At 30.9% G+C, this 68,868-nt stretch overlaps 4 protein-coding genes across 4 annotated transcripts; 1 reads left to right on the forward strand and 3 right to left on the reverse strand.

Annotated features, from left to right (window-relative positions):
• Positions 1 to 16,762: 16,762 nt before the first annotated feature.
• Positions 16,763 to 22,173, reverse strand: LOC128158863 (metalloproteinase inhibitor 2-like). The gene is made up of 5 exons (XM_052821838.1): positions 22,060 to 22,173; positions 20,558 to 20,649; positions 18,954 to 19,056; positions 18,344 to 18,471; positions 16,763 to 16,978 (listed from the first exon to the last, which is right to left on the reverse strand). The coding sequence occupies exons 1-5, from the start codon at positions 22,166 to 22,168 to the stop codon at positions 16,766 to 16,768; spliced, it is 645 nt and encodes a 214-aa protein (XP_052677798.1). The 5' UTR covers positions 22,169 to 22,173; the 3' UTR covers positions 16,763 to 16,765.
• Positions 22,174 to 40,070: 17,897 nt separating this feature from the next.
• Positions 40,071 to 43,263, reverse strand: LOC128161043 (metalloproteinase inhibitor 3-like). Its single transcript, XM_052824298.1, has 5 exons — positions 43,133 to 43,263; positions 42,726 to 42,817; positions 40,639 to 40,744; positions 40,399 to 40,523; positions 40,071 to 40,250 (listed from the first exon to the last, which is right to left on the reverse strand). The coding sequence occupies exons 1-5, from the start codon at positions 43,242 to 43,244 to the stop codon at positions 40,071 to 40,073; spliced, it is 615 nt and encodes a 204-aa protein (XP_052680258.1). The 5' UTR covers positions 43,245 to 43,263.
• A 6,295-nt stretch (positions 43,264 to 49,558) lies between these two features.
• On the reverse strand, positions 49,559 to 56,043 carry LOC128158878 (metalloproteinase inhibitor 3-like). The gene is made up of 5 exons (XM_052821851.1): positions 55,932 to 56,043; positions 55,586 to 55,677; positions 50,577 to 50,682; positions 50,244 to 50,368; positions 49,559 to 49,857 (listed from the first exon to the last, which is right to left on the reverse strand). Exons 1-5 carry the CDS (start codon positions 56,041 to 56,043, stop codon positions 49,690 to 49,692), a joined length of 603 nt encoding a protein of 200 aa, XP_052677811.1. The 3' UTR covers positions 49,559 to 49,689.
• Positions 56,044 to 62,170: 6,127 nt separating this feature from the next.
• LOC128158870 (uncharacterized) lies at positions 62,171 to 63,618 on the forward strand. Its single transcript, XM_052821846.1, has 3 exons — positions 62,171 to 62,390; positions 62,594 to 62,773; positions 63,398 to 63,618. Exons 1-3 carry the CDS (start codon positions 62,171 to 62,173, stop codon positions 63,616 to 63,618), a joined length of 621 nt encoding a protein of 206 aa, XP_052677806.1.
• The last annotated feature ends 5,250 nt before the right edge of the window (positions 63,619 to 68,868 follow it).

The raw sequence follows: 68,868 nt of genomic DNA on the forward strand, positions 1-68,868 counted from the left end.
CAAATTATGACAGATTTGTCAAAAGAAACTTAAATATTCAGAAAATAAAAGCAAACGTATGTGTCTATGATGTAAATTTTGAGATATGGCATGAAATAAGCTAATTTTAGGGGGAAATGGAGTTGATTTTTCCTTTACTTTTATGAAATATCACTTAAACATGCCAATATATGTCGTTAGAAATATTGAAATATGTTTTTGAAACAAGAAGGAGATATCCCAATGCAAAAAATATCTGAAAATTTGGTCTGCACGGAAAATAAGAAAGCTAAAATTACGGTAATCTAAAACGACCTAGTTATGAAAAATGTTTATTTTCTTCTTAAAAACCTTCCGCCACAAAATATAGTCCCTTACTACCCTCTCTAAATATGGAATTTTTCCTTTACTTTTTTATTCAATATAGTTTATTTGGCATTGTAAGAAAGGAATTTACAAGTAGAATTCATATATGACACAGAATTTCCAGACTAGAGGTGACCCAAAATCAGAGGATCGAACCTCTTGATATTATTTAACATGATTTATATGGGGATTTCTCGATATTCTTGTCGAAAAAGTCCAAAAATTCAAGTTATAAAAATGTGCGTAATTCAAATTAGAAACTACATGTACTTGTCATGCACACATAACATATCACTGATTTTAAAATAAATAAACATCGACAAAATCAACTCCCGTCAGTTCTTCAGAACTTTGATTGTATGTGTAAAGAACTGTAAGAGTTGTCGGACTTTGTTGACAAACCATCGTTGTTTGAAATACAGTAGAAGGGAGTCTATCGTCTGAGATGAAACACTATCTTCTAAAATTTAAAATTATCGAAAGAGAAACTTCCATCATACGCAACTTCGTGATGAGTCAAATTCTTTCACTGGGATTTCGTGAATTTCCTGTCAGATTCCATTCATAAAAATCCAAACCGTTATTATAGCAAGTAGTTTGAGAACGTTCATAAGCGCATTTATTACTTTAAGTTAATTAACCTCTTAATTTTTACAATCCAAACTCTGGTTTTCTCAGATTAGGTCTCGTTCCATCCTTCTATATATCCTCCATAATTTAAATGTTGAGTGATATTACATAAGGTAGCAAGGGACAGTTTCGAATAAAGTACCCGTCAAATTTTTGTAAAATTGAGAGTTGCTGTACTTTAAGGCTTATGAGTGTTGCTAAAATTCATGAAATGATTTTTAATGATTATCATTAGTTAGAGGGGTGTCTGTTGTTGAAATTGATATGCAATATGTAGGCCCCTTATGTTAGATACATGAGAATCAGAAGTAAAATGCGAAACCTGCGGCTATGACTGTTGTGCTGACTTTACACTGTGAAATTGCAAGTTACAGACGGGAGGTAAAATAACACGAAAAGTAGGTGGATGGGACATTGTAAACTATACACCGGTAAGTTTCTGACGTATGATAGTGCAACATGCACGCGGTACGGAAGGTCAACCCTCTGCAGGGAATTAGCTGGGGGAGGTCTAAAAAGCTGAGAAATCATGAAAAATAAGCAAAATATGAAAGGGTCAAAATCTCATAAAAACCAGTATGTAGAGAATTTTACAGGTTTTCTTCAGAAATGGGTGATTGGCCTTATAAAGAGTGAATTAAAGGTGTTTGTGCTGAATGGGAACTGAGGAAATTCTAGTTACAGAGTTCCGAAGACATGCATCCCTTGGCTACAATGAATTGTATCAAAAAAACTGTCCCCTGCCACCTAAAGCGTGCTATTGTTGTAAATACACAACCGTTGTGTAGGTTACCTCCCCTTACTCACATACATGTCACTTGTGGCGCTATTTTTGAATTATTATTTTTCAATTTTTAGCATTAATAAAAATATTCAGACGTGTTAGGTGATGCTTTGTATTATATATACATGTAGATGTTATTCTATCGTTATTTTACAAACTAGTCTGTCATAATTTAATGTAGAGATATTTGGCATTAGCGATTCTAAATATGAGGGCAATTCACCTCCTTGACGATGGGCTGAGACAGAGAAATATCAGCCCCAAGGGCGATACAGCCCTAGCTTTTGGTTGCTTCTCACCTGGTCCAAAACACGTGTATCAGGGCTGATACACTACTAGGTATATGATATATGTTTATTCCTGTGAATTTTAATGTTATCAAAAAAATAAAGAGGTTTTATTTGTGCTTCGTTGATGCATGTATGTGTATGTTTTTTATCATCAAATTGTGATAAAAATAGCATGACAGATTACATCTGGTTAATTGATTCCAACAGATTTAGTTATTAAGTGGCTATAAAAATGAATATATATTTTATAAATTACCAAATTTTCCTCTTTGAAAAGATCATTATTCATCAAGTTATAAAGAGATGTAGATGGAAATGCTGTGAAAACAGCACGTTGTTGCATACTCTGTTTTCCTTCTGTTTGATTTTAAATACTTAAATAAACTCATGACTGGGAGTACTTTGTGGTTGCAACGAAACCAAGCCAAAAAAATAAAACTGCAAAGGGACTTAAAATTAAAAGTTACTAAAGTTAACGTTACTAAACTTCATGAAAAAATCAATTTTTATTTTTAAATATAATTCAGATTTTAAAAAAAAAATACTTTTCATAGCTTAGTCATACACTGAGCGTATAAAAGAAAGTGAGTTTCATTATTACTTTGTCGCTTTAGATTAGAAAAGAGGCGAGATAAATAAAAAAAAACCGTGGAATGAAAAACGTGATATAATTGACCTGTAATTTTAAGGCATCTAATAAAAATGGATTAAAATAGATCTACTATCTTTTAAGTGGTGTAAATACTGTAATCAAAGCTTTGATAACGCAGAATGATGGACTTTTTAAACATTAGAAACCTTTTTTTATTTAAATGATACTCTGAGTGTAGGCTTACCGCGGATTGTGTCTAATAAAAACTAGTTTGGCACATAGGTATATATGTAGATAGCTAACCATTAACTCCTGATACCAACGTGTTGCTTTGGCTGCGGCAAATCTTATATTGATATTGAAAACAAAGTGGTGGTTTTTCAAAGACATTTTATTTTCTTAATTCGTATTTTTGAAACACATTACACAACGTATAGTGTCCCGATCTTAACTAAATTCTATGTAGATTGAACTGACAAAATGAATGACCAAAATCTATTGTCATTGTTTAATTTCAATGAAGAAATCACAGATCAATTTCCAGAAGCCAATCCTGAAACCCCAAAGCAAGCTCCGTTTTGCCACATGCACCCCCTTCCGTTAAAAATGCAAACATTTTGCCTCCTGAAACAATCGCTGTTGGTTCTGATCAAACACTCGTTCCGTCTTGACCCTGAGCATTGAGAGTTATTTGTAAAGGTACAGTCTCTGACCTGTTCAAAACAAATAAACGATAAATACAGTTGCATTGCTAGATATATATAATATTATAAAGCTTGGAATAGGAATAGAACACTGTGTTTTTTTCTTCGATAAATACGCTATAGGGAAATACAACTATTAAACAAAATATCATTAAAGAGGTTTGTTCCTCTTTTTGTGGGTCACCTCTAGTCTTAAAATTTTGCAATATATATAAATTCTAGTCGAATATTTAAATTTTGCAGTGCCAAATAAACCATACTGAGTAAAATAGTTTTAAAAAAAAGAACATATAACTGCGTTCAGTAAGGGACTATATTTTACGGTAGAAGGTTTTCAAGAACTTTTAAAACTTAATAGTTTAAAAGAACTGTTACTTAAGCTTTTTAATTTTCAGTGAAAGCCAATCTTCCCGATACTTTGTGCAGTATGATATCTTCATGTTGTTTAAAAAAGCACGTTGAAACATGTTTTTATATATTTCTATTGACATATTTTGGCATTATTATATAGATTATATTTTGTAAAAGTCAAAACAAATTTATCAGTATTTCTTAAGCTAATATTAGCTGATTTCATGCCATATCCCAAATGTTTGAAACGTGTACCCTTCTGTTTTCCGTTTGCATGAAACATTAGCTTTATGCCCATTTGTATGCCAAAATTTGGAGTGATGGCATTACTTATATTTATTTTTTATTTGCATTATGATTTGATTGCTTCAAAGTTTTGTAACAATCTTAGCAACTGCTTTTTTGTTAAATATGTACTTGCGTTTGAAGTCACCAGTAAAGCGTGTTTTTTTTTATGTGTTCAACTTTATACTGTATTAAAATCATAATTGAATGATAGTTTAAAATATAAACGTATGTTTGATCTCTTTTTATTATCAATTTTCAGGCCAAATGTTACCAATAATTTCATGGAAATTATTATTTATGTTTGGGACCCCATATTTAAAATGAAATGCCTTGTGACATTGGTCACCAAAAAATTGGTTAATAATTTAGGTCTCCACCCTTATATCTAAATGGATTTTAGATGATTGACATGTGAACTAAGTTTTGCGCCTTATTCTCAAATTAAAACATACAATATGATTAATCATTTGGGATTTTTTTTATATTTAACTTATCACTGTATTAAGTCACTTGCCTAACCCAATTGGCAATAATTTGACTACACCTAAATTTACCATAGTTTAAAAACCTAATGTAAAATTTGTGTTTGATTTGGCTCTTGAGAAGATTTTTGGAACATCCCAATCTGTTTTCATTGTTTACAAATAATAAATCCCATCTGAAAAGGATAAATCTCATCTTACCCAGAGATGTTTTTGTATCACGTTTATTTAAATTTGGCAAAGTTTTTTTTTAAATAAAAGGGGTTAATGTAAAACAGGTCCTCCCTTTAAACAAACTTTAAAGCCATCTACTCAAAGACGTCCTGTAAGAAATCTTGTTGAAATTTGCCTACTGTTTTTGCAGAGGAGGAAAACGTGAAAAGCTCACAACAACAAGATTTTGATCAGAATTGTTCATTCCCACATTTGGTAAAGATGGTTAAAATTGAGAGAATAAGTTTTTATTACGAAATGATTCTTTAGTTTGTCAAATAAGACTTACATTACAGAAACAATTGTTTCTATAATAACCATATCTCAGTGCATTTCTCTGAAATTGGGTAAGTGAGGATGTTTGAGGGTTCCAACTACATAAACTTGCTCTCCATCTGTTATTTTGGATATCACCTGAAAAATATATATATATTTAGAATTCAGTACTTTTTTTATTTCAAATGATGATTATATATTAATTAGAATAATCATAGTATATGTTTTACATCTAACAAGTTTACGAAAAATCAGAATCTACTTTAAAATTAACGCATGTTTATTTCAAAACTAATATTCCCATTTCAAAAAGGAGATATAAATCAAAGTTTAGATGCAATCTGTCTTTAAAAAAAATCATGTAAAACAAAATACAGAATGTGTAAAAAATGTTTAAAAAATGGTTAAAAAGTAACATAATTACCAGCAATGATGTATTGACGACCAATCTGAAATGACACGCCACAGGTAGCACCGTGGCGAGCAGTGTATATCCGTTGTGATATCCCACCTATTCAAGTTCCTCCCTATAATATATAGAATAAAAGTATTAGAAATCAAAAGCGGCATACTAGTACACGAACTTAATAGGATACACAGAAACTTCAGAATTTCCTTAAATTTTTTTAACAGTAAACATTCAAAAATGAATATAAATCTACTCGTGATAATATAAGGTGTCATTTAAAGAATCAGGATGGTCGACAGATATGCCATCCGATTTCCCTTTAAACCTTTGAAAATAACATGTTGTGCTTTAAACATATTAAGTAAAGGAACAACCCAAGCTTTACTGAGTATAGCTTTAAAATTAAACATTTTATATATCTTCGCCTTAAGGTGATTAAATAGCCTAAAAAAATTTCTTGACCATTCAGCTATCCTAAATAAAATATATAAGTGGCAAAAAGATCTGAACTGTTATTTTTATTTCAAATTGAGGTAGCACCAACCTTAACTTTTAACAAATGACTACATTACAAAATAATTTGTTTTTGGAAAAGAATTTTTCAGGAATGATAAACACAATCGTCTCTCAATACTATTGTATGATTAAAATTACGCCTTCACGAAAAATTCATTGATATAAGACTATATTTTCACCAGCAATATTTGCTAGTGTGTCTCAGCATGCATCAACGTGGTATGCATTATATGAGTGCAAAGAGCTTTCAATTGGTATAATTTTCAAGTAGGTGGAAAATAACAAATCATAAAGTATCAGTTTTCTTTTCAGTACATATACCAAGGCAGAATTAATTTAAAGTATGATTATTGAAACACACAAATACACACACTTTGTGAATGCAATGTAAGTCCGTTATACATTAAGATTCTAATGTACAGAAATGTAAATGGCTCCTTTTATAAAATAGTGTCTCTGTGATATTGTCAGTGCAAAGTAATGGATTGATACGTTACGATTAACTATTCTGATTTGCAACGTTAACTAATCGTTTTATGCCATATATTCCTACGTTGAGATACATTAATTATTCGATAGGGATATCAGTAAATTCATACCTTGTAATGCCTATTTATCGTTACTAAATAGTATACATCCTCATAAGGTGAGGTGCCTGTTTCAATCCTCCTCCAAATCCTTGCACTAACAACTAAAATAGAGATCAAGTTGTCTTTTTGATTTATTCAAACCACTCTTTAGATATATATATATATATATATATATATATATATATATATATATATATATATATATATATATATATATATATATATATAAAGCACTGAATAGAATCAACAACACTAGGCATCTTTAAAGTGTCGGATCTAATATATAGATACTAAGCCAGTAAACTGAATATAAAAAGCACTAAAAATGGCTAACGACACGAACAATAGAAATTGTCAGTTTCTATGGTTATGATATATTTAAATCTCAGGTTATTTTCTTTAAAATATAATTTACAGACCCTGAACCTTGCTATTACACCTTCAAAACAAACCGTATAAGAAAAGTAACACACAGTTAAACTGACAAAACTAACTCTACCGTACAAAATCCTGCATTGATAATTACATGTATGCAAAGACGCTTCAAAAAAGAAGAAATGTACCTCACCATGCAATAAGCGTGCATCTTCCATACACGGATTGAATGACCACTGTTGCTTGATGAAACCAGACGGAGATTAAATTGTCGGTAATTAACCAGATAAAATTAATATCAGTTGATTTATCTAAAGAAACCGGATTAAATATTGTGTACTTTAACTATGCGCTATTTGTTTTTAATTGGGTCATATACAAACATGTTTAACCTCATGTCATAGATCTTCAATCATCCTTCAGGTATCCAAAAACGAATATGATGGGTTTCTTAAACTTAAAAGAAATGTCAACAATACATGGAATCGCTATTTTGCATGTACATTTAACTGTGTACTTGTGCTTGAATTTAAAAATACATTGTTAATGTTCAGAGAGAGAGAGAGAGAGAGAGAGAGAGAGAGAGAGCCGCATCACTCCACTTTACGGGGATGGTGATGTTGTTTGAAACAATAACAGGGCAAGTTAAGTAACGATATGAGGGAAATTAGCCGTCTCAATAAAATTGCAGGAGTAAAATGCTATTTTTTTACTTAACATTTTTTAGTAATTTTTATAAACGGAATTTGATTGCCGCAATACGCAGGTTTGTTTGTTTATTCACAACATCAGATAAGATTGCTTTTTAAAATGAATTAGAAATATCTAATAATGTGAATAGGAACAAAAAGATGCTTGTCAAATTTATACTAGTGGAACAAAACAATAAAAACAAAATTTCCTGAATAAAGTAAGAGCGATCTTTATACATTGTTGTCTTTACCCCCCCCCCCCCCCTTCCCAAAATAGGAAACGATAATATATTTTGATAACTTTCAAGATCCCCATTCTTAAACCATATTTATTCTTGCTCTTTGTGTCATTGCGCATCAAATGTTATATAGTTTATGCCCCCTTGGAGAAACCCTGACTTTCTAGAACTAAAAATAATAAAGTATTTTATCTTATTCATATGTAGTGTTTGATCCATGTGGGTAATTCCTAGCCTAATGATGATCCTGCTTTGTTTAGGAGACTTTACTATTGCCCCAAATACATACAATATTTTGTTTGTCTCAAAATTTAAAAAGCAATTTCCAAAATCTTAATGTGCATCTAGAGAAAAATACCAATGAAGTTTGCTATCGTACACATGTAAGAAGACTCTCAATCTTTAGAACCAGGTTTGATTGAGGGATGGTGGATGGGGGTGGATGTGGAGGAAAAACATTTTATTTTAATCATTTATTGTTATCAATTTTAACTTGAATATTAGTTATTGATCCCCAGGTTAAAAATAAGACTTTTGATCATATCTCAATAAATCATTTGTCAATTATGCAAGATGTAATTTGATTTTTTTTAAAACTGGGTAATGAATGGAAGTTCTAATTTTAATCAGATTGAAGATTAACATCATAATGAAATACATTGAAAACATTCAGGCCACGCCAACTTAAGTAGTACATGTAAAGCATGCAAAGCGTCTACAAAATGTGTGACTATTTTTATTTTATAACCGAATCGTCAAAACACAAACTGCACCGTTCAGAAATTGAACCGTAACGTTCAATCAAAGTACAAGTACTGTCGAGAGTTAATTTCATTGATAATTATCAATTTTAAAAACAACGATATGTTATTTTGCCTGAAAGTAGTTTCTAATCTGTATTTGAATTACGCACATTTTTATAATATGATTTCTCGAACTTTTCACACAAGAATTTCGAGAAAACCCCGTATGAATCATGTTGTGTATTATTAATTCCATCAAACTGTGTATCAGTAATCGAAATGTTTTAAAAAAATTGTACACGTCTGGATCCAAGCAATATTGAACTCTAGTCTCGTTCAACCAGACGCTCGGCTGTCTCCGTAAATCTTCGACTACCAAGACAGACTCTCTGCTTGTCGGAAATTTACGGAGACAGGCGAGCGTCTGGTTGAACGAGATATATTGAACTCTGGCGTAGGAATACATGCAACTACAAAAAGCAATTTAATTGTTCATACTCTATAAAATCTGACTATTTTCAAGGTACTTATCAACACGTTTCTTTTGAAAAACAATGGTACAGCATAGAATACACCGAATTTATCTATTATTTTCAAGATCTACGTCTTGTTAGCGGTGATGATTTGTGCTTAGGTCCAAACATTGTTTCACTTTCGGTTTGCCAGAGTAACTGCATAGGAGAGTTGATCAAAATCAACTCCCAAAAATTATACCGAATCACGTTGCGCAACTGGTGTACATATGGTGTACAAATGTACTTTGTAGAAGCACATTTCAGGGGCTGTATATTGATAAAACGTAAAAGCATTTGGCAGAGCACAAGTACGGTAATAGAATGTAAATATCATTTTTTTTCTTTGTGTTATAGAGATATTAAAAATTCGAAAATAGATAGAATTGCAATGAATTGGGGAATTTAACTGTTAGATGTACACAGAAATTCTAATTAACATTAATTACATGTATTTCACTCTAGAAATAATGAATCACGTTTTCACTTCTAAAAAATGTAAACAAAATTATGAATCACGTTTGCACTTCTAAAAATGTAAACAAATGCAAATTATAAACACTGTTGTGTTTTAAAATAGCTAGAGCAATAAAATGTTCTTAACGCCCTAATAACAATATAAATAACGCCTTTGTAATATGCCAAGGTCTCTATTGTAAACAATGAAAAATTAATGTTTCTCTTATGTTGATTTAGAAACGGGAAATGAAAGGAAGGTTTGATGAATGAATGGTATCAGTCATCCTTAATTTCTAGGGTGACATTTGCACTAGACGTGTAAACAGATATGGCAGAGGTTTAAATGTATTTTGCATGCATAATATAAATAGTTTTCTTTATCAAACATTGTTTTTGTTACATGTACCATTATCATACTCTACTACATGTACTCCACGTTGTAAACACAGAAACACAATCGTATTTATATTCTAGTTATTGTTCAGTTGAGAAGATTTTCTTAAATGCTAGATAATCTAATAATTTCAATTTTTATCAAGATTGACATTAAAAGATCATACATGAAAGAATGCAATTTATATTCTGAAATGTTAAAGAGAAAATAATTTTTCATTCACCTTAATTTGTCACAAATTTTTGAAAGCAACATGAGGTACCTTTTTTGTAATTTGGAATGATAATAATTTGTTTACATCACATAATAGCAGAGTTAAGTTAGAGAATAAACCTTACTGAATATACTTGAATTTTTTCATTTTTTTTCTTTTAACACGGATGTTTCTTATTAACAGGATGAAACTTTATCACCTAGTCAGCCTTTAATACTATTCGTTTACCTTTCAGTGTAAAGAATAACACAACTTCATAATGTAGATTGTTTTTTTCTAAATAATATACAATGTAATTTGCAAATATATTCGACTATAAGAATAAATGTCAAAACAATTTCATTGGCAAGGATTTTATTTTTCAGGTAATATATTTTTGGTGTTGCCACTGGAGCTATCAAAGCAGTAAATGTATATATTTTGTATCAGTTTCAACAACACCTGATCCTACAACAACATCGCTTCCTCTTAAATATTTTTACTCCAATCCAAAACTCGAAGTTAGCAACTTTCTTCCAAAGCTTGTGCGATACTTAAAACCTACCTTCTGACCTCACGAAACCATGTTAGACGTGTGAATCGTCAGCCATGTTTGGCATAGTTCTACGAGAGCTTGTTGGCATGTTGTGATGCTGCCAAACAAATTTCTTGATGAATCTTTAGGTAAATGTAAGTTATTGATGCACATAAAGTACGAGAAAATAATTCACAAGGCATTTAGTGTATAAAAACATAAACTAAAGTCACTAATATTTCTGACATACGTAAATATGATGTATTACTGGCATGGGTATTTACTGGGAGCGCTTGTTTCATGTTCAGTACGTTTCTGATTCGAATCTGGGCATGGACAAACCTATGTACATAAACATAAATGATAGGTACATGTATCATTTGTTATCTCGCCAACCAAACGATACTTTAATGTAAAACATGTGGTTCTTTGGGATCAGGTTTAATTACTGCAGGTGATGGAAAACGATTGACGTTAACTATACTAGTTAAAGAACAATAACGATTTAATGATATTGAGTGTCGTATGTAGCTCATTCAAAACAGATACGTAACGCATCTGGCACATGGGCTTGTGAAGCAGGACCACAATCTCTTCCGACCTTCATAACAGCTATTTGCTTGTTAAACCTTGTACTCAGCGGGGTTTTGAATTAAACAAGGAGGAATCCTGTACATTCATAAGTTGGTATTGTCCACTTATGCATTTTCCATGGGCAGTAACATTTACAATAGAGTTCATAACGTTTGTCTGAATTTTTGTTTAGCAACGAAAAACCCTTTAAAAAAGCTTATTAGTTTGTCTCTCTGCTGTTTAAATTAAGCGGTGTAATGTAAGATTTGCTTTCCAGCAAAATGCCTCTGTATTGAAAACTTCCTGAAATTAGATTAAAAGTAGGGAATTTCCAAAGCTGTTTACATCAAATAGTTTCAATTTACTTCAAATGATAACTTAAATTTGACGCCTGCTTAGATCAGTGATGAAATAAGTATGAAATATTTCGAGAAAATATTTGATATTCTATAGTAATTGTCCGAGAGTTTAAGCGTCATCAATTAAATTCTAATGATAATAATAAATAATAATAATAATATTTTTTATAGCGCCCTATATAATAAAATTATCACTCTAAGACGCTTTACATAAAATGGACATAAAATGGACATTACAAAACATAGAATGCAGAGCTATAAAACAAAAGGAGATGTTAATAATATAGGCAGACATATTACAATCATCTATGGTAAAAAAAATTATATAATAAAAAGTTTGCGCACACATGAATATATATCATAAAAATTAATTAAAAGCCAGTTTATAAAAATAAGTTTTCTATTGTTTTTTTTAAAACATTGAACGGATTTGGCATGACGGATATGCACTGGAAGGCTGTTCCATAAATAATGAGCAGCAAAGCAAAATTGTCTTTCACCATATGCATGTTCAAGTGCGCACCTTAGGTAAAATCAGTGACAAGCTCCCGTCGGATCGTAGAGTCTAGTTTATTATACGGATTGTAACTAATTTCTGTTTACAAGTATTCTGAAGCGAATCCATGAATTGTCAAGTAGGTAAAAACAAGAATTTTATATTTCGGACGAAATTCAACCGGAAGCCAATGTAAGTCAGCAAGAATAGGGGTGATATGATCTCGTTTTCTCTTTTTGGTTACAAGTCGAGCTGCGATATTTTGGATTTTTTGTAATTTATCCGTAGACCCTTTGTTTATGTTAAAACGTAAAGTATTTCCATAGTCGAGTCTTGAAGTTACTAAGGAATTTACCAATGTCTTACAAGCGTCTGTTGAGATAAATCCCCTGATTCTTCCAATGTTTCTGAGATGATAGTTACAAGTTTTAATGATGTATGAAACTTGCTTTTCCATGGTAAGAAAACTGTCAAAATGGATGCCTAGATTTTGAACTGAAATTACACTGTTGATGACGCTTTCTCCGACTTTTAATTGTAGGACTGGCACATTTTTGGATAGGAATTTTGTTGTAAAAATTTGTCCTGGTTTAATTTAAGTAGATTATTTGATATCCAATTACTTATATCCTGAAAACATTTTTCGAGTCGTAGAAAGTAGTCGTTCCAGTTTTCATGGGTTTTAATTATCATGTATATTTGGGTGTCGTCAGCATAACAATGATACCTGAAACCATGGTGACGACATATGTCTCCAATTGGTTAAGAAAAAAATAACAATATAATTTTGGTCCCAGGACGGATCCCTGTGGAACACCAGACTGAAGATGGCAAGGGTCTGACGTATCCGATTCAATGACAACACGTTGGTGTTAATGATATGGTTGAAATGCGGTATGATTTATCGTAAAAGTTTTTTTTAAGATATCCAAATCGTATAATTGCTTTCAAATTGTATTGAAACAGATATCAAGATTTATAATATATGAATTGTTTGGTCGAAGAGAGTTTCATTATTGTTATTTGGTGTAAAGCAGTTGACATGAACTTCATAACGATGCATAACGTAAAAGATTTTTTTAGAACCCAAAATCTACTGCTAAGAGATTTAAAAAATACTTTTGTTACAAGCTTAACTAAGGACCGAGTGACATCTAACTGGTAGAAAACATTGAATTTGTCTAACAGCATCAAACGAATCTTAAATTTTTTTTACAAGATACATTTGACTTAGTTAAAATCAGTAGTTATACAGATGCTCTCTGTAAAAAAAAAAACATTTTTCAAAGTTACTTTTTAAAAACAATTTAATTGTAATGGAATCTATTGATGGGATTGCAGTCATTCATGAATTTATAATGTATTCTGTTTGTATCTGTGTTGAAAATGTTGACATCTTAAAGTTTATTTTTATATTTTGATTTGTAAAGGAATGTGATCAGTGATAATAGAGTTGCAGGTACATTGTATTAAATAAATGACTATTAAAAATAACAACACACTTCAACACACACTATATTCTGACTAATATCAATATCTGTAGGAATCAGAATGTATTCAAATTTATTTAACAAGAAAAGGATAAAACACTTGATGTGACCTTCGATTCGACATCAAGATTTATTAATGGTGTTTCATCCATGAATAATTGTTACTTTCACTATCACTTTAACCTAATATACGCAGTGAGCTTGAAAAAAAAAGTCACAGATTCTAGGACTTCTGTTTCATATATAGATATTTCAATAGAATAAATGCGTTAATGATAATCTAACAACAAAAACACAATAATTCAATCGGCAATTAGTTCATATTTTTTTTTTTTTAGTATTTCTGTCTGAATCCTATTGTTAAGAATATTTTCATTATTGATTGGAAACCCCCTAAACTTCTCCAATTTCAGTGAAAATGCTACGTATTGTTTATTTACAACACGGGAGCAAATTATTCTAGCAGCACTTGTATTGAATGTCATACGCTTTTGATATTTGCAAAATTCAACGTTCATTATATTCGGGGTAGTGTTACACTTTTGCCTTTAACTTGACATACCTTAAATATCGAATTCCTTATTTATCAATCTATTAGTTTATATCATTATCTGGAACCCAAAACATCTTGTTTTGTGCTATTTAGCACGCCCCGAATTTGCGGAGTTTTTAAGGTTTACTGTAGCGGTTATGGGCTTTGAGATAATAACATAGTAAAATCCCTGTACATGTTGATTTTATACTCTGCTAAATTTCATTTGAATTATGCCTCTTGTAGGGTCAGCCTAAAGTAGTCGGGATTATGATACATTACAAACAAAACTCATTAAATCATTCGTTTATTATCATACGGTAATACACCAAGTCATAGACTATTCAATACATAATTGTGTATTCAGGCGTTCATCTCCGCTACGAATCTCTCGGAAATTAGTGTATTCCGTCGTTTATACATGTTATATGTATTTTTGATATATGTCAAATTACAGAAGGGATATATAACGTATCACAAGGAGGTAATGTTCTATTTTAAACTTATTACGTTACTTTCCTCACTTGTACTGCTGAAAATGCAAAGATGTAAAATCAGCGGAAAACAATGATAGGTAAAGCTCAGGTATAAAACATAATTATTCAAGAAAGTTGTCAAGGAAATTTACATTTCTTCTTTCGAAACATGATTGAATTGAAAAATCTTGGATTGTTGCGTTCTATAAACCCGAATTCTCAGTTTAGCCGATAACTGGTCTTAGCCGATAACTGGTACATTACCAGTATATTATTTTTTTATTTTTACGATGTGACCTGAAGAGAACTGAAAATTAAGTTATGTGTACTTATACTTATCAAACCTTTTCTGAAAAATCATAATAAAAATCCTGATTCAGAAAATCTAGATATCAATTTAGGTAGTTTAGTAAATGTCAGGAAGGTAGTCTTTGTTTAACTAAAAACAATATTCATTAGGGATAAAGTGTGATGCAAAATTATTTCGTGTGTTTATCACATGTTTGCACATGATTTGATACACTGCATCATTGTTTAGCTTTTCATTTGTTCTGTGTTCACATTTAAGCTTTTCTTATCTCACTCTGGGTCATATCTGTGATACTTTTAGGTTTATGGCAAATCTGATCAGTTCGTACATATACATGCGTACAGAAAATGAGAAGGTCACTCTTGACTTCTAGGAATATCTAATAATATGCAGTCAAATACTGACCTTATATATGACATTAGATTATTTGACTTTTAAAGAAAAAAATTGATCCAACTCATAAAAAGATCACTGTGGCCTTATTTGGAATTTATGGACATATATATTTAAATCATATCTGAATCAGACCTCTATAGTCAGTATCTTGTAATGAATGTTTTTTATCACAAAAGATGGACACTTTAACCATTTAAAGAATATATTTTACGGTGTTCACATTTATTAGAGTTCCGGACAAACTTGAGGCAATTACACTTGATTTGTATTATGTTGTTGTACTATAAGAGTGAAGGTTTTTGTTAATGCTTGAACATGGAATAATTTTGTTAATTGCATTTTGTTTTTCAGAAAAAGTTAAATTTTTTGCAATATTAGGGGATGTTTTATATGTATTTAATTTAAAAGAAAACAAGTATAAGTACGAAAGTACAAATTCTTATTGGAAGTATTTTTGTCATGCAATTTTATCTTTTTTAAATAAAAGTCTTTAATCAGGTGCTTGCTTTATCAACGTTTCTTCGTTATTGTATCTTAGCTGTATTTTATTTATTATTTGAAACATTTATTTTTTTAGTTTTGTGAACAAAACAAAATTGGAACTGTTTCAAACTTCGTTGTTTTTACATGTACATGTATTAGAAACCTTGCTTAGCTTTTGTCTAAGCAAAAAAAAAAAGTAAGTTTAAGTTGCGAAAACCATTTGTAAACAATTGGTATTCCATCAGTTTATGGAAGTTAAAACTGTGCAGAAACTTCAAGTTTAAGTAAGTTTCAGCTGCGGAAACCCTTCGTAAACAATATATATCCCAATCGTATATGTAGCTATAGGTTGACACTATGCAGAAACTTCAACTTTCAATAAGTTTCAGTTGCGGAAATCATTTGTATTCGTGGACAGCCTAAGTTCCAGCACTGCTGAAACAAAACGACACTTGAAGTTTCAGAGGTGAAACCTGTCAGAAACTTAAAGTAACCTTAAGTTTCCGCTAAGTTTCCAAAAGGGTTTCCACAGCGCTGAATCCAGATTTTCCATCCAGTGATAGCACATATAATTTGATCAAACATATTTTTGCTATTGTATTTCGTAAATGCATGTTTGTCAAAGGAAAAATAATTCTTGGTAATGAATTGGTGTACAATTTTACGGTAGTCCCATAAATTGATCTACTTTTCTTTAAAATTGTTCATGCTTTATATTCATTGCTCTAAGATAGATAAAACTATTTATCTGTATTATACTTAAAATGATGGATTGTTTTGAGTTGAATTTTGCACATATAAAATGCACACATAATAATAAAAAGCGTGTGAAGCCTTTGTACTCCTAATACCATCAAGGGTTATTTTGGCCTTGGCAAAATGTATACTGCTATTGAAAAAAATTTGGTTTTAGTTCAAAATTTATCTAAATTTATTTTTAGAGATGCATAAACATACATGTCGCTACATGAATGTAACTCAATTCTCTTATTATGTTTAACTGACAAAAAAAAAAAAACAAATTCTTTTGTCATTTTTTTATTGTAATGAAGGACCAGCTAATACATTTAGAGAAGCCAATTCACCAAAGCTTGCACAAGATGAGGCTTGCCATCGACAACCCCTACCATTGTTAATACAAGCATTTTTCTTCCTAAAACAATGGCTGTTGTCTCTGACCACACACCTATTCCGTGTTGAACTTGGGCAGCGAAAGGTATCAAGGTCGGTCAGCCAAGTACAGTCAAAGATCTGTTAAAACAATTGCATGATAAGCACATGTTTTATTGCTAGTAACTCAATAGATTATGAAAATTGAGATACGAACGCCTTTTTATCATTGGGCAATGCACATTAAGTTTTCAGCCATATTTTATAAACACAACACAGACTATGATTTGAAGTATTTATTGTTGAGTGGCAATTTTTCAAAAAATAATAAAGAACAAACTCGCAAAAATATTCATATATAAAAAATCAATTAAAACCTTAAAATACATTTATCTTTGCTTGAACAGGAGCACAGGAATTTGCTCTATTAATTTTCTTTATTTTTAAAAGGGACATGAAGATGTTTATTTACTATAGTCTAGAATTTTAATTTGAATTAACGTAGAAGTTGCAACGTTGAAAAACAAACCATACCCCAACGCTTATTATACGCTAAAGACCCATTTTTTCAGCGTTAAACATATTAACCAATTTTCTACGTAGATACAACGTCTTAAGCAGATGAAATTTTGTTAAGTAATTTGAATTTAGTAACTTCAAAGTAATATGAGCGTATAACAAATAGCTACTGCATTAACTAGGTCTGTGATAAGAGGATGCGGACCCATTACTACTGCAAGCACTGCTGAACTCAGTCTTTATGTAATTAACTAGGCTGTTTTATGTCCGTTTGACCGCGAAGAACGCTAGTTAGGGAAAAAAGTCAGTTCTAGGATACACTGTATGAAGCATTTACAAAAGTTTCAGTTTTTGGACTATTGTGACTGTTTTATATTAAACTGGAGTATTCTGATTCCTGGTTTTACAATAGTCTACAAAATGCGCTAGATGAACTGACTGTTATGAATTCTTAAACTTTTTGTGTTAACATCCTTTGTTCCTTATTATGGAAAACATGGATACCTACCGATTGGCGATATGCTCATGGATTCTTTGTGTAGATATATACTACAATTAATTTGGATCCATTTTCCACAATAAAGTGTCAAAACACATAAATTAGCTCACATTAACAAAAAGTATCTTTAAATGTTACATTTTACTAAAAACGTTACCTAATTCTGACTGATTTCAACGTGACATCAACATATTTTTTAACTAAAGATAAACTCCATTAAGTGTTTTCTACGTTGAAACAGAATTGAACTTGTGCGTTGAAACAACGTCACATTTTCAACATAGCTTCAACTTTAACATGCAACAATGTTTCAACGTTGATTCAACGTTCCTGCTTGACGTTCAACGTTAAAACGCCCGCTGGGGAGTTTGCAGGCAAGACTGGAGATTTAAATTGTTTTCTTCATGAATGCTGACCCAAAGTCGGTATAAGATTATTTATATTTACAATACGATTCAATCAGATTTTTAATTATTAAGCAGACTTACTTCACAGAAACAGTTGTTTCTATAGAGGCCGTTACTCAGTGCATTTCTCTGAAACGGGGTAAGTGAAGATGTTTCCACGTTCCAACTACACAGCTGTGCACTCCATCTTCTGTTATTTTGAATAAACCCTGAAAATCATATACAATGAATGTACATGTAGTATTGTTTTCTTCAAAAATGGTAAAATATTCGCATTGCAAATATTATATCGTGAATTGTACGAAAAAAAAATTATAAAAAAAAAATGTGCTTAGAACACAACACATGTGTACTCTAGAGTTAAATAATCGATTTTAATTTTTTAAATCCTTATTTTCAACACAAAATATATTAACACTTTTCACAGAACGACAAAACAAATAGTCTTACAGTCTGAAATTACTGTAAACCTATTATATTTAGCGTGTACAATATTTTGCAGAAATAAATTTTTGAACAAGTTCGCGTGGATTTGAATTAGCGTATTCCTGGATATGACTATTCTTTTACATATTTGCATGTCATTTACCGATGTACTTGATTTAGCGGAAGCCGCATTCAGCCAAAAGCGCTAAAAAGAATACACAGCTAAATGTAATACAGTTTACAGTATGATTGATTACGCTATTACCGGCAATGATGTATTCACGACCAATCCGAAATGACACACCACAGGAGGCGCCATGGAGAGCTGTGTATATCCTCTGTATTCGACGTCCTGTTCGAGGTCCTCTCTATATGTATACAAGATATGAGTATAACAACCACAAGCGGCATACATGTACCGATGAGGGAGCACTGAAACTTTAGAATGTTAAATCTAAAGTACACTTATTATCGGTTTACTGTAAATCATTTTAATTCGTAATATTCAATGTTCTACAGTTTATAAAATAATCTGCTATTTATATATGGAAAGAATGTGCTAAAAAGGATTTTGAAATAAAGGGTTTTTTTCTAACTGTGTCAACAACTTTCCATGTGAAATACAACAGATGACAATGTAACATAAAGGCATGTATTTGCAAATGAAATACCAGAAATGTTACAACAGTGGTCATTCTCTCACTAAAAATTGTTTGTAAACAATAAAGAATACGGAAAATGCAATATTTAATCTGTTAAATCTTCTAAATTTGACGAATTTGGACTACGTTATTAGGGTAGCGCTGTTTCGTAAAACTTTTTAAATGGGTGTTCTTCTAGCTTTTGCATCCCACCTATAATCAAGAAAAATAAATCTCCATCAAATTTGAATAATATAACCGATAAACATTGATTGTTTTGAAATATGTCTTTCATCATTTTATAAAAGTGTATCATTGGTTTTTTTTTTAATTTGTGTGAGTTAGCCTTTATTATATTTTGTAATAAGTCGTCAATTTGATTGTTTAAATTGTAACATACATCAACCGGCCATTATTTACTGCATTTTACAACGAACAAAAGAACGCGCTATAAATGGCCGAAAAAAAAATACACTGATGAAGCTCCTTTTGGGCAGTTCATGTACATATCATTTTGTTTCGTAACCAAACTTTTAGGTGTTAGGTGCAGATATCTTGTGTAATACACTCCTGAACATTGAGAAAAACTTTTATCTATTTATCTTGGTTTTCTTTTATCTATTTTTTATTTGTTTTATCTATTTTCCCCATACCTACGATAGGTGTATTCCGATATAATCACATTTGCAAACTTTGAATGCGTAAGAAGCAAGTTTTCAAATGGTTTAATAATTATATAATATTAAATGGCCGCTTATCAAAATAAGTGCATACAAGCATATGATATTTTCCATATACAAAAACCTATGTAGTCAATTGTAAGCTGAATCCATGCAACAGAAAAGTATATTGATAGTGCATAGAATCAAGTACGGTGTATATGCCTAATATATTGTCGAATTTTTAAGTCAAGATTACCTGATATTGATGAAAATAGCAAAGGTTGTTCTGATGCAATTATAGATGCAAACAAAAAAGATAAGCGATGACTGCTTTTTGCTATGAGTTCAACTTAAGTCACATAGACCATTTTGTTTCTTGTGGTAAGCAGTGTAGTGATCCATATTCTCTCTTGACTTTCGAAAATTCAAAAATAGATTAAAGTTTTTTTTTTCTTTTCATAACTCATTGTACATATTACATTATTTTTGGGGTTTTTTTTACATTCATACATGTGTATATACGATTATTTTTGAATTATTTGATAGGGATGTCAACGAAATCATACCTTGTAATACTGCCGTATCATTACTGTATAGTAAACACCCTGTAAAGTTGGGCCACCTGTTAAAGTCCGCCGCAAAATCCTTGCTCTAATAACTAAAATGGTAAAGAATTTGGAACATTGAAAGTTCTTTTAATTTTTTTTTATCCCACGATGTGAAATTATACTTGTTGTCTTAAAAATGTAACGTACATGCATATAAAAAATTATATATTTTTATGATAATATAAGTTTAATTTTTTCTAACACCTTTTTGCGTTCTTAATATTCAATTTATGTTTTCTCAAAGCAATTGTATTTTCTTTTTGAAATACTACACCAAGTTATTAATAAGCCTACTATAAATAAATGTACTCAGAGTTTAAGGTTCCTCGACACACCAAAATTTTATTTGGTGAGTCAACAGAGAATCTTTTTTCAAATATATTTCACAAAACAGAGATCAATATTGGCTTCCGCTTCCAGTTTTTTAAAATGTTTTTTTTTTTGGTAATTTTTCAGTGAAAAGGAAAAAACTGTTTTGCAACCAAACATGGTGTTTTAGAGCTTAAAACTTGATGTCAATTTATGTGAAATATGATTATGAATAAATTCATGCGAAAGATTGTTAGACAAAGTGTTTCTTTTTTTAATTACAAAATAATTCTGAAAATAAAAAATTGTAATTCATCTTATCTTTTGAATTTTTAGATAAAATTCAAAGAATAACATATAGTCACATAAAGGACCTACTAAACAATGATAATTTACAAAGAAATTGTAATGAAAATGCAAAATTTTAGAAAAAATGGCCATTTATCCAAAATCGTTTATCGTTTTTGAAACGATCCCGATTGAAATTAAAATATGATTGCGATCAGAAATATTTTAAATTAAAATTTTACAAATTAACTGCTGATTATTCGGAGCAATTGATATGAACTATAAAGTTAGTAAATGACTAAACCATTTTACGGCCAGATAACCTGAAATGTTTGTAAAATTATGATTCATTTCAATTTTATGTAATTTCGTTCCGGAAAAATTTAATTGCAGTCAGAACTGGTTCGATTTTATGATTTAACAATTTTCCTTTAATTTCAACACCTCTTTCAATTTCGTGTTTATATTATATTGTACAGCAGTTGTGCAATGCAGGTAACAGTTTATTTGCAGGTTTTGTCCATAAATTTAAAAAATATATATATATATATATATACAATTCTAGTTTTTCATTTTAATTTTTTTTTTCAAAAATAGTACATACATGTAGTTAATTAATATAGCCGTCTTTTGTATTCATTTATTGATAATAGTATTGTGCATAATTTATACAAATTTTTTAGCTCTAATATATCTTGATCGCAGCTAAAATGATGATCTCGATTTCTACCAAAAATGTAGCAAAAAAAATGATACTTCATCGATCAATCAAATATTTCATTGGTGTGTCGAGCCATCGGTAACCCTCCCTCCCCCCCCCCAAAAAAAACCAAAAAACAAAAACAAAACAATAAGATACCTACCAAAATCTGCGTCACAGAAATGTCTTTGGGGATGTCCTCCTGTACATGAACAAGCTTCAGAAAAGGTAAAGACGGAGGCCAATAAACAAATAATTACAAGAGTTTTCATGTTGGTTTTCTGTACAGAGTAAAGGTTTTCGTTTGTAGCCAAATATATATATGGCCCTGACTGGGAAAACCAAATTCAACGATAAGATGCATTGGCTTTAAATCGTACTCATTCATTTCATTAAGATGAAGTATTATCAGAGTTGTTTTGGGGGTTTTTTTGTTTTGTTTTGTTTTTTTTTAAATAACGAACTTTGAATTTTCTTCGTTTTTGTTTTTGTTTTTAGAGGGTAGTTTTTCTAAACAAACAAATCTTCATTACTAACATAGAATACAGAATAGATAGGGTGTATAACCATTCATCTTATCCTATATCTGAATGAATAATATTAGAAATTTAAATGCTATACATCTATTCAATTTTCCTATTTTATACCCCAAATGATTTGCTGTTTTCTTCTTCGTCTTTTGAAACATTCTCGCTTTGTGAAGATAAGGTGTCATAAAAACAATAAAACAAGTCGTTTTGCTTTTCATATGCATTGTATGATTGATTTATGGATTTTTATCAATCAAGAATGCATATAAGTGTTATCGACATCAATTAAAGTACAAATGATAATAATGATAATAAGTATTATTTAAGAACCATTATTATTATATTCTAAACGCTTAAATGTACCTCTCTAGCTTTACATTCCAAAACAAGTAAATAGTCATGATACAGTGAAACTTCTTAAAACCGGCACCCCGGCCCTCTCTCTTTTTTATGTAAACCCTTAGAAAACCGGCATCCCCTGTATACCGGACATCAGTCGTTTTTGTTTTTTGGTTTTTTTTTTGGGGGGGGGGGGGGTGGTTCATTCGGCCGATATTTAACAAACGTGTGAAATATACCCTCACAAAACCGGCTTATAGTCAGAGGACAGAGACAGCCCTTTAATTGACAGAAGATGTGAAAACAGCAGGTACACCGACTCGACAGAGTGTCAGTGTGTTAGGAGTTAATTACGCGTGTTGAATATGGCTTTATTACTGGTCGTTTACATGTAATAAATGTCGTTATATTAAATGATTGAGAAATCATGTTTTTGTGCTTATTTGTGTTGCTTTTTTTAAATCGATTCGATTCGTATTTAGTTATTATATTCTAATATTCACTACAATGAGTAAAGATTAGAACTCGGCGATAAATCGAACATATAGCAACATAAAGGTCCTTCACGTCGTTTTTGCAAGATTTATAACATCTTGGAAATATGTCAAGGTATTTTTTGTAAACAATGTAACCTGCATGTTTTCCTTCAGTGGATCGAGAAAAGGAAAATTAAAGAAAGATTTCAAAGATTGAGATAATCCATCATCATAATTTTCTAAGGTGGTTCTTGTTCTAAACTTGTAAACAAATATTTGGCTATATTCATATTGTCATGCATATTATGAATAGTCTAAATTTTATTTATCTATCAAACTTCTTTTTTTTAGAAAGCATTCATCATCATACTGTACGACGATACATTATTTACACCAATGCATATTCATGTTTATTATTTGCTGTTTTCTATCTTCAGTGGAAAACCTGACTGTTTTTTTTTTACTGTTTCTTATTCTTTTTTAAAGTCTTCCGTTTCTAACGTAAACTCACTTGTCTTGTGATTGTAATTTACTAGATTTGCAAACTTTTTTTAACTTGATATCCTAATTTTAATTGTTGGATAAATATCTTCATTGGCAAGGATATTCTTTTATTATAATCATACATTACGCAGTGTGTAAATTACAGTATTAATAGTTTGTGACCGTTTTCTTATATCTAGTGTACATGTAATTTACCGATACAATTACAATACATGTACTTGTATAGGTTATATAAATACAGTCTACTTTAAACATCGCTGCTCATTAGTAAAGTGCTCATTTCGTGTTCAATATGTCGCTGGTTCGAAATTTGGCTGAGACAAATATTTGTCAATATACATATATGTTAACGACATGTAACACCTATTTCCTCGCCATCAAAATGAAAAATTTGTTGGTCGTAAGGATAAGGAATAGTTAATCAACGTCGTGGGAATCTATTGACGTAAGCAAGCTAAAGAACCTTTTTTAAGTGAATTTGAGTGTCGAATATAGCTCATTGATTCAAAACAGAGATATACCGTTACATTTTTATTTGCATTATTCTGCAAAGAGCGTTAAGTGCGTCGATACTAAAAAATGTTGATATACCTTCATAACGCACTTTAAAAACATTTTCAAAGTGGGTTAACCTAGTCCAAAATTTTATACACTTTGAAAAAACTTTCAAATTTTAAAAAATGTTTTAGCTATGGACAAATATATGTATTTCTGTTTTAGGTGATTGATCAGGCACGCAAGTCTATTCAGTACAGTTATTGTATAAAATCGGTTCCACGCTGGTACATGTATTTAGAATTGATACAAAAACGCTTCACTACTTGCTTATCACTATATAATTGGCGGGTTTTTTTTTCAGTCATCATGTGATTTTAATTTTATATCAAATCTTTTTTTTATAATTAGTGACCGACTAAAAATTTATTTTCTACATTTATTTTCTATACAATTTCTGTATAATTACTAGAGAATCAAATTAAAACGTTTACGTGTTTTCATAGAATGGTCTTTTTGATACTCTTTCTGATTAATACAGTAATTTATTAATAATTAATAACCATAATTAATATGGTTGAAGATAAAAGCGTTCTTACAATAAATGTTATGAGATGTCATGCCCCTTTTACTTTAATAAGCGCCCCCATATTGACGTACAAATATATTTCATGAATAATTCATTAACTTCTATAAACTATTGATATTTACGGTTATTTGGTTTAGAATAAACAGCTGTAAATGATCACCATTCCCTGAACAATTAACATCTGAGTTGCAATTTCATAACCATGCATCTTAAACTAGTTTGACATTTTAAAATTCGAAATGGAAATAAAGCAAACTCATATTTTTATCCAAGGCATTAATCAACAATTTCTTTATCAGAGTTTACACAAGCATAACTTTTTCCATGAAGCAATTTTTGTTATTAGTGACTAAGCACTCTTCTTTTCTGAATTTGTAGATTAAGGGCCGTCTGGAGAATCTGCTCAATAACTGCCAAATTAAGCAATTAAAATTCAGTTAATTATTAATGCAATCAATGTTTACGTTATTGCCGCCGTGTAAATCATGATTAATAAAAGGCTGAACTACCTTTGTATCTCAATGTAGACGTTTTCAATATAAAGATCATAAGTGATGACGCGTCAGCCTATTTTAAAAATCTCAATGTAAAGGAAAACATATTGACGCAAGCGTCAAATTGGCCGCAAAAATATGATTGTTGTATGAATCATCATTGGTTGTTTACATAAAACACACACACACACACACCAAAAAAAATAATGTGTTGGTTGTACTAATTTTTATGATTAATTTTAATATAAAGTTTTGAAGTTTAACATTGTGCTATTATTATTAAGAATCGTGTGCGTTACTGTAAGCATTCTAACGGTAATTGTATGACCATTGCCATATTATGAAGTAATGGCGAACACATTTATTAAATTTGTACATTACTCAAATACAAATTTCAGCTCATCATTATTCTCTTGGAGAAAATGTATTTGAAATAATATTTTTTTGTTTGTTGCATTGTAATGAATTAAAATTAATGCATTAGATTATATGATTTCAAGGTACCACGTAATAAAATAGAAATGGATTATTTTAAGGATAAATATGTAATATTATGCTCATCCGGTAGAAACTACACAATTTTAAAGGTTAAAAATAGACCGGATATTTTTTTCCTATATGGAATTATAAATTTTATCTACACCTCAGTTTATGAAGATAATTATGGTTATTTAATTGCATGAGGTTCTCAGCAAAATTAAAATTAAATGAAGTCAGGTCATATTTGCAGGTCATTTCAAATTTTCAGGTCTTTCATATATTTGTGTAAATAATTGATGAGGATGCCATTTTAAGATACTTTTCGACCTCATTTCACATGGAAATATAATAAATACACACATAAAGTAATTTTTTTTGACGCAGAACATACAAATTTAAATATACCATTTATGTAAAATTTCATGTCATTCAGGTCTTTACTGTTTCAGGTCTTTAGTATGTTCTTATACCGATCTCGATACATTGTTTTGAAAAGAATGAAAAAAAAAATTCCGAATAGATTATAGTCTGGATAAAAACGTGCCTTACACAACATTTTATGACTTACTTTATATTTACGAGTAAGACAAAAAATATGTAATATTTTTTAAAGGTATAAAACATATTTCTTCAATCAAATTTACATTTAAATCATAAAAAGCATGATATTCATCCTTTAAAAAATAACACTATTACGCAGAAACGCACAATATCTAAGTTTATATCAAATAGTGGACCGCCTTATCTACTTTTCTTAGCGTTTCATGTTATATCTTAGAAATTTGCGTTTGGTGATATCTATCAATATCTATGAATAACAACGGTCTAACAAACAGAGGTAAAAACTCAATAGGAAAACACAGTTGTAGTGCTTTAACGAGTATGAGCGTGCACTTCTCTACATGGTTGTTTATGAAAACGCTAAACTAATTTTTACTTGATTATATAATAAGACATTAAGACAATAAGACTTCGAGTAAATTTGACGATACGCATTTGTTTAAGCCAATATTGAAAGAAACATGCTCCTTTTACAATTTAAGTGTTATAACCAAATTTGCTTTTAAGACAAAGTAAAAATTCTTAAGAAACACTACTAGATTCCTATTGTTTAATCGCATGAAATAAATATTGTCTTTATTTATACGAGACCTCAACACATTACGTTAAACGTTAAACTCAACACATTTGCAATCAAGTTATCTTAACCTTTTGTGGACTCGTGAATTTTTTCCCATATATTTATCAAATTTTAGGAAAAAAGTGTCTTTATTGAATCAAGACAATGAATCAAGACAATGATATTAATATATGTTACCTGAGTCATATATAGGTTTAATTAGACACCTCTCATTACTATACTTTATTAATTGTGTTAAAGAACTTCATGTAATATTATGTCTTTTAAATTCTCGTGAACTACTGCGTGATGGAAAGTTGCACCTTTAAAAGCACCTTATAACCTTAACAAAGTTATTGGCCAGAGTTTATTTGACAACTATAATGTCGACAAAAAACACAAAAATAAAAATTCACAAAACGAGTCCAATTAATCATTACTGGCAAAATGGCGCTAGACCTATGTATTTTAAAACATGGATACTCTGGAAACATTATAGTTAAATAATACATTCATTTTTCAAAAATGGAATGAGTTATGAAAGATAGTTTATTTAATTTCAATTTTAGCCACAGCAAAAGAAGAGCTTCAATGTTAACAAATAACTTGTGTTATCTTTGCATTATAATACAAGTTTTTTCCTATCCGAATTTTTGCTGTATGTGAACATTTTATGATTAAATTCTATATATCTTCAATATTTCAGGTAAGAGTTGTTTTAAGGAATCTGACAAATCATGAGAATTTCACTAAATGTACGAGTATTGAAATAGGTTTTGTAAATTAATTTAAAAAAATATTTTATACGCATTTTTTGGAAGTTTAAAGATCGTAAAACACACATCGACGATTTATTAAGGTCTTCCGTTTCCAACGGAAGATCTTGTACTGATTCTGTTGGAAATTCTTCATTATTATTTTTCTTCTTTTTCTTCTAGACGTTTCTTTAAACTGTAATATCTCGCTTGTTTGTCATTAAATTTTATTCAAATTTTCAGGGTTTATTGGAAATGACAATAGCTTACTATAGCACAAAATATTATGAAATCGCTACTTCCGGTTTTGAGTTATTCCCCTTTGAATATTTTTTAGTGGGTCTCGTGTACCTGCAAAGGCTCCGAGTTGATCCGTAGTAAGTAGTTTTAATTTACAAATCTTTAATGTAGACATCTTGAACGTTGTCCTCCTAGTTTTACATGTTTGATTAACATACGTTTACTTCTTAAAAAATAACATCGAAATTTATGTTTCAAAAAATGTAAAATTTTGCTTATATATTTGCTCAATAACTTTTTAGTTGTAAGTTTTTTCTAGTCACATATAGAACAAAAGTTGTGCAGAATATTAAGAGCTTTCATTTGATACCATAAAAAAGGGGCTAGCCCCTAAAATGAGGGGTCTAGATCCCTTAAAAGTCTTTGCCTCATTACTCTAAAACGGTAAATCTTTCGATATGGGCGTCGCCGCAAAAAATGTTGTTTGTGACTTTATTGATCTCATAAAACTGTTTTTGTGTTCAGATATTGCATAATATGAGGGAAAAAAGTAATACGTGTTGACCAGTTCTAGCGGCAATTTGGCCAAGTTAACGAAACTCTCCCTCGCCTGCGGCCGAGAAAATCGGTCACCATGGTCGCGGCTGGGCTACCTAGCGGTCAGCGGTTATCTAATACACACGAGTTGCGTCTCTCAAATATGAGTTTATTTAGCCGCAAACTCAAGAATTGTTTTAGTTTTGATTACACATAAAAGTTAATGGACTAAACGATTAGGTGTCAATTAAGAAATTGTTCAGTTACTTAATAAAAGCAATGTCATTTTCAATCTAAAGCAATATCAGACATAGATCAATTGTGGGTTTTAAGTTTAAAATAAAGAACTTCTATTTGATATTATAATATGGTCATTATACTGCAAACTTTTCAAATCTTCCTGGGTTCTGAGCTGTGCGTTGTACTTTTACGTAATCTATTCTTTGTCAACGGCCGAGGAGATCAGCCACGGCTGCACTACCTAGCAGTAAGCGGTTATCTAATACACAAGTTTCGCACACCGCGACGTACACTTAGATGAATATGAACGTGTTTGAGTTTATATAGCCGTAGATACAAGAACTGTTTTAATTTTATGTTATAAAAGTTTGTCCATCTTGTATTTATTTTATTAAAAATTTGAGTGTAAGTGAATATTAATGAACGATATTACTCCAAATCGGAAACATCGTCAGACATAAATTAATGGTTGGTTTGTATATCTAAAAATGTTCAACCCCCAACCCCCCTCTACACACACAAATATTAAATGATGATCATCCCTCGCACATGGCCGAGGAGATCCAGCGCGAGTGGACAAGTGATCCGCGGTCGGCTCGTGTTCTTCTACATGTACCTTATCACGCGTTCATGTTTCATATTTTGCATTGACAGAACTATATTTTAATAAGTTTTTTGAACTATTATAGGTTTAAGATGAAAAGATAAATTTATTTTATGTGTACAGTTGATTAAGCATTGATTTAATTATACGATAGCTATCAAGGTAGTTTAAAAATCAAATCAAATTATAATCAAAGTTCCATGTTACATGTTTGCGGTAGGTGCTAGCACGATAAAAGAATTGAATCCTGAATTGAGGCATGTGATGATTATTTTACAGAATATTCACATGAGTTTTAAACAACTTAAGATTAGGTTCTATCGGCCACATATTAATCACTCTGCAGTTTTTTCTACATGGTTGTTCGTTTCAGTGTGGAAGCGAACTCATTGCTGCGTCCCCCCCCCCTCCTTCCGCCCCGCTGACAAGTGCTCGCGCTGGATTTTTTTTAAGTTGGCGAAAAGATATCCAGATCTGTCGAAAATCATTTTTGGTGACTTCTCCTTATGTGTAACATTTTCTCCTCAACGTGTATCGTTTTCCCACCCGTTTGTTAATTTGATAAGTCTGTGTTAATTCAATCTCCACGTGCGACCGAAAATCTTGTGTCGCTTCTCAGAACATATGTAATTGAGTAACAGTTGGAAGGGTGCTTTTATAAACAATAAGACTATTATTCGAAGTCAATCATCTTCACATTGAAGATGTGAAATCGTAACCTGAGAATGTGGCTAATAAATTAACCTGTTAAACACGCTAAACTTCTATGGTTATGAACAGAATAATTCATAATGTATTATAATTAAAAGTTTAAAGTCAATGGAAATATTGTTCTTGGGAAATACGACTACATTATGCAATGCAGTCGTTCGCCATAGAAATCATCAAAGTACTACAAGTGTCGACAGATTTCTTATTTCTTTGAAAAACCCTGATAATTCACTTGACTTGCAAGACTATAATATAGCGACATATCTGCCTCCCAAAAATATATGCCCTTCTCAAAGTTACACTTAAGTGAGATAGATGTGCGTTATTGGGGATTTTATTTATTGCTAATTGTATTTTACGCTATTCTCATTTTTTATAATTATGCAAACCTCGCTTGTGCCCTACGACTACACCGTTATGCATCTTTGATGAAATGAATTCAACTACATGTACATGTTGCATTACTGGTACATGTAAAGACACTACAGGATATAAAATAAGACGGACAGTTGGAAATTAATTAAGAAAACGATTATGTGTTTTCGAATGATTGATATATGTCATGAAGGCATACATGCATGGGTCACCAAATCAAAAATTTGATGGTTGAAACAAAAACTCTGAAACACACTTCTACACTTAAACGCGCATGGGAATCGTGCCATTAGGATATTGTATAAGAAGTGTATCGTATCGTGCGAGAAACTTACCGAATCGTATAAAAATCGCATTCTAAAGTTTTTAAAAGGTATTTTATCGTATCTTACAAAGCGTATGAAAACCGTATAAAAAGCAGGCGAGAAATTGATTTGACCACAAATTTAAGTACATATCTTACTGAAAAATATTTTCATCTTATATAGTATTACACATTATATGCCCGATATATGAGCTGAAATTTTCATTCTTACCATAAAAAATGCAAGTGTCAAAATAAGTCTTGATTTTCTTGCATTTTATATGGGTATTTTTCAATATACCTTTTTTTTGGCAAGAAATAATGTACACAAAGTCCCAATTTTCATTTTTTGAAAATGAATATAAATATTTTAGATATTCACTGAGATAAAGTAAATGCGCTGCAGATCACAAATTGACGGGGAAGTTCTATCACAAAAGATACACATACAATATAAGTACAATATATTTATTCTTGTTCGTCCAATTAAAACGAAGATGTAAAAACACAAAAAATCAACAGATAGTATACTTGAAATTAGTATTAAGAATTGTCAGCAGTTCGATTGAGCAATAAAATACTTTCCTTGGTGATTCACGTGGTAGCGACATTGCAAAGAAATACGTGCGAGAAATTTGTAGAATATGGCGGACAGATGGAAATATTACGCATTAAACCGAAATTAAATTGTGTTACAATTTTCCTTTTTTATAATTTAAGTTTTTAAGTGTTGGGAATAATGTTGTGTGTGTGTGAGAGAGAGAGAGAGAGAGAGAGAGAGAGAGAGAGAGAGAGAGAGAGAGAGTACGTGGTACACGTACGAAGTGTAAACTTACATTTGATGTAATTTTATTTTATATGATCATACAATGCAATGTTCTTTTCTCAGTTTACAAATTCTCACATCAATGCGTGTCAGCTGATTACATATCAGTAGAAGAGTACATAAAATTAATGCTTGAAAAAGAATACTCATGTATTTGATGGTTGTGTCTGTTCATCTATTCATTTATTTTAATTTTTTGTTAATTCTTCCGTAGAGATTTTATCTTTCAAATTCATCAACATATGTAGATACAAAAATAACAAGAAACAAAACAAAAAACCCAATGTCACATATACAACCCTTATTAACCTTAATCAACCAGGTATGTTAAGGCAACTCTTGACAACAATTTAAGTTAAAAATGCAACCTACATGTTACAAAATATAGACTGATTTGTTGCTTAACTATTGAATTCTGTTCTTTTAACCCTATTACATGTATAAAATACTATTACTTCAGACAGATGCGTTATTTTTTCTAAAGCAATATCTATTTACTGAAACAAAACACTCATTCTGCACTGGATCTATAGAAAATCCTATTGAAAATCAATACATTACATGATCAGTTAAAAAAGTATAAATTCAATTTATTGAATTTCTTTTGGAATTTGTACAAATTCAAATCCCATGCATGATTAAATCCAAGATGAACAGTTTTTTTTTCCAACATATATCAGTAGTTTTAGATTACTTTATGAATAATGTGTAATATTTGAGCTGCAACGAATAGTTCATATAAAGCTCTTTAAAAACAAGCTTAATTTTAGCATTGATTTTAGTCTTTAAATATAATTATTTCCCTTTTATTCCTATAATCTTTAAATTCTTAACAATTTGAGATAATTAACATATCATCACATACACTTCTTTCAGTCAAAAACCAGAAAAGATGCATTTCTTTAAAGTATTTTTTTGTTTGATTGCATTATATTCAAAAGGCAATCATAAGTTAGGATGATATGTTGTTCTTTCTAATGGATTTCCCAACTCTCTGTTTTTATGTGTAAACTGAACAATGCATTCATTTTGGCCCAAACAATTCCCTTTTTTAAAACTGCAATTTACTTATTGAACGAGAGGTTTGACGGTGAATACACCAACTTTGTAAGCTATTTTTGTTAGGTATTCTAAGCCTTTCATTTAAGTGGAACCATGAAATAAGGGTATATTGCATTTTGACAATCTTTCTGGTGAATTCAACAACTTAATTGTTCTTTATATAATTATGCTTAAAATAATTGGTTCTGTGCTTGTCTTGTCAATTATATATTTCATGCTGGTGATAAATGGAGTGTTTTAAAGGTTTTAAAACTTTTGGTGAAAACATCAATTTTGTAATCATTTTTAATTTGCAAAATTTCATTTAAGTGGATCCACCTACTATTTTCATATTAAAATTCCGTCTACATTTTTCAATTTTGGTGAGTTCGCCAAATTTATTCTGTGTTAAATTAGATATTGACAATATGACAGTGAAAAATAACATTAAAAACTGTCAACTCTCTTAAAAACGCACATAGCGAAATAAAAATCAAAAGCAGAGGAAACACAGACCTCTAAAAATATTTAGGTGGCATCACGCAGAAGGAGGATGAAGCATCCCTTCTTGATCGGTCGCCTCACTCTTGTCACAATTGGGCACATTATGATCGATGTTAATGTCAAAATTGTGAACATATTATAATAGGTAAAAAACGAAATGTTGATGATTTGGCTAGTGGTGGTCAAAATATAAATGGTGAGCAAGTGACAGATTGCACCTGCAATATGCTCATTTTCATAAATTAAAGAAAATCGCAGTCAGTCTGGTGTATAAACAGTGGTCTAGCAAGCACGAAAAACGTTGTAAAAAAAATTGTAAAGATGATTTTAGTCGATGTTCTTAATATTCTTGTTTCAACAACTTGTTTGTTAGTTATTTGCCTCGTTTAAGAAATTGTTTGTATGTATAGCATGCTGAGAAACATAAACCACACAAGCAGGTGATGATGATATATTGCCACATAATTTAGGGAAACTGACGCTGGGAGGTTAAAATCATCACTTTTATCATATAGTTTTGCTGTTAGGTTACCATAAATGTTTTTTTTTGGTAGTCAAATATCCAGATATGAATCAAATCTCTCAGAATCGAAGGTATCTTTTATTTCAAGCTCACTGGAATATATTGAGTTACATAAGAGTGAAAGTAATTGTTGTTAAAGACCTTGTTTACTCAGGGTTTGAGTTCTCACATCCGCATTGTTTAAAAGTTCAATGTGATGAGTAAATTTTGTTCTAAACACAAAAAGTATTTATGAAATGAATTATTATTGACATAAGATTTGATATTTTTACTATGTTGTTGAAAAAGGCTCAAACAAAGTTTGACTTTTAGCAAAACAGAGGAAATTCGGACTATTTTTTTCTCCATTTTTGGTAGTACTGTAATATTAATAGTTTAGATTTTATTTTTTAATCAACATATTTTTGCTTATTTTTTGTTGGTGTAATCTCACTTTTTCGTTTAGATAATCGTACGGCACATACTACAAAAATATTGAAAAATGCTTAAAAATGATAAAAGACACCATATCTCAAATTTTTTATCATTGACCTCATATACTTTTTATGCCAGCAGAGAAAAAGTCAATACACTTTGTTTAATACTATAAATGTTTTAGCATTATATCATTCAGTGTTTTGTTATATTAAATCAAAAATGGGATTTGAAAACTTATAGCGGAAATTCGGACTTGAATATCTATAAAAATTGTGAATAAAAACCTAATGCTTTGAATCTATTTAATGTCACTGCCATTCATCGACTGTATTTCATTTGTCAAAGAATTAAGCAATTTGTATTATATTGACAATTAAGTAAATCTCAATCATAGTGTAAAATTTTTCAAAAAATATCCAATGACCATTATCTCAAAGGCAGACCTACTTTTTTGAAAACGAAGAATAACACTACCATGTAAGGTCTATAACACACAATAGTTGGTTTTTCATTATCATCAGCGGACTTTTTTTCATTCTGGGTTAACATCAATGTATCCCCATGTGTTTTATTGTTTTCTTGCACAAGCTTTTGATCAAATTCTATTTCATGAGCTAGTGTTAGTCAGTTCTTATTGATCATTGCTTTGTTGGTGGAAACACTAGTTATTTGAATTAGATATATAAAGTAAAATGGATAAATTCATTTCGATTTATTGGTTGAACATCAAGGTCCTGTGTAAGTATGATATTTGATACAGATCAAAAAATTAAATCGACAACATTTTGTTATTGCTGAAACCACCAAATTTATTCGTATTTCATATTTTTGATAAAAGAAATCGGTTGATTCAGCAATAATTTGACTGTTATTTTTAAAATCAATGTTTACACGTACTCTTAATGTGTATTTGCGTGAAAAAAAGTTTATGGGTTCACCAAGTCCTTTTCTGGTGAGCAAAAAAAAATAATAATTTCATCTTCATTTCTGTTATTGCATTGAGTTTATTTATCTTAATTGTTCTCTAACGGAAGAGCACAAATAGAAAATCCTCTTTCTTTATAGAAACATTTAAAATCTATTTTTGTTAGCTGGACTTGGAGTGATTTAATAACATATTATAGAAGATTAATCCGTTCAGGAATAGACGAAATGCAGATTTATTATATTATGATTACTTTTTTATTCATTTTTTACTCATTTTTGGTACCTAACATAACACGCTGGTTATTGAGATTTTTCTGCATTCCCGGCATATTTATATCCCGCATGGATTAACAAACAAAACATTTCATTTGAAATATGAAATCGATTTCATCGACATTAGTTCGTATTTGTTCCAGCATATGTTACTGTACACAGGCCTATCAACGACACACTTTTTTTATATTTAAACATTCATCTTAAATCATGGTATGTTATAAGAGAAACAACTCTGCCTCGCTACAACTTTTCTCAATCAAAGTACAAGTAAAATAAAAGATAATTCTACCCCGCATTAGCTTTGTGAGTATTACTCAAATAATTATCGCCATTGTCTGTTGTAATACAAAAGCAGATTGCAGCACGGGTCACAACATTGGTAAAATGGCCTTGCTTTAAACATTAAAGAGCACGTGCATAGACAATAAAATCAAATTTATTTTCAAACTAGAGAGTAGTTGTTATGCACTCAATGGAAGAGGAAAATGAGATATAACAATTAAATAGCCTAAAACGTCTGTTGACCTTTCTGCATGTTTTGCTATTTTTTCGGTTTGCTGAAGGTTGGCTACCAGAAGAAAATTCAGAGATGGTAATATGATTTAAGAATTTTATGATCTCTTGGCCAAGTTTCCATGAATGAAAAAAATGTTATTGATGTTTCTAGAGCACTTGTTTTCCTTGAGTAAAAGTTGAATCGCCATAAATGGAAATCTGCCGATGTTGACAATGGTATGCGTTTTCTGTAGAATTGTAAAATTTGGAATTAAAGTCTTTGCTTTTGGTTTTTTCCCATCGATTTCGATTTCAGGATAAATTCACGTGTTTCTATGTCGCTGTCATTTAACCTGTTTCCAAAAGAGCCGCATATCGGAAGCTTCATCAATATCCTGGAATATCGATGTCATGTGTTTGTCGTGTGCAGTGTTATGTTCATTTTGGAATTCGCGTTTAGCTTTTCTTACATTTCTTTTATGAATTCTAAACCATTCTAACATCGTGTTTTCCACTTTATTATGCCGGTCTAAGAATTTATCGTACAGCAAAAAAATCTTAAATCTGCGAAAGGGGCCCCTCAAGTAGTCGAGCAAAAGTTAGCAAAATACGTCACCCTTGCTAAAATGTCTGGTCCTTTTGAACTCTTTTGTACTCTTCCATTCCCCACCCTTCGTATTTCACCAGTAGGCCTTGTCCCCAAGAAAGATGGCGACGTTCCTACCTTTCTCAGTACAGTATAACTGGGTTAAAGCGAAGTCCAAGGGTCGAGTGGATTTACTTCGTTATATCCGTAATTCGTTATATCCGTAGAACGAAATCGAAATGATAACTATAGCGAATTCACTATGTACATGTTTTTTCACTAGACTACAATTTTTGCTAATTGAGGCTTAGAATGAAAAAAATTCTTTTGATGCCTTTATAAATCGGATTGTAAATTAAAGAATTTATGTGAAAATATTTATTTAAACTATTTTGTCAAATGGTAGTGTAAATTTTTTTAACTTTAAAGAAATTCGGTATAGAAGTGTTAAATTTCGTTATTATTCACCTCTACGTGACTCAAAATCAGTTCGCTTCATCAGAAAATTCGATATATCTGAATTCGTTATAACCGAAAATTTTGCAAAGTTTTGTTACAATGCTTACCGGGGACTTAAAAAAACTTCGCTATATCCGAGATTTCGCTTTATCCGTGTTCGTACTCAATTACCGTAAGAAATGTAAACTGTAAAAGGCGCTTTATAGCCGAAAACAGGTTGCATACATATATGGCAGCTTTTAAAAGGTTCAATAATCAAAGTATATGTATAAATTACATTTAACTTGGCCAGTCCCTCTAGATCATATTATTAATTTTATAGATTCTCCTTCAGCAGAGGATAAAGCCTCTGGATCTAAAAGGATTATATTAGGATTGTATTACATGTACAAAATTCAAGGTCTCAAGGTTCTCTCAAAGACACCAAATCATTTATATAGTCACCAAATTGCTGGGGGGCATCTTCAAAACAGGACATATGGGCCCCTATGACTTTGCAAATGGTAGTTACTTTTTCGTATGTGACACGCACTCTTGGTGGGGATACAAAGAGGTGGTTACATGTACCACCACAGTCCTCTTTGAAAGCGCTATCGCGTCAGGTGGACGGGAGGTCATTCCTGTAGACAGTGTAACTGTTGGATGAGAACAAAACAGATAGCCGGCGCGAGAACAAAATAGCATACATTGCCGTTTGTTTTGAAACATAAGTCATTTAAATTCTCCAAATTCGATAAATTAACCTTGCGAATAACAACATCTACATTCCCTTTTGAGTCATTCGTCAACAATGACACACCTTTTCTAGACTACATTTCAAAACATTTTATAATATTATGTACTTTGCGGGTATGATAAGGCAACTCTCAGCAATCAAATTCCTCTGATCGATGTGACGTCACAAAAAGCAGCATGATGTCATATTTTACTCAGAAACATGTCGATTTTAACTTTATCTCTGGTTTTAATTATAAAAACTACAGACAGAAAATATGACTAGAAACTTCTAACTGAATATATCTTCGATTTCTCTCTATTTCGTATAATTATCATTGATGACGTCACAAGCATGTTTAAAAGAGAAGATCATGTCGGGAGACAAATCATCGGAATTCAGTGTAAACAATGCCTAAATAAGAATTATTTAATACAGGTACCTAAGATTTAGATGAGTGTCAGTTAGGATATAATCAGGATAATACAGGCATGGATATTTTGTTTAATCAGCGAGTGTTATAAGGTAAGCGGATCGACATTTACATATGGCTTGACCAGCCTTTCCTCTGTCAGTGTGTACAAAAAATGGCAAAAGTGTAACACTACCCCGGATATAAGGAAGGGTGACTTTGGTAAATATCAAAGGTATATGACCTAAACTACTTGAAAAGTGCTGCTAGAATCCTGTGCTTTGTTGTTTTAAATGAAAAATACGTAGTATTTTCAATAAAATTATAAAAGTTGAGAGGGTTTCCGATAAATATTTACAATATTTATGTTATGCGATGTACAATAGGATTCTAGCAGTAATACTAATAAACATGAACTAATTGCCGATCGAACTATTGTAGCAAACATACAAATGGACTTCGGGGTAGTGTTACACTTTTTGATTTTTTGTTAAGGTAAAAAAAATGATCTATTTTTAACTGTCACGTGAAACCATGGCACGGCAGCTCAGTCGCAACTTCTCGGGCCTTTCCGGCAAGCTCGGAAAAACACATCGAATGTATTACCTAGGCGTCCATGACAACCCCCCTTTTTGTAAAACTTGATTTAAATAGAACACATTTTACGATCTGTTGAGATGTGAGCTATACTTCATTAAAGTATACGATATACACTAAAATATAACACAGAAGCGACATACAAGACTGTCTAGCCGATACTTATTTTAATGGGAAGCGACTCCATTTTGTATAAAATTCTAACATCCGGTGATGTTAATACATTCGAGGTGTTTTTCCGAGCTTGCCGGAAAGGCCCGAGAAGTTGCGATTGCACGGCAGCTTAAAAGATTGAGTCGATTCCGAAGTAGAAAAATAATATCTTGGTGAACACATTCACTTGGTATTAATATTCCGCACTGTTTTCATGAAAATAAACAATTTTTAAATTGATCATAATTTTGACGGTCATTTAACTCGGAGTTGCCTTAACCTACCCGCGTTATCGTAGACATAACCAAGCACGTTAGATATGTGTTGAAAACGTAATGCTGAAATGGCATTTTGACAGGAACATTGATTTAATAATAATGAATTGACGGAGATTCTAAGAGTATTAATACCGTTTTATATTGATGATGTTAATATAATAAATTGTGGAATGTGCAGATATTAAAGTATTCAAATTAGATTATTGCACACGCTATTTAAAACATTGTTCGCAACAATTTGTGCACTTACCTGGATAACGGGGTCTCTTATAATAGAATGATTTAGACTTTAAGCATCAATAATTTGTTCTGCTGTTCTGCATTTTTTCCTTGCAAAATCGACAAACAATATAACCATGTGATGTTTGAATATTTCAAACGCAATCTTACACTTTAGTAAAAACTGTATGTATGTGAACTTAACGGGGTTTTTTTTATGAAACGAAAAAAAACGATTTAATTTATGATTATCTGGATTTTAAAAGGTAGTATATATATATATATATATATATATATATATATATATATATATATATATATATATATATATATATATATATATATATATATATATATATATATATGATAAGCACAAACATTGCAATAACTCTCAAATTGACATATACCTGCCCATAGTGAATGATAAATATACACATAAAGCACAAATAAATGCACCTTTTTAGAGCTCCACCTCCGCCCCGGCCGGGGCTTGAACTCATGACCTCTGGAACCCAAGGTGGAATGCAGTTAAACGACAATTTGAGAGGATTGGGGCAATACGTATTGCACAGATATGTACATATAATATAGATAAAATATGTTTGTGCTTATTATATGTATATACTATCTATGCAATGTGTATCGTCCCTATCATTTCAAATTGTCGTTTAAATGCATTCCACCTTTATTTCAAACGACCGTGTAGTGAGCGACCAGCGCGCTAGTTTCCCTTCGTCATCAAAAGCGAAAGCAAGGTTTTTGTCTTGCCTAGATGGCCCAGTGGTTTTATATATATATATATATATATATATATATATATATATATATATATATATATATATATATATATATATATAATCATTAACGAATCAGTTTTATTGTTTTGCGATACTTTATTACTGTAAAAGTCACATAAACATGATTCTGAAAGATAGCCATGAAATTAAATAATTTTAATTCAAGGATCGATATGCGCGCTGATTAGAGAGCCAACGACATCTTCTCCCATATTGGATGCAAGAATCATTCTGATAGAAGCAAGTTTTGTTGTTCATGATCAAACATTCATTTTTCTTTGGAACTGTGCATGCAGAATAATAATAATAATCGTCCATAAAACCACAGTGGCTGACCTGTAATAACATTTCATATATGTTCATGTTAATAACTAATTACTGCTAAAAGTGATATATGTGTAATTGACCTTAAAAAAGCGCATCTCAAAACTCAGCATCAAAATCATGTTTAGATTTTCTTTTTGTTATTACTAAGTAGACTTACAATACAGGAACAATTGTTTCTATAATATCCGAAATTCAGTGCATTTCTTTGGAATTGGGTGAGTGAAGACAACTGACGGTTCCACCTACACATATGTGTCTTCCATTTTTGACTTCGGATACTTCCTTTATATAAGATAGTATATTTGTAACTACCATTCATTCATTAAGCTCCTACAGTCTAATTACAAGTTACTAAATCTACAGAATGATTAGAAAAAGAAACGTAGGATCTAATTACCGCTAATGATGTATTCACGGCCAATCCGGAAGAATGCACCACAGGATGCACCACTAGAGGCTGTATAAATCCTTAGTACAGGATGCCTTAAAGGATGTTGTCTTCTCTGCAAAAAGACATGTGTTCTCAATGCAAACAGTCATATCGATTTGAGTCAATGATTTGTTTAAAATTCAACACGTATTGTTTTTCTTGATTGTCTGCAATTACAACAACGTTTTAGAATATAATAAGAACCTACAAAATCTGTGCAACGCGTCTCGAAATCATGTGATGGGACTGCAATTTACATTATGATATAATGGTACAGCAACATGCACATAGCACATCAACTTAATTAAGAACATCTTTCCTTAAAAAATGGACTCCGAAATGATAAGGCATTTTAATCGTGTTTTTAAAAAATACTTTTATTTAATTATAAAAAACCATTTTGAATGAATACTTAAATTTGGAATAAGGAAATAGTCCACGTTAAAGCACGGACATTTAAAACTACTTGCCCCAATGTGTAATGTTTGCAATTGTTAACCCCCCTTATAAACAGAACAATGATACATCATAACTTCTGTCAATTTATTCCTGTTCAGAAAGAAAAAGATGATTCATTTTCAAATCTCTGTAAAATACAACTGTTCTGTTGGGTGGGTGTAAAGAAATGTAATATCAGGTAATTAATTTTACTATAAGTATATTTTTCTTTTTGCTGCAAACTTTGCTATTGCGCAAAAGTGTACAGCTTGATATTTTGTTTATTAAAAAATGTGGATTTCATTTTTACATTCAAGACTTGGTATTGTAACTCTACTTTCTATGTCTTACATTTTTTTGGCATTAATCATTAACAACCATTTATTTTTCTGAACAAAAGGTTTATAGGTCATATTGCTCACCCGAGCAACATTAGCAATAATATGATCTATACCAGCTTTATTGCGTCCCATTCAAAATACTGGAAAGTAAACGTGTAAAATTTGGCGTGTATGATATTTGGCGGAAAAAAAGTTTTTAAACAAGTGGCGTGGATTTGATTTAGCGTATTCCTGAATGTTCCTATTCATTTACACGTGTGCATGGCATATAGCGATGTACTTGATTTACCGGAAACTGCATTCCGCTTTAAACGCTAATTAGAATACACAACCAAATGCAGTATGGCTGATATTCAAGCATGCTTTATTAAGGCATCGTTTCAATACTACATAAAAAAAAATGTAAGCATTCAATCACAAATATCAAACGCGTTCGTACGAAAGAAAACATGTTTTGAAAAATGTTAACATGCGTTTCTGGATTATAAGTAATGTTAAGCACATGAGTTTGCGTTGTCTGTCACAGTTAACAAGAATTTTGCATGTACTCTAATTGTACGTCCTTTTTATTTGTGTTAAAACATCTACCAATGTATTTCATAAATACAAACACTTTATTTCACTATTTTAAAAAAGTAAAGCGTAAAATGTCTTTAAATAAGCACAATAATAGGACATATACAACTGTGTAAATAAATTTCAAAACGTTCTATGCATTTTTTTCTTGCAAGGAATTTTTTTTTCTCTGACGGCGATAATGATTTTTAATTTAAATTGGAATATGAAAAGTATACGATTTTTTTTTTGTAGTGCAGATTTTGCATTTTATGAGTAAAAAGTAAATATATATGATAAAGAAAGGGTTACTTTTAAAATTAGGGTAAAATATAATGATAAATAAACTGATCGATGATAAGATCATATCAAAGAATTAGGCGACAGCTAGGTTTTGACGTGTTTTCGTCCATTTTCGTTTATTGAGTTTCAAAACTCAACCCACATAGATTATATAGAATAATACGGTCAGCATATTTATTGATAAAATATATGTATAAAGTGATATTTTGCGTTTAAGTTTGAAAATGTAAAACACCAAAAAAGTAAATTACGTTTCTACATAATATATCTTTAAGTCATGCTTAACAAAACCACTTAACAATTATAATAATCAACAAATTAAACAAGCTTTTCGCAACATATGTTGTTTACATCAGCTATAGTTAATTGGCTCAAAAGTATGCTTTATTGAAATCGGATAAATGTATTTAACAATACCTTGTAATTTTGAAGAATCAGTACTGTGTAAAATACTTCATCAAACCTTGAACTGCCTGTTGCAGTCCGCCTCAAAATCCTTGCTGTGATAACTAAAATGATATTTATTTTCATACGTTTAAATATTAGCCTTCAAAAAGCTCTGAAAGTTTTTCTCATACTTTTTACATTTATTTTTTTAAATTTATCAAATTGTTAATATAATTAATAAAAAAGAAAGTGTTGTGCGTTACAATGACATTTTTAAGCATTCATTTGCAAAAAAGATATACATGTATCCCTATAGTTCTTAGATTCTCCGTTGATCTTGGTTTCAAACGAACGAAAAAAAATATTAATTGCTAAAATTATAATTCAAAAGTATTTTTTGAATTACGAATTTTTAAAAAAGAAGACAGTATCCTTACCAAAATCGGAATTACAAAACTGTGTTTGAGGATGTCTAGATGCACATGAACAAGCTTCAGAGTTGGTAAAGATGAAGGTCAAAACAACACAAATAAACACCAGTCTTTTCATCTTGATTGCAACGTGCGGAATAAACGTGTGCATGTACATGATATATATATATATATATATATATATATATATATATATATATATATATATATATATATATCAAAAGGTGACATTTGGGCATTGATTTGTGTATTAAAAAAAGAATTTAAATAATATGATAGTGTGGACATGTTTTTTCATATATTTTTATATGAGGTTAAGAAACGAAAATGATAAATGCTTATAGGTTTTAACATCCAGCTGCCTTTGCCTTACGGATTAAAGAAAGTTATCTAAGAATCGAACATCAAGTACAATGAATTGTGCTACAAAAAATTTTAACTATCGCGCTGACTTAAGTTCTCTAAACACATAGTATTAATTGTGCATCAACTTTTAAAACAGGATATTATTTTTCTACATCTATTGCTGTCTGTTTTATGTAACCTAATGCTAATGACTAGTATCAATTTATAACACCCTGCCGTCAGGTGGTGGGAGACAAGTCTCACGTATATTGATCTGGTATATGCCGATAACATACATGTAAAGTTTTAGTAATTCATCGATTAAATAGTCTCGTCCGTCAAATAGTGCTGATTTTTTCCTACCCTTTTATCTGTAAACATTTACTCCATTATTGTTTATAATAACTCTTACAGTCCGGACTTCCTAAAGCTTGTATTTACAAAATACAAAAAGAATACTGCAGCTTATTCAGGCAAATGTCCAGATACCTTGTTTATAAACATCTGTGTTTTGATAATCAGTGATAATTATTTTCTTTTTATAAAGCATGCACTGTAACCTGATATATTTAGTTTATTAACTACACAAATTAAACACTGATGCTTTTTAAAAAAAAAATAAGCATTATTAGAACTGGTTACGAGAATGTAAAAACTGATATCAAAAACAGAAATCGTCCATTTCTTAACTTTTAAATTAATTATTCTTTATTCATTTTTTTTAAACTGGTGTAACTTGACGTTATCAATGCTTCTGACAAATAATACTCACTCTGAAATATCATTTCCTATGAATTCATATTTTACATGTACATATAAGTGCTTGATGATAAACCATACACGGTTACAATGTTTTAAATTTTAAATGAACGAATCTGCAATTTTGTCAACAATTACATAATCTCTCTATTGCATTTAGAATTTTAAGATCACAAAGAATTACTTATGTTTGCAAATCAAACTTGCATCTGAGCCAGAACTTGATTTCCTTTTTCGTATGGAGCACGCACTCTTGTGGGTACAAACAGACGTGTTCCGAGCACGGCCATCTTTTGTAGCGCTATCGCGTCAGGTGCACGGTAGGCCATCCCTGTAGGCAAGTAGTATTTCCCTGGGTTCTGCTGAGGTAATTTCATTAAGTTTTTGTATAAATAGATTGTGAAAAACATTTGCCACTAAATGTTATTGCTATTTCATCAATAAAATCTTAGTGAATTTATTTATCGTAAATGTATCTGGAATTACTCTTAAGTTTTAAAAAATAATCTCTCTGAGAAATGTGCCATTAACCCGTTGATTAACTGTGAACTGCATGATGGAAAGTTGCACCTTAAAGACAGCTTGATTACTTTAACAAATTCGTGGGACAGAGTTCAGTAGACATATTATAATGTCAGGAAAAAAAGGAAAAAGAATTTTCCACAGAAAGAATCGAATTCATCATTACTAACAAAATGACGTTACCTATTATGTAATATGTTTGCACTAGAAAAATTGTTACCGAATCTGGAAAATAAAACGTTGATAGCTGTTATATAGACTGATCCTTATGATGTCTCAGATCAATTTTTTCAAAAAGACCAGAGAGATGAGAGTAAAGGATACCACTTTATACATCGCTATCTAACGGGACTACAGTTTTGGTATTCCGAAGAAGAAACATATTTCTACAAAGGTAGCTCTTTATATATATATATATATATATATTTATATTTATATATATATATATATATATATATATATATATATATATATATATATATATATATATATATATATTGCTTTATGGGGCAGAACACACCGATACCAATACGTTTGTCTGGAGAGAACATATGTTCTGGTATTATCGAACGAAAAGGATGTGATATATGTTATATAGTGTTTTCTAATCAAAATCGTTGTATAAACATTTTTGGTTTCATTAACAAACGACCTTGTAAACAGGTGTCATATCTTACAAGTAAATGTACATTATATTTTCAAAAAGTTAATTGGTGTTTTTCTGCTCAATAAAAAAATTAAATTTAAGTTAGTTATGTCAAAGAATACATTCCATTATATTTACCCTCTACACAGTTTCTTGCCATTTGTTGAGAAACAGATAAAATAATGTACCATACACGCATTTCCGACATTGTGTTGAATATTTCTTATATATCTTTATATGCCCGTGATTTTTTGTAGTTGTAATAAGTATTCATATATGTACAAATATGTTTTTCGATGTATGAATATATTTTTTAAACAGTTTGCAGTGAAGATATTTTCATTTTAATCTTAAGTTAAATATTTCAAAAAGCGGACCTATGTTATTTGGATATTTTTAACTGAATGAAAGTCTCGGCATTAGTAAATTTATTATCGAACTTAGAAAAGAAAACAGTCAATGGTTTTTGTTAAGGTCTAGTATCTCTATATTAAGAAAAATAACTCTTTTTTACAATATATTTGTAAAATTGATATTAATTGCGACGTGTCAAAATATAGATGCTTTTGCTTGAAATGCAATGATAATCTTTCATCTAAAGAAAGATTTTAGATTCAATGAGATAAAAAGATAACATCTATATGTGCTAGATGAGTATCATCAGGTTAACTTTGCTTTGCGGGACATGAATGTAAAACACCTGGTTACTCCTGGAATTCAACCCATGGTCAGGAGTATTGTTACAAGTATCACCATATAAGTCACTTATTTCTTGTGGACTCGGAACGTGATGTTGTGTTTTTACAATATATCATTGGTAATAAACGAAACCAATTCTTAATTAAAAAAAAAATATATTTCACGAACTCTCAATATTATGTACTAAACAATATTTGCATTTTATCAATTGTGATCAATTTTAATGATATCAATGATTCAATGATGACGATAAATTAAAGAAAAATAACAATATAACAGCCACTTATCAACAGGGTATGATTAATAGGCAACTCTCGCAACAAATTTTAGCAAAAAGTACAACTTAACAATATAGAGAATGATGAGTTGTTTTAATCAAGAAATTTGTCCTTTTAAACGATATTCTTTTACCATATTATAAAAAAGACTGGTACCTTAAATACAAGTTTTATTTTTTACTAAAGCAATCTCCGTCATCTGTAACAAAACACTCATTCTTCTGTAAATTCAAATTCTTCTGGGAAATCACTATATTACATGATCAGTAGAAATAGTATAAGTTCAATTTTTTGAATTTCTTCTTTAAATTTTTACATATAGAAATCCCAGGCATAGTTAAATAAGTACTTATAATCAATGTTTAAGTCGTGGTTCATTTTTGAGTTTATTTTTCTTTCTGTCTTGGTGCACTACTTATGTCCAAAGATGTAATATTGAAAAACGGAAGAATATAAATGTCATGCCATTGCATTATTGATAACATTTGGATAAATGCCTACTTTTTACGAAAGATAATTAGTTATGATAGAGAGAGGCGGATTGAAATAATGTAACAATTGTGTGACGTTAATACCTGTTTAAACGTATTCACTGCCATTATTGAAGAGCGAACCGCATTCTGCCTCGTTAGAGGCTGTAAAGATTTGTACACGACGCCATTTAATATAACTATCTCTTTGAAAATATCATACAGTTCTTATAAAAAAAAATAGAAAGATATTTCTTAAAAAATTAACAAATAAATTATGCACCTGAATATTACATGATTATATTTACATTCTACTTTGTTTTTACCATTAAATTTTGTGATCTTTAAATGCCTCTAATTGCAACAACATAATCACTGCAAATGTGTTAACATGTATTATACATAAATAGTTCCCAAACATTGATTTCAATGTTAACGGTATCAAATATATTTCTTTCGTGTTTTTAAAACACCGTGTATTACTAATGTTCAACATGTTTATTCTATTGTTAAATGCAAAATATCAAGAGTTCAAGGCTCGACTCAACGGTTTTATCTGATAACCAGTTGAAACCAGTTTTAGAAACAGCTGTTGTCTGCTGTTACTAGTTTACTCCCTCCGCACCTGCAATTTATACCGATATAATGAAATAATTGATTTTATCTTTAAAGGAAAGAATGTTACTTTAGGCATTAAATGATTTATTTTTGACATCGTCGTGTCAAAAACTGCCGTCAGTTGAGCAGTCAAATTACTATAAAGCGCTAACGCGCGTTATTCTATTTTACTGCTCAATAGTGTAAAATGTATATAAAATATCAATTTAAAAATGTTCCAGTCCGTGAAAATTAGTGAATTGATAAACAACAATGCTAAAGTATGAAGAAAGATAGTTTCAACGAAAAGAAGTCGTTTGCAATATATACAGTGTAATGTACCATTCCATGTTCATCATGAAAACTAATTTCAATTTATGTTTTCTTTATAAAATAATAATTTTACAATGCATCGGCATTCCATTCAATGTAATTTTAAAGATGCGGAAAATTGCAATGATTTTTTGTTTGAGTTTTACCTGTGAACTATTTTTTGTGAAAATCATCACAATGGTGCAAGTGATTGCAATTAAGAAATCTTTGATTTTTTTTGCAAACAGTGTCTTTCTGTATAAAATATTCATTTCATAATGTACCTTTCCGTGCAAATCAGTCTTAATGAGTCCATGGAGTTGCAATAAACGAGTTCCCTGAATTTAAAGTAAAATACAATTTGATTTTTTTTGGGGGGGGGGGGGAGGGGTAGTTAATAAAATAGTCATTTAGTATGTACCATTCTATTTCAATCAATCAAAATTGATGCAGGGACCTGCAATAAAAAAATTCTTTTAACTTCCAGTAAAATCAAAAAGAAGCGGAGGTTGACAATGGTTTTCGAGGGGTGTCAATGTCAACTGTTATCCTCCCAAACAGGCACTATTTATTTTGTTATACTGAATGTCTTAATTTTTAAAAAAAATTTACTGCTTTTATATAGGAATAACGTGAATTCTACAGCGAACCGTACGCGCAAAATTTTCGCGCATGTAACATTTTTTAATGTTACCCGTTGCTAAGTGCGTTGCTAACGCTGAGGGTAATAGAAAAGATTATGAACTGCGTCTTAACCAATCAGATTTCATTATTTAACATGAAAGTATAACACTATAAAATGTTATTTTTCAATGTGCAAGTCCGTGTAAATCATTAAAATAAATCCTAAATGATGCAAACGACCGTAATGAAAAACATTATCAGAATTTTAAAGAAAAATGCAATCTTTCTTGATATTTGAAGACTGCGTGCAATTTAGAATAAAAATGAATACCAAAAGTTGACCATTTTATATGTTTTGTATTTTTTAGATTTCGTGATTTCCCAGATTTCCTACATAATAATTAAAACTTGATCATTAAGCAATTTAAACGCAGTGTTGAATGCTGCATCTTCATATAGCATATACTTTACAGTTTGCAAAATTTAATAAAGTCAAGTTTATACGTTCAAAAAACCACTGACAACTAATGTATAAGTATTTGTTAAGGGAAGTAAATAATCATTATTTATTGAAAATCTTGAAATTGTAAATCTTGAAATTGTACCAAAAACGATACATTTTCATATAACTGCAATATCTCACTTACATACATTTTGATATTTAAGAATTCTGAAACTGCTTCCCCTTTACCAAACCTAATTTGTACATGAAATAATAAATCTTGACATAATCATAGAAGATCTTTTTAACGAGCTCATTGCTAAGCAGTGAAGCTAATGTTTGAAAAATTGGATCTGTGGTTTTTGTTTTATAATTTCTGTTTGCTTTATTTTCATTCTTTAAGTTTGAAAAGGGGCGGTCTAAGTATTATCACAGACAAAGACATTAAAAAGGTAAATATCTAAGTATTCAACTTAGATCAATTAAATTGTAAGTGATTTTAAAACAATTTTTTCGCAACAATTTGTACACTTAGCTTGATAACAGGGTCTCTGTTTATAGAATGATTTAAAGTTTTTATTCAGTTTTAACAATTTGTTCAACCACTCTGCTTTTTTTCATTGCAAACACGAAATGAAGATTACTACGAAATATCTAAATATTTAAATTGCAAACTTACACTGACAAACTGATAAGTTGCATATGTGTTAACTATCAGTATTGTTTTCCATTCAAAAAATAATTCTAATTTTTATTTTGATTTTGAAAATTCTCATATATAAAACAATTAATCAATCAAAATCGTTTTGTGATACTTCATTGTAAAAGTCACAGAGGCGTTACTCTGGAAGTTAGTCATAAATGTACTTCTACTTCCCTGGACTGTCTGCGCACTGATTCGAAAGCCAACGGCATCTTCTCCCATATTGGATGCAAGCATCATTTTGATAGAAGCAATTTTCGTTGTTGATGATCAAACATTCATTTCTCCCTGGAACTGTGCATGTAGGATCGTCCGTAAAACCGCAGTATCGGATCTGTCAATAACAGTTCATATCTATTCATGCCAAAAACTGATTACTGCTCATTTAAAAATAACGTACAAGAAGTTAACATCTGAAATGATTTCAATTAATGATAGCATCAGAGGGAAGAAGGTACAAAACAGTTTATTAGCAACATTTAACAACGCACATTGATTTATATATCTATTTAGATTTTTGCCTTACTGCAGTATAGTTTTATTTATACCATGATCAAAGCAATGTTTAAATTATGTACTTAATTGTTTTATAAAAACGAAAACAATAATACTTTTTTACCATAGGTGATATTTGGTACTAGACAAAACTGAATTGTTGGTCTAACAATCTAATTCTTATTTCAAAATATTTCTCTTTTTTTTAATATTTGGTAGACTTACATTACAGGAGCAATTGTTTCTGTAATAGCCGAAGTTTAAAGCATTTCTTTGGAATTGATTGAGAGAAGACGTTTCACGGTTAAAGCTACACAAACTTGTGCGCCATCTGTTATTCTGGATTGATCCTAACACATGAAAAAAATAACAAACATTTAAAAAGAAACCCTGTTCGTAACGGAAGATCAAAATCGGGTTTTTTTATATAATTATATTGTTATTCTCTTTGCTGTACAATGTATTTTTAATTACGACTAAAGCTTTAAAGTCTTGTCAGCAGTAATTGAATTTAAAGAATAAATAAAATTAGAAACATTTTTAGGACAATCTCATTACCGCTAATGATGTATTCACGGCCAATCACAAAGGATGCGCCACAGGATGCAGATTGGGAGGCGGTATATATACTTTGTACAGGAGGTCTTATGGGATATTGTCTTCTCTGCAAAAAGTCATGTAAAAATATAAGCATTGCAAGTCAGTGCAAACAGTAGCATCGAATTAAGTTAGAATTTTCAAAGAGATCTAGACACAATTTGATGACAAAATGATAAACAACCGCTTCAATGTGTTCATAAATGATATTATCAGCAAAAAAAAATTGATTGAAACGCATTCCAACAAAACTCATTTGTAAACAATATCAAGACTCGAGCTATGTATACACGGCAATGAATTTTAATTTGTGTATCTTGCTCTTATCATAATATTATAGTTCCAAATTTGGACACAGCATTAAATATACCCATTATTACCATTTTGGATATTGGAAGTGGAAAAATAAACTTTTTCTCAAATCGTATCTAAGTCCCTTTAAAATTCAACTCGAATGTTTGCTTAACTTAGCTTTGTCTTAATTTAGTGCGACATTTTAAAAAGTAAAACATGATTCTGCAAATTATTTTTTTGATATGCATTAAAAATATTTTTATAAAATCGGTGAAACAAAATAACTTCGGAACCATTAATTCTCATTGATTGATGGGACCGAGAAATACATTTTGATACACTTAGGTGCAGCTACATGTACATAGCATACAATCTTGAATTCGTACAAGTCATATATATATTTTTTTTGTTAAATGACTCAGAAATGATGAAACGTTTGTATGTATAGTTTTATTTCATCAGGAAAAACCATTTAAAAGAGAACTAAAAATGGCAATACGGAAGTAGTCCACATTAAAAGGAACATTCAAAACAATGTGTGCGATGTTTGCACTTGTTAACAAGTCTTGTAAACAAAATGATGATACATCACAACTTGTTTTGAACTCTTTCGAAAAAGTATAAACCTTATTTTTTTTAAATGTTGTGGAATTTTTTTTTCATGGTATTGCAACTCTACTCTCGTTGTGTTAACGTAGATTGGCATTAATCATGAACAACAATTTTTTGTTTAAAAAAAAATTAAAAACTTAAAATCTGATAATGTGCTTTAAAAAGAAATGTGATGTACAATTAGGCAATAGAAAGAACCATAATTATTCAATGAGGTCAAATTTATGCTCCTACCCTCCCCCCCCCCCCTCTTTAAACAAATCTAAAAAAAACATCATATCAAATAGATTGATTTATCAAACTAAAAACTAGTTATTTCAGATACAGAAATACAAAAAGAAGTTTTTCAACATCCATCATTACATGTGATTTTATGACGTCACGTAAATAGACGGTTACCCGCATATTCTGAAAATCACGAAAATCAGTTTTCTTTATATTCAACAGTAAAAAGAAAGGTGCGCAATATGGCTCCAATTTTTTTTTTCACAAGAATCATTGTTCCTGTTATTTTGCACAACATAGCAAAATAAAAGATGCTGGAGCAAGCATGCGCTCGACGGTTTTTATTTTCCTTAAAAAAATTATAGTAAATATCCAATTTGATTAAAACACGTACTTTTGTGAATCTAGCTCATTCAAGATATATATTATTCCAATATCACATCGAAGAAACTTTTTTTTACAAACTTGAAACGAACATCTTTTAATCCATCTGAAAGAAAATTTCTAAGACTCAATTCATAACTTTGAAATTTTGGCGCATGGAAACATTTAATCCTACAGGTAGTCTTCTAGTGTTGCTCAAAGTGTTTCAGTTATCAAAAGATGAAGTTATTTAAAGCATTCCAATATGTTTATAAAAATGTGGAAACAATGTCAGCACAATAACATGGGGAATGTTTCAACATTGAAATTTTTTTTTGATAATGATATATAGGTAAAAAAAGGGGTTTCTAGTCTTGCTCGCAAAGTAAGTTGCCTCGCATGACTTCTACATATTACCCCTTTGCAAGACCCGTACAAAATGTATCATTCTCAATTCCCTTGATATCAAACATGAAGAGCTGCCAAATTACAGCTTTAATTCTTTCTTTCTTTTTATTCGCATAGCCAGCTCATCTCATGTATCTTGTACCCATTTTAACCTCTGAGTGGAAAGAGTGCCCCATTAAAGTAACTTGCCGAATAATGAGTAAAACGTTTGACAAATGTGCATGCATAAAAATTTCAGCGCATGAAAAGGTTTATAGTTTATAAACATTTCGTCCGCTGATTACGGGCAACAGGTTAATATATGTACATGTATCACTTTGGTTCCTCTACATGTGCTGACGCATGCCGACGAATAGTAAGAAGAGACTTGTATGTTTAGTGTATATATTTACATTCAGTGTATATTTCCTGGAAATCTGCGACGTTCAATTTTTTCGAGGACACTTTGCCAATTCATGGGCCATGAACACAAAAAATTAAAAGATTTTATGTGTTTTGGGTATATTTATTTTTTTAGCAAGATTAAATGAAACGTTCCATATTACATAACCAATTTGATATGTACTTTTGAAAATATTTAAATTTTATCTACTCCTTAAAAAAAGGTTTTCTCAACACAGTTTCTGGCACTATATTCTAAGTCGCAAAAGCAAACTAAATAACGTTAATATGGCTGTTCCATGTATGTTTCATATTCCTGAATCAGAGCGTATGAAATGGTTTAACAGCGACAATACAAATATATTTCAAACAAATAGACATCAGTATGAATATAAATATAAGCATTGAATGCTTATTATTTTGGATGTTGTTGGTCCTGTAACACACCGAGCGGTGGGGACAAATTTTCTCACCACCCTAACGCGAGGTATTAAATTTGTTTACATTGAATAGTGTGTTACAGGACCGACGACATCTAAAAATAAGCATTCAGTGCTTAAATAGATAGCAGGAATATTTATTCTTTTTCTGACATTCAGTTATTAGTATAATGTATTCTGATTAATATTCTGATTAAAGTATCTTCTAAATGTTCAGACCTGTTTTAATGTTTACAATAACTCAGAATGTTACCTTAATGAAGTCTATTACATGCGTTTACATCTAGATGTCACAGATAATATGTTCATGTAAAGTTGCTTAGATCAAATAGGTGTATCACAATTAATCATGCCTTATATAAAAGCATATTTTCATAACACTACATAATAATTATGAGCATCAAATGATATCTCAAACGCGTTCTTTAAAAAAATATGTTTTACATGCATTTTCCTATTATAGTTGTTGTTAAACAGTTTCTCGTGCGTCAGCTGTCAGAGTTAAAGCAAGTATGCATGCACTTTTTAGTACGCCTTGTTTGTAATATTTTCTGTTATGTCTGCCAAAGTATTTAATGAATACAAACGTTTTGTCACACTTTTTGAATGTTGAAGCGTAAAAGGCCTTTAAATTTGAAATCTCATCGAACAATCACAATTACGTTAATTAGCGTTGTATGCATATACAGTAATCATCGCAAGAGATTTTTTTCAGTAGAAATATTTTTTTAAAAAAAATGAATCGAGAGATGGCAAAATAAAAGTAATGTGTAATCTTTACAAAGCTACTCCAGTAGTTCTACACTTTAATTAACATATTGCATAACCATTTTATTAGTAAATTTTACAAGCAACAAATAGTCCACACTTTATAGGAATTGGATTGAGGGAAATTATAATAAACTCTGACAGATGCATTGCATGAAATAAGATTTTTTTCTTTCAATTCTTTTAATTTTCCCATCGTCAATTGTCCGTACTTATGTAGCAATACGTATACCTTCACCTGCATATTGATTTTTCGTCTCTCAGTTGATTCAATACGCAATGTCATATTCACGTAAGAGCAATTTTGAAATGAGGCAATTGATAAAACAAGATTGTCAACAGTCTCGATTGCAGTCATCATTTCGTACGTTATATGGTCAATAAAACGATCATGTCCACAAATAAAATTTATCTCTATGTCAAATGCTGACAGAGGTTTTTCATACTTCTTGTTATGTCATTAGTAATCATAAAATTGTCTACTGATTTTTTTTCCGTTTTTGCCATTTACGACAAGAAACACTCGCTGGGTGTGGCCGGTAAGCAGAGGATATATCACTCCTTCATTGAACCTGATTCTATCTCTAACTTTTCTAAAGGTCCGTGTATTCTCAGCTCCTATTTTATATTTTTCCTTTTAACTTTTGATAATGAACACTATTCGTGATCACCACAATTCTTTTTGTTCAAACATGTGTTTAATTTAGGTTGTTATTCCGACAATATTTGTAACCAAAATCAAATACTCTATTTCTATAGACTTTTAAACAATTATAATATTGCTGGAAGTTTCAGAAGTGTCGAGTTTATATTTTAAGAATAAAAATAGTATGTCTAGGTTCTAGAATAATATATCTTATTATGACATGCTTAAAAAACCATATATCAGTTACAGCAATCAAATAAACAAGAGTTTGACAAAATCTATTGCATGAAAAAAAGGTCAAGATCTAGTAAATGAAAGGTGCCTACTTTATGAAATTCAATATATGAATTCTTTTATGGTGCTTCATGGCAATATCTTTGTTTCATATGGTGTACCGGGGATTAATTTTTTGGTAAACACAATGAAATATCTTGTTTTAAACAACATGTAAAATAAAGGAAAAAAGTAACAACTATCGGAGTTTTGTCCATTTTTTACTAATGATAATAATCTAGATTGCCTACAGTCTCGCCAAAAACGATAATAAACAAGCCCTTGGCCTCCTCTTTAAAATGATGTCAAATTGAATATAGGTACCGGGATAACTTTTCCCGTGATAAAGTATAGAATGTCAAAATATTGTTTTATTTTCTACATAATTCCTTTAAAGCCGTAAAATACGGGAAAAGATTCCAAAATCAATTATGACGTCATAATGGTTCTATCACCAAAAAGACAGTCTGGAATCATTTACTAGATCTTGACCTTAAACTATCGTTAATTTGCTCTAAAGTACACTTTAATGAAATGGGCAATTATTTTTTTAACAATACCTTGTAATTCTGACGTATCAGCACTGTGTAGAATACATTCTCAAATTCTGTACTGTCAGTTACCGTCCGACTCAAAATCCTTGCTCTGACCACTAAAATGTCATTGATATTCAAACGCTTAGAATTAACTTTGATATGAATAGAAATTTTCCTAGCATTTTCAGTTTTGTAACATCTACATTGTTATCAATAATTATTTCAAGTTGTAAATGGAAAGGTTTTAAGGAAATTTTCTAATTCTCAAAATGAAATGACCATCAAGATAAAGAAATTATCTCTTAATCAATATTTTAAGACCATTTAGAAAATTTCTTTACCCAACCTAAAAAAGACATTTTATTCTTACCGAAATCTGAGTTACAAAACTGTTCTTGTGGATGAGTCCGTGCACAAGTACAAGCTTCGTTATAGGTAAAGACGCAAACCAAAACGACGCAAATAATCGCTAGTCTTTTCATCTCGGTTGTTGTGTAGGAAATAAATGTATGTTTGGACTCATCATATTAATAAACATTTTAAAGACATTTTTCGGAAAACCTAATGACAAGGTAAATGCAGAAGCTAAAGGTCGAAAACATCAATTTTAACAAAATCGGTCGACTGTAACGAGAGTTTTCTCTTACAGGTGATGAAATATTTATACAATGTATTTTTTGTTATTTATTGCAAACGCGACGTAGAGTGAATTTTTCAATACAATTGTTGGTATACAGGACTTGTCTTCTTTTATTTTTTACATCGATTTTTCAATCCCAGATATTACTTTTCTTTTTTCTCTAAGAAAGGACCGTTAAACCATTTTTTTAAACAATGTCTTTACATTAAAATGCCGGTATCTATTTGCATTCATTATAGCATGGAATGTGTTTATTGAATTGTTTACGGAACGATTGCAAATTAATCATAAAGACCTAGATCTTTTGTCCATATAAAACAGTTTTCATGAAAATAAATCATGTTCACCTTTAAACTCCCACTCATACATAAAGTCACATATCTCTTTTTTTTAATAATGAACCAATTTCTGCAATAAAAAAAACACACAGCAGTTTATGCACTAGACAGTTTCATGTACTTTATTAATTCTAATTACTTGCAAAATATTTTTTATTTACGCAAGGTGCATGTAAATATGTTCTGTTTTTTTTAATTTATTGTATTTGTTTGGTTATTTTTACGTCTAAAGAAAACGCATGCAATTAGTATCAATTTTGAGATATTCGGTCAATTTGAGTAGAAAAGTTTTATTTTTGCTTAATCTATTATAAGTGTATTTCAAAATCAAAATGTTATCATCTTCCAAGTCAAAATGCCCTGCTTATAGTAACTTAAAAAGGTTTCTTTCTGTAAAATATTTAAGATATTTGTTGGTAAAGATGATAAGGAATATATTTACCTTGTAAAAAAAATATGATTTTTGACTAAAATTAGCCGATTGAAGTAAACAGGTTTACCAAAAAATATGTTCATGAAAGGCAGATTTAATCCTGACACCTTGAGAAATGCAGTTATTATATACGAGGTTTGTTCGGAAATTACTGAGACAACACAAATAATTTCCTTTGTAAGTGACCTGTTTTGAAAATGTGCAAAAACATTGAAAAGTAATAAAACAAAACAATCAATAATTTGTTAACGACAATACACGAAAAAATCGGTGGCGTAGGCTCCATGTTAGGGTTTAAAGAAATTAAATATCTAAATTTTAAGCGTTGGTAAACCTACAATTAATGTTAAAAAAATGAAAGTACAGTCAAAACTGCCTTTAAGTTGGCAGCCACCCAAAATCAGCGGCCACCCTTGGCCAGCAGCCAGTTTTATATCCCCCAAATATTTTTCTTATATATTTATACTGGAACAAGCGGCCAGCGGCCAGCGGCTAGTCAAATCTTGACCAACCATGTTATTAATACTAAATGAAACGGTTACTTGATTGCGATTCTGTAATGATATTCGATGTTTTATTAATCATCATAATAATCTTTGAATTGCTCAATATGGTCACCTATCCCATATAACAAGGGGTATACAGGGCATTATGGCCGGATGTTTTGAGAATTGCATTGCCCCATTGCGATGTCCGAGATAATAAGTGACAGACGCACATGTTCTAAACAATGGCTTCGATAAGGCCGCAAAAAGAAAATAAAGAAATACAGTATTTTAAACTGATCTTCTTTTTTACTTTGTTCCCAATTTACGTTTTCGAAAAGTCATGCATACGAAGTAATCAAAATACATATAGAGTCCTTTTGGAAAATTTATTGTAAAAATCATTATTATGAGTCATACAATAAACTATGGATCAATCTTGTTACTACACATATAATGTTCTAATGACTTTTGGAAGGCAATCTGGAATAAGAGACCACCTGTCTTAAGTGGCCACTTTCAATGTTTCCCCTAAATTAGCCTCTTAAAACAGGTTTGATTGTATATATGATTTTAGCAATTTTTGTGACTAGCTTTTGTGCAGGTTTCACTAGTGTTCGATTTCAAACACGGAGGTAATTTTTAAAAAACTGTGTACCTTGCAAAAAAATGTGCCTGCGTCGTTTTATTAATTTTTTTACGTCAGACAACGCACGAAATATAATCAAATTGGTGGAGAAGACCTTTTTCGCCAAGAAATTGCTTAAGCAATAACTATACGATGGAATGGGGCCAAAAGCTTGAGTTAATCGGGGTTTATTTACTGAACTTGAATTAAAACAAAGGGGCTAAATATCAGATATATTTTACATACAAACTATGTAAAATATATACATACTTTACATTCAACAGGTCTAATACATATATACAGAATGTATGTTTCACAGTAAGTTTACCTTTGGGAAGAAATAACTCGATTTCTTCATTTAAAAAAATCAGGAATAGAAATATCATGTAACTGTTGCAATTGTGAACTTGATAAGTGTTACATGTTAAATAATAATGTTAATTTCTTGAATTGTTCTATATTGTAATAGTTAACACTTTATCTCTGTTTTCGTTGACCCAGTAACAATGAATTAATTAGTTTTGTGAACTTCATGATGTTACATGTTAGAGCTTGAATTGTTCTATATTTTAATAGCTTACACTTCATCGATGGTTTTCTGGACCCACTTACAGTAAATTGATTTTTGTTGTTTTAACTTACCTAGTAATACATGTTAGAGAAACAACAAAACTTTATGATTAACGCGATTACTTCAATTTTCCTATCGTCAACTTTCCTCACTTATGTAGCAATATACCTTCATCACCTGCATATGGTGTTTTTGTCTTTCAGCAAATTCGATACGCAAGGGCATGCTCTTCGTATGAACAGTTTCTAAGGCGAGGTAAGCAACTAACAAACAAGTTGATAAAACAGGACTATCAACAGTCTCATTTGAATTCATCTTTTTGCAAGGTCTTTGGTCGATACAACGACCTAGTCAGCAAATGCAATCTTCCACTGGGTCGCATGCTGACTGACGTTTTTCATACTAGTTGTTAAACCAACATTTTCATACTAGTTTTTAGACCATAATTAATCACTAAATTGTCTACTAACTTTTCCGGATTTTTTTTCCGATTACGACAAAGAGTACACAGTGGGTGTGACTAGTCAGCAGACGATGCTCACTCCTCCTAGGCACCTGATCCTTCCTATCTTTTTGGAGGTCTGTGTTGCTCTGCTTTGAATTTATATTTCGTTTTATGGATTTGACAGTTTGTTATTGTCATAATTTTATTAATGTTACAAGTTAGTTTTTGAATTGTTCTATATTGTAATCCTTTACAAATAATCGATGATTTTGTAGACCCAGTAACAGTGATTTCATTCCAGGTTTGTGAACTTGATTAGTGTTACATGATACATACTTATGTTAAGTTCTTAAATTGTTCTGTATTGTAATAGTTAACTCTAAATCGATGTTTTTGTAGACCCAGTAACAGTGAATTCATTTTTTGGTTTTTTGAAATTGATAAGTGTTCATGTTAGGGCTTGAATTGTTTTATATTGTTATAGTTAACACTTAATCGATAATTTTGTGGACCCAGTTACAATGAATTCATTTCTGGTTTGTGAACTTCATTAATGTTACATGTTTAACACTAATTGTAATTGTTTGAATTGTTCTGCATTGTAATAGTTAACACTTAATCAATGTTTTTGTAAACCCAGTAACAGTTAATCTATTTCTGGGTTGTGAACTTGACTAGTGTTACATGTTAGAGGTCGAATTGTTCTATTGTAATAATTAACACTTAATCGATGATTGAGTAAACCCAGTAACAGTGAACAATTTCTGGTTGGTAAACCTAAATAGTGTTACATGTAAAAGCTTGGATTTTTCTTTGTTGTAATGGTTAGCATTTAATCGATGATTTTATAGACCGAGTAACAGTGAATTCATTTTGGTGTGTGAACTTCACTGAATCAAAATATATAATTACTCTAGCATGTCTTGCAGGAACTCCTGTAACTCAAGAATAATATGTTTTAAATTGGGCTGAAATTTGCAAAGATTCAGAAGTTTTGGAAAGTAAAAACGTAAAATGTTTAAAGATAAACGGACAGACAGGCGAAAGCCGGACAAAGATAAACAGAAACGTCACTTACATGTATACACTCAAAGTTCAGTATACCAAAAATATGCAGATAGTTTTAAAATCTATTTATTGGCAAAGTGACATTGTGTGGCAATACTTGTTGATTAACCTTAGTGCAATCAAACCTTTAAATCTATACTTTATGTAATTGTTAGATTATATTTAGTAAAATATTTGCTAAAAAGAAGGGGCAGAGGAAGAAAAGCGATAGAACCTCTTTTTAATCGCGTAAATTTTACATTATATGATATAATTTACTTAAGACATAACCCACTTTTTCATTGGTTGATCAAAAGTTCTGCGCCAATCAAATATCGTATCTCTTTTGCTTACAGCACTCTTAGTTGTTAATCGAAATGTGACGTCGTGGTGAAATAACATCAAAGGATTTTTTTATTTTTAGATTAAAGTAAAGTATTCATAAAGAACAACAAATAGAATAATACATATGTTGAGATTGCATAAGTTGTTTCACTAGAGCAATATCTAGAAGAAAATTAGAAAACGGCCCAAAATACTATTCATTTCCATTTCTACCTAGTATTATCAAACTTTAGGAGACTTAGACGTTTCATGTTACCTTGTATTATTAGATCTAACCAAGGTCAAATATGGAGAAAATTTTGCCCTAAGTTTTTAAAAAAGAATCAAACACATTTACTCAATTTTACTGAAACTGATAAAGATAAAAGTTGAAAGCTTTTGGAGAAAATACTAAAGAACCTTAAAAAGTTGTACGGGGTTTAGCTTTAATGGTATCCATTACGAATGACCTAAACCAGCCTATACATGTAGAAAGGAGCATACATATGAATTCTTTGTGTGGTTAAGTTCTTAATTAAACTAAATCAGAAGAAAAGGTGTCTGTTTTATTTCTTTATATACGACTTTTCAGTCCACATAAGGTAGCCGGTTATATGACAGTAAAGAGGAAAAGTGGCCCACTACATCAAAATAATTTCAACTATCAGTCAAGAATTATTTAATTACGAGAGAAAGATAATACAAGTAAAATAGGCCAAAAATGTGTGAAATTGAATTTTAAGAAAATGTTGTTTCAACAATAAGTTTAGTAAATGTGAAAAAAGCCTACAAAACTAAGATATAAACTCGTGATATACCGTTCATAAACCAACTGAGCCACTAAGCTATGATGAAAATAAAACAAAAGGATAGATAAAATGTATATGTTATAGCATAATCTATAATTTCATTTATAATTAATTTCAATTGGACTTCAAAAGGAGAAAACAAAAATCTACTTTAATAACAATATTTTTGAATATACTAAATGTAATTATAGGCTGTATATGATTTAAAGCAGTTTGTAAAAAGGAGTGTTTGTTTTTTTGTTTGTTTGTTTGTTTTTTTTTTTTTTGTTTTTTTTTTTTTTTTTGGGGGGGGGGGGTCTTTTTTAAGTTATATAAATGTCGGGTTAGAATCCGATGCATCTTTTTGATAAAATAAAAATATGATAATGATATAATTAAACGTATACATCTATAACATGATGTAAGAGAGACTGGGCTATATTGCACAATACAAAACAAAGAAACTTTTTTTTTTAAATAATACACTTAACATCTCTTCTGCTCGAAATAGCGTATTATAATCTTTCTTGATAATTAAAAATGCAAAAATGTTTTTTAATTTTACCTCTGTCGACATCTTTCTAATTTTTCTTCCATTTCTTAAAATCTTATTTTGGTTGAAATATTTTCTGAATATACCTGTTACTATTCGCAATTAGCGGCCATCGCGTTAACCAATCGGCAACCTAGGCAAGATATAAATCTTGCTTTCGATGACGAACGGAACCTAACGCGCAGGTCGCTCACTACACGGTCGTTTAAAATATAAGTGGAAAATTATGAAAAAGGAAAACTTTAAGACCATCTTTTATCTTAATTAAAAAGTCATGCAGTTCGTCTCAGTGATATTTTGCTGATCGGTTCTATGATGTCTATGCTTACCGAACAAAATAATTTGGAAGCTGCTTTCATGCAGTATTTTGATATGGAATTTCGTGTTCCAGATAAAGACCCTTTATTTAATGGAACAATTTCATTTATGCAATGTATGGTTTTCTGTTTATCTATGCCATCGTGTCTGTCTGTGTTTGTGTCCAATAGAGAAACTTGTACAGGGTACCACTTTACACATCACTATAAAGCTGGACTACAGTTTTTGAATTCCAGTGAGGAAACATATTTCTTCAAAGGTAATACCTTAAAATAACAATTGATCTTATCTTATTTAATGATTAAAAAAATGTATTTTTGGACATTTGTTTGAACTCTGAGGAGATTGGTACTACAGGCGTGTATTTGAATATTGAATACTAGTAATTAACTATTGTTATAATCAAACCAATTTTCGTTTTGATATCGTGCTAAATCAGTATAGGGTTAACCTTCTTTACAGAACATAAATGTAACACACCTGGTTACACCTGGAATTCAACACACCAGTATTGTTACAAGTATCATACTACTGGAAAAAAATATGAAGAAGCTAGAACAGCGTGTAGTCAAGACGATCCTAGAAGTCATTTATTTCTTGTGGACTCAGAAAGTGCCATCGTGTTTTTACAACATATAGTTGGTAAGTTACTTATTTTAATTCTTATAAAAAAAAAACCTTTTCCAGGAAACTTAATGTATTGTGAGACAAGATTTGTGCTACCTCGATCGCATTATTTTTAAAGGGGCATTATTACGATTTTTGTCATATAACTCGACGACTTACACTCCATTTTTGTTAAACATTAGAGATATCGTCTTAATGCATTAATAAAAAAAATTGAAAAAAAAAATTAAAAAAAGCAAAACCTTTTGTGGTTTAACTACGGGAAGGTAAAGTTTTTAAATCATTTAAAACAGATGTAATGCATACATTGTATTTGCTTTTTTGTGTGTGTTTTTTTTCTCTTGATTTGTGTGTTTGTTTTTTTGTAAATAAAATTAAACATTATTATAAGGAGACAGTTTATAATTGCTTTTTATTATCTTTTTAATCAATGTCAAAAATGTCATTAGATTAATCAAAATGTTAACAAAGTTAGGTTTGATTTCTGTTTAATCTTGAAATGGCCTTTCAGCGAGGCACACACTCGATTTTTTTTCTGATTTTTTTTTAATTTAATGTTATTTTTTGTCAAAGAAAAATAGCAAAATACACACCAAATTAGAATGATGATAAATTCATGATATTTATTTTTATCACCAGATCTTTATGGTAATAAACTGTACTTACAAGGAATGAGAAAAGACGCGTCCTCGCCTTTCCTTAACGACTTTGGTGGAGCAATACCATTTTTCCTATGGAATGAAAATGAACCAGAATCTCATTCTGAAAGTATTTACTTACGTACAAGTTTCTCAAATTCAACGCTAATGGAGGTCTCACGAGGAGAAATCTATAGAAAATTTCTGTGTTACATTATGTAGCAAACATGCAGTTTGCTTATTTAATATTGCAGATATTGACGGGGTTTAGGGGCAACAGCAATAACTGATAACGTGGTTATTTACGCTGCAGGTTAAGCACGCTTCTTCTATAGTCAAACTATGCGTCCAAGTATTACGTGTGCGGATGCGTGAAATACCACTCCAAAAGTTTTAGATTTTTTACTGTACGCAGTTTTAGGCTTACCGCGTAACTAGTGTAAATTTGCCCAACGAGTAAAGAACCATTTTTACAGTATGTTAAGCCCCAATCAGGCGAATTGTTGCCTGACGCAGACCAGAGGACAATTATATTCATCCCCCGGGGGGGGGGGGCAAACATAAACAGTGTTGCCAGAAAACATTTTGTTTTGTGAAAAGAAAAATGAAACAAGAGGCCCAGGGGCCACATCGCTCACCTGAGCAACAATTGCCTTATTTCTGATCAAATTAGCTCTACAGTATCAAAATATCTTGATAACTATGTACAGTAGATCTTGCTAAAAAAAAAAAAAAAAAGGAAAATCTGCCAATTTTTATCCATCTCTTTTTTGGGGTAAAATACCAAGCCCCTTTTGTTGTTGTTCCTGTAAGAGGATTATTCTCTCTTCCTTTGTACCCCCCCCCCCCCCCCAATTCCATTTCGTGGCCCCAATTTTCTCTAGGGAATCATGGTTTCATCAAACTTAAATCTACATAACCTGTGCTTTTACACTAAGTACTGAGTTTTGGACCGAAAACTTTCCCAGAATATTTTTAAAGATTTTCTCTATAAACTCCTATGTAAAAATTCAAACCGCCATCACGGCCCCACCCTACCACTAGGGACTGAGATTTTGCAAACTGCAAATTTACACTACCCGAGGATGCCTCTACACAAGTTTAAGCTTTTCTGGCCAAACAGTCTTTAAAAAGAAGATTTTTAAAGATTGTCTCTATATATCTATATAAAAATTCATCCCCCATTGTGGCCCCGCCCTACCTCCAGGGACCATGATTTGAACAAACTTGAATCTATATTATCTGAGGATAGTTACATATCACTTTGAGCTTTCTTGGCCTAATGGTTTTTGAGAAGAAGATTTTTAATGATTGTCTCTATATATTCCTGTATAAAATTTTATCCCCCCCATTGTGGCCCCACTATTCCACCAGGGACTATGATTTAAACAAATTTGAATCTACACTACCTGAGGATGCTTCCACTCTAATATGAGCTTTTCTGGCCTAAGAGTTTTTGAGAAGAAGATTTTTAAAGATTGTCTCTATATATTCCTATGTAAAACTTGATCCCCCTATTGTGGCCCCACCCTACCCCTGGGGACCATAATTTGGACATACTTGAATCTACGCTACCTGAGGATCCTTCTAGTATAATTTGAGCTTTTCTGGCCTGATTGTTTTGAGAGGAAGATTTTTAAGGATTGTCTCTTTATATTCCTATGTAAAAATCCATTTCCCCATTGTGGCCCCACCATACCACCAGGGACTATGATTTGAGCAAATTTGAATCTACATTACATGTGGATGCTTCCACTCGAATTTGAGCTTTTCTGTACTAATAGTTTTTGAGAAGAAAATTTTTAAAGATTTTCTCTATATATTCCTATGTAAAAATCCATTTCCCCATTGTAACCCTACCATACCACCAGGGACTATGATTTGAACAAATTTGAATCTACACTACCTGGGGATGCTTCCACTTTAATTTGAGCTTTTCTGGCATAACAGTTTTTGAGAAGAAGATTTTTAAAGATTTTTTCTATATATTCCTATGTAAAATTTGATCCCCTTATTGTGATCCCACCCTACCCCCGGGGACCATGATTTGAACAAACTTGAATCTACACTATCTGAGGATGCTCCCATTTTAATTTGAGTTTTCTGGCCTGATAGTTTTTGAGAAGAAGATTTTTAAAGATTTTCTCTATATATTCCTATGTAAAACTTGATCCCCCTCTTGTGGCCCCTCCCTACCCCCGGGGACCATGATTTGAACAGACTTGAATCTACACGACCTGAGGATGCCTCCACACAAGCTTTCCAGGCCGAATAGTTTTTGAGAAGAAGATTTTTGAAAAATACCACCAAATTTTCAATAATTCTCAATGAGCTCCCATTTAAAGAGGACGTGGCCCTTCATTTGAACAAACTTGAACCCCATTTACCTAGTAGTGCTTTGTGCCAAATTTGGTTGAAAACTGCCCAGCGGTTCTTGAGAAGAAGATGAAAATGTGAAAAGTTTACAACAACGACGCTGACGACGTCAACGACGACAACGACAGACAACGCACACATTTTGATCAGAAAAGCTCACTTGAGCCTTTGGCTCAGGTGAGCTAAAAAACTAAGAAGAACAAATTTGGGATAATTTTCTCAGCATAGCATAGAGTTAACAAGATCAATTTTGCGTTTAGTTAAATTCCTAAATATCTTTTGCAACAAACAGTTTCTGGTAATTTTCTCCAGCTGGTTTATTTCTCAATTATTCATAAAACTACATGTTATCTTTCTATCTGTGCTACTAGCAACCCCCTTTATTTAGCGTCCATTTTGTATTATTGAAATCCAATTATACGTACAAAGAAGTTTAATTTACGTCATTTTTTTAGTTATTTAGTGAGAATATACTATTGATTTTAACATGTACATGTATATGTGTACTTTTGATTTTAAAAAAAGTCAGGCTTTTATACTCTAAATCTATAATAAAATTTAAAATTAAGCAGGTTACATGTAATTTTTGATTTTGTTTGAATTCCTAATTCGAACTCATTTGTTTTCTATTTGTATATTAAGAAAAAAAGTACTGTTGATTATGGATATTGTTTCTCTACTACTAAGTTCACGAACTTATATTTAGCTTATGAACGACGAACTCGACACTGCCCTATGAAATATTTCATGGTCCCTGATTTTTTTTCTTTTCAAAATTAGGAGGATTTGACGTGTATATGATTTAAGCTTTGATTTATCTTTTAACAAGTATAGTTAGCACTGCATTTAGTTATCAATTTTTTTTAGTTCGAAAGGAGTTACGATGTTGAACCAAACGGAAAACTATAAGTTGCGTGCTATTTTTCAGATTTTTTTCCTATCATATTTTGTTACATTTTCTGTAGTGCATATTTGGTATTCATGGATTAACACAAAATAAATCTTTCAAATGTTTTGGATGAATTTGTGGTGTTTTTTAAAATAGAACTTATGAAACACTAAAACAATTTTTACAGCTTTCTTTGTCAATATGGCTATGGATGGGAACTTTTCTTGACCTCAAACGCGTTATTCATAATACTTAGTTCTTAAAACTACCAAGATTATCGAAATATATGTCGTTAATAAAGTATATGCTTTCTTAGATTGTTTTGTTATCGATTGAATCGGACGGTATTCTAAGACTCTTATTTAGCTGATCTATATTTAAAAGAACACAATTTACTTTGTTTTTTCTTTGCATTGATTGACGTCAAAGAAAAACAGCATATATTATTTTCTTTTATAAGTGACACCCGCTTTGAACGCTGCAAACTATTAAATGTTTTTACATTGGAATAAACGCTTTTGATAATGCAGTCACCAAGTCTCTGATTATTGATTCCGCTGATGTAATGTTTAATATTTACTTCTTTTTCAAAAATTAATAATGATCCCTTATTTATGACAACCATATATCTTAGATCCGTAGCTAACATCCAAAAAAACTTTTTGGGGAGAATAATAAACAGTAATATTCTCAGAGATCGATTACGTGCAGATTTCACTTATCAATACGAAGTTGACCTTGGCAGGATAATGCCCTGATACAGAAATATTTCAAGATTAATAAAGTAGCAAAAAAAACTCTACTAAATAAATTTATCTTGTATTTCACTGTGTAAGGAGTAATTTTCATCGATGACGTCAAAATTAATTTTGTTATTGGTACGATAAAAGACATGCGATAACTCATTTGGGTGTAGTTTAAACAATATCAAGATAACGCACATTTTCGACATATATACAAAAGAGGCCCTCATATAGTAAAGGAGTATGTTATTAGAGGTATACATACTTTGTTTAACACTTGTTTAATAATCACGCAGATAGTCTTTTCTATAGATTAACCGTCATCTGTTACTCTGTCATCGTATATAAAAACGTCAAAAGTTTTACACTGCCTCGATTGATATAAAAACTGACTTTGGCAAATATTAAAAGCGTTTGGTCTAAAAGTCTTGAAAATTGCTGCTAAATTTTGCATTATTGTTATAAATGAAAATCCATTGTTTGTTAACACATTGCTGATCAGATCATTTTTATTTATGTTATCATCTTCTTTGTTTTTGATTTTTGATTATAATTATTTTTGTTCGCCATTCGGTGATGCCATGTGCATACTTTAATGAGTAACTCGATTAAGGCGCACAAAAATGAGTCTAAGGTGGAGTAATTAGTCACCCCGCGGGCTGAATAATTAGGTTAATTACATGTTGGATGAAACTACAAATGCCTTTTCGTAAATTTGAATGTTGGAAAGGAATTAAACAGTCAGTGTTAGAGAATTTCGCAAAAAGTTATGAAATTGGTCAGTTTTTAGGTCAAACTGCGCATTGCCGTATCTAAAGTCTGTACGGAATCTGCGTATATAGCTCACAAAATCTCATAGTGAGATTGGAGAGGAAATATATGGTCAGACTGGTTTGTGGAAAGGGGCCATGAAATGATGGGATCAATCTTTGCAAAGTTATATTTTAAAACAGCATGCACAGTTGCAAAGTTGCTTAATAATTGTTTTTGGTATATGCTTGTACACTGCAACATGTACAGGACGTCTCGATACCTTCATTTAAAATAAGTGTGTGGGCAGGCTTAATGTATCTCCGCATAACATGATTGTTTTGAAATAAGGAACAAGGAATCATTCTTTGAGTATTATGAGGTTATAGTTTTGGTCGGGGGTGGGGGTGATCAAATCCAATAAAGCCCGAAAGGCTTTATGATAGATTAAATCTCACCCCGACCGAAATTATCACCTCATAATATTCAAAGAATGATTCCTTAGCTTATTACTTATATTATATATAATTTAAAGCCATCGTACGATTAAATATTTAAATATAAATAAGCAAACGCCGCTGGCGCTGAAAGTTTGCGTCATTTGTATTATGGTTTATATAGTACAAAATAGATACGTAGTGTTATCACAGGGAAAGACACTGGAAAATGTAAATATAACTATATATTTGCTATTCTTTAAAAATAATGTATTCA

The sequence above is a fragment of the Crassostrea angulata genome, chromosome 8 (assembly GCF_025612915.1).
Source record: "Crassostrea angulata isolate pt1a10 chromosome 8, ASM2561291v2, whole genome shotgun sequence".
Taxonomy (NCBI): domain Eukaryota; kingdom Metazoa; phylum Mollusca; class Bivalvia; order Ostreida; family Ostreidae; genus Magallana; species Magallana angulata.

Bases quoted from the DNA above. Each gene is read 5' to 3' on its own strand.
- LOC128158863 (XM_052821838.1), bottom strand. From the start codon at position 22,168: ATGAAAACTCTTGTAATTATTTGTTTATTGGCCTCCGTCTTTACCTTT. The intron at 20,650-22,059 runs GTAGGTATCTTA...TTACCATTTTAG, and splicing joins TTTCTGTGACGCAGATTTTG to TTATTAGAGCAAGGATTTTG. The intron at 19,057-20,557 runs GTATGATTTCGT...GTATACATATAG, and splicing joins TGATACGGCAGTATTACAAG to AGAGGACCTCGAACAGGACG.
- LOC128161043 (XM_052824298.1), bottom strand. From the start codon at position 43,244: ATGAAAAGACTGGTGTTTATTTGTGTTGTTTTGACCTTCATCTTTACC. The intron at 40,745-42,725 runs GTATTGTTAAAT...GTCTTTTTGCAG, and splicing joins TGATTCTTCAAAATTACAAG to AGAAGACAACATCCTTTAAG. The intron at 40,524-40,638 runs GTAATTAGATCC...TCTTATATAAAG, and splicing joins CCGTGAATACATCATTAGCG to GAAGTATCCGAAGTCAAAAA.
- LOC128158878 (XM_052821851.1), bottom strand. From the start codon at position 56,043: ATGAAAAGACTAGCGATTATTTGCGTCGTTTTGGTTTGCGTCTTTACC. The intron at 50,683-55,585 runs GTATTGTTAAAA...GACTTTTTGCAG, and splicing joins TGATACGTCAGAATTACAAG to AGAAGACAATATCCCATAAG. The intron at 50,369-50,576 runs GTAATGAGATTG...TTCATGTGTTAG, and splicing joins CCGTGAATACATCATTAGCG to GATCAATCCAGAATAACAGA.
- LOC128158870 (XM_052821846.1), top strand. From the start codon at position 62,171: ATGCAGTATTTTGATATGGAATTTCGTGTTCCAGATAAAGACCCTTTA. The intron at 62,391-62,593 runs GTAATACCTTAA...CCTTCTTTACAG, and splicing joins GGAAACATATTTCTTCAAAG to AACATAAATGTAACACACCT. The intron at 62,774-63,397 runs GTAAGTTACTTA...TTTTATCACCAG, and splicing joins GTTTTTACAACATATAGTTG to ATCTTTATGGTAATAAACTG.